Raw genomic sequence first — 72081 nt, 5'->3', positions numbered from 1 at the left:
GTGATGCCACTACTTATTTTTACTCGGAGACCTAAGTCTGCATGTCCATATCAAACTGTGAGCTGACAATATCAATTTTATTTAGTTCATTCACATAAATCTTCAACAACATAACCACACTGAGTATTGGAAACCATTTTAAAATACCAAACAACAAGCAAGCACCTTCTCATCTTGAAAGTATAATTATTTTGAGTTAAAAGATTTGTGACATTTATATATAGTAACAGGTAGGGCTTTAACTCCGTGATTTTCTTGATGAGAGAAAGTATGAAAAATATTTGGAAGGCGTCATTTGCATAGTTTTCTTTCCCAGAATACTTTTTCTAGGGAGTTACATCTATTGACCAGCAGGGAACAGAATCACTGGTTGACTCAAGCCTGTAATCTTTCTTGTATTGCCTGAAACAAAATCAAAACAAGAAAAATTTGTGATAAAATAACCAAAGGGCAGGCCCAGAATCAACCTCGTGTTTGCAGATGGTCCCAGGAGCCAGAGGGACAGTGTGCGGGCAGAGCTGGCACCTCTGCGCTCCTAGAGCTGGAGGCAGCGGTGATGACAGCGCGCAGACGCTGCACGCTCACAGCCTTTCTTCCACATCACGGAAACTGGCTAAAAGCAACTCAGTGTGACAATTTTTTCATAAATCCAGCTGAGGAAACACCCTCCCTCTATCAATGTAAACGAGGCAGCAGAACCTTACTTTATGAAATAGGAGCCTTGAGCCCTGTAGCATCACTTAACATGCAACAAATTCAGGCTGTTAGGGAAAAATTCAAGCCCAAGTTCCTATTATTTACACCAAAGTGATGTATTCTTACAGACAAACACTCCCTTAGTTTAATTTCTTTTGATCTTTGGTATTAGCTGATAAAATATGTCTCAAAGCATGTACATCACTCACCCTTATCCCATATCTGTTACCTGGTAACTTTGTGCTCAGATCCAGACACGCGCAGGAGTCTTCCGTCAGCTCTCTGATTGATGTTGGCATTACTGTCAAATTGTGCTTTTGAATAAAATTGACCTAAGCAAGAGACACACAAATTCTTTAAAAATACAAAACATCTGAGTATGGCTATTCATTTAACCCAAATGGCAGCTGTAACACCAGGAAAGCAGCTCTCTGCTTCAGAAAGCAAATGAACAAAAAAAACCAAGACCACAATTGGAAGCTCCCTTAGTAAATTAAGAAAATTCCCGTGCTTCCGCCGTAATGTCCTGTTATCCCTAACGCTCCTCCACAGAGAGATTCAGCCTTGCTCTGGTGGGTTTTCACTTTTTTTTGGTGGTTTTAAGAACATGCAGCCCCTCCCATTTGCGAAGTTTTTGAAACAACTTCAACTTTACTCCCATCAGGATTTTTGGAGTTGAGATGTTCAGGACCAGCTGACTTTGATTCCAAGGGTAAGACCTCCCCCTCTTCACAGAGTAGAGTCTGGATTGCTGTGCAGTAAAGGGTGATGTTAGATGTCTGAAAAGAATAAATTAAATGTAAAGTTTCTCTAGAACCCCCTGAATTACAGCATTCCTGCTGCCTTGCCTGCCCACTGATTTTCATGACAGCTTGTCAGGACCCAGGGGAGTAAAATCTGAATAAGGGCTTATCATGTGGCTGAAAAAAACCCCACTATATTCTCATTTCAGGAGCTCAGTTACAAGATCATCCTTCTTTGCTGCATACATCTGTAATGATACATACCCAGAACTCCACTGACTTCGTCAGAAAAACGGTCGGTGTTCAAGAAATACAGCCCAAGGAAGTCATCTGGAAACTTTACAAAGGAAATTTTTACTGTGACTGTACCAGGCAATGATGCTGTAACGCTCCTTTCCTTTTCAACTGAGACTCTCAGCCTAGGAAGTAAATTATGATGTTATTTCCAAGAAGAATATGAAGAAAGAATATGTATTTAACTAGCTGACATTAATTAATTAAAATAATTTAATTTTTGCCTTTTGCCTCTTTGCAATTGCATTTTTCATGATCTGTTAGTGGTTATTTTTAAGCTAGAAAATAATAAGTAGCATATCTTTTCTATGCTGCACAACAAATCTTTCCTGTATCAGGTTACATGCAAATACACCAACAGAGAAGAACTTTTTGCTGATGAGAACACCTTATTACCCATAATGACAAGAAATGCTTGGATGGAAAAAAGAGAGTATTTTTCATCATTTTAATGAGAAAAAAGGTAGACTAGATGAAATAACTCAATCTGTTTTATGAACAAGTCAAATACTTTTTTCTTGGCTATTTCACAAGTTTTTTCAGACCCTGCCTTGCTTCTAACCCATTGACTTTATTTGGACCCCAGGTGGGCTTGCAGAACCCAAACATCCACTGTCATTTTTCCCCCTTGCAGGTCAGGTTAGACAAAAGCACACCCACACGCGCTGGTGTCCAAAGCCCTGCGGTTGCAAGGGCTCGGGTGCTGGTTTGAAGCAGGAGGATCATTCTGCTTGGAGACGACAAATTATAGAGGGGCACGAATCCAGCATGTCCTTGGCTCTGTTTAGATTACAAAAATAATTGAAAGCAGTTGTTTTAGGACTTCTGTTATTGTCTAGAACTGCCTACAAGGGAGGGAGCGCGGTGTGTCCTGTCTGCCTGGGACCAACAGCAGATCCTCCCAGAGGTTTATTCTGGCAATGCAAAAAAGTTGGTGGAACTGGCTACCTTCAGCTCTTTCTTGTGGTAGTTAGTCCAACAAATGAAGTCTACATTTAAAGTACCCCTTCTCCAACAGTAGGCATATAGTTATAGACAACTATCAAACCCCTTTATGCCTTCCCATAAAAAATGTCAGCTGCAGAGATGTGAGTTATTGCTGAAACTGAGGAGAAAGAAAACTTCAGCCTGCGTGGAGCCAAGTGATGTCTAAAAGAGACAGGAAATGTCAAAGCCATCACTTCGCAGAACCGGCTCTGCGGCTGGAGGAACACAAAGTGCCTGGTGGCAGCCCGCATGGCGGCGGCACAGGGGCTGCTGTGTGCCGCAGCGGGCCCTTTTCTTTGGAAGATAAATGTTCTCAGGCTGGTGGTGCAGTTGTTTTGATTCTTTGACGCAGACACGGAGAATTAAAATCAAACCTTTTTTGTTCTCCATATTTGAAATGGGGGATTGTGAAGGTACCCTGCTTCCACTCACGTTGAGTTATTCTACCGGATAAGGCATTTGGAAGCACTTACTTAAAGCAAATATGAAAAGTGGAGGCCCGGATGAAAAAAGATCTGACTCACATTTTCAAATGTGGGAAAGGACGGGGCGACATCTCTTACCCCTGGACGGTGGAGGTGGCTGACTCCATCCATGGCAGCCGAAAGCTCTCGTTACTGTGGCTTAGGACGATCTCATCCGTGGAGACGTGGATTCGTGCAGGGGGATTCACATAGGTAATTTCAAACTGCACAAAGTGATTTATTCTGTCCCCAAGTTTCCCAATCACAGTGAGTCCTTTAATAACATTGACACAAATTTGTCGAGCGACCATGTTTATAAAGTACAAGGGATCTTAATAAAACTGCTTCAGCTTTGCTGCTAAAGCAACTTAAGGGTCTCAATTCTAGTTGTGGGGGGCACAGCACCCCCGGATTTCAGATCCACATGCCCCCAAGGCTACAGTGGGGTCACCAGAGTCTGTTTACCCCCATGTTGCTGCCTCCTCTCACAGAGGTGGCTCTGCTCCACAATCAGAGCAGCTGACAACTGGTGCCTGGGGCCGCGGCTCCTCTGAGTACAGGACCACAGAAAAACTGCAGCGCATTAAGAGCGTGCATCTTTCCGTTAGCATGTAGGGAGCGTGGGGTTTAAGGTCTCTGCATCCTCAGAAGCCCCCAAGGGCTGGGGCGGTGGAAAAGCCTCAAGGCCATGGATGTAACACCAGGAGGAGAAAGGTGACCCACAACCAGACTTATAGAATCATAGAATCATTTAGGTTGGAAAAGACCTTTAAGATCATCCAGTCCAACCATTAACCCACACTACCAAGTCTACTCAAAGCCAATCAAGGGTAGACTAGACTAAATCACTTGTGAGAAGTGCCCTCAGCTGTTGCACCGTGAAAGTTAATATTGCCTAATAGAGAGGAAAAATGAACCACAGCCTCTCCACTCACTGGAAGGCAGCAGGTATGATACGACCCTTCACAAAAGGGGGTTATTCCCAAAGACACCAACTCCTCTCATAGACCAAAGTGACTCTCCTTGTCCTTGGTATCAGGGGTAATCTGGCTCACTCACCTTGCTCCGGATCTGACAGCAGGTGGACAGACGGCTGTGCTTTTCCATCAGTATTTAAACAGATTATTTCATTTTGTTTGGGTAATTGCAAGAGAAGCTGTGGATATTCGTTGGCTGAAAAGCCGGAAGAACAATGTTAGCATGCAAAGAAAAATCTAGCCTGTGCCCTTTGGATAGGTGCAGCAAAATTACATAAAGTAATTTATACCTAAAATATTAGTTATAGCTTTTATAGAATAGAATGATTAAAATCAACACAGGAATAATTATTGAAAAGCACACCCAGACACAGCGTCTTGATAGGAATGAAAACAACAGATTTTTAAACTTAGAGTTTATTAAGGACAATGAGCCCTTAAAAAAGCTGAGGCTGAAGATCTGGTTGTACTACATTTCTGTTGGTCATGATATCCTCGAGCCAGAGAGGTTTTCTCATGGGATACGGGGATATTTTTCACTTATGTGGAAAGAAACAGCCAAGGTTTGCAAGAAGAGGTAAAGGGTTTTCATAGAGTTGATGCAGTCAGAAAAACATTATTGTATGAAAAACCGTACATTACAGTTATGTTAATAATAATTAATGGGACTAGTATATGTATTGCTTACCAAGAGGTTGTGCTCTCGTTTTGTCTTTTAGCCTGAAAACTGAAATACTGAAAATTAGTAGGAAGAGTTTAATGAAATATTTTTCTCTAAGTCAGCTAATTAACCAGGAAGAATACTGTGACAGAAGCCTTTTTGGCAGAGCTCTTCACTGACTTCTACAGAGAGCTTTGCTTAAAACAAGATGTCCCAATGGGGAAAAAAAAAGAGCAATGTCCAGCAGTGGCTATTTCTCTTAGGATTGACCGTACCACTGCGGCATGCTCAGCCTGAGCTGCGGGAGGGTTTTGAGCTGCGTTCTCGATGGCCGCTACGCAGCATTGAACCCAGCACGCCCACCCCAGCTCCTCTTGCACGCGACTGTGAATAACTACCTACTGACAACAGCTTCTTGTTGCTGCCAGATTTGGGCTCAGAGCGCCATCGACCTGAAATAAAAGGTTTTTCCAATGTTTTCTTGGTTTGGGGTAGTGCCTTGCATCTCCCTCCCCACCCTTTAAAACAGGGAATCCCTCCTGCTCGTTGCCTATTGACTTTTTTCGCTGCACGAGTGCGCGTGCGCGGATCCTATGGAGGCAGCAGCTAGCACCTTCTCTGCTCTGCGCTATGGGAGCTTGCGGTGATGCTGAGCTCTGTCTCTGCAGCGCCCTGGGATTTCCTCCTTGCAGGACAGGCATTGTCATCGCGCAGACGGCTGTGCCCCCATTGGCTTCAAACACCAGACCCTGGGACTGGGTCCCAAAAAAAAATTTTTTTTTTTTTTCTACACCATTTCCTTCAGCTTACTAATACATGCTTTTCCAGATCTTTCACGTTTATTTTCAGGAGGTATAATAATTTTTTACTTCTGGAAAGGGACCAAGATTGTTTTCAAAAGTTTATAGTTCATTATAAAATATCTGTGGATTGAAATGCATATAACAAATACTAAATTGTATATCAAGCGGGCACCCACAATCAAAACATATTTATTAAAGTAATGTTGCTATGATCCTACATATGAAATGAACTTTATAAAATTATTCTAAATAAAAACAAAGGAGGAGCGCTTACCAGGAAATGATCCACGGGCGCTCACTCTATAAGCATCTGGAGAAAGAAAAGAGAGTATCTGTATTTTATTCATGATTGTATTACATACTTTACAGGAGCATTTCAAATGTCAAATCTGTAATTCTCCAGCTGCATCTGTCTTCCTTTCCCAAAGTAAACTATCTGCAGTAATGAAGTCCACGGAACATGAGCACTGATCCCTGGAAAATATTTCCAGCCGAAGGATGGAAATGGACAAAAACCACTAAGAACTTTGTGAGGAAGGGATTTGCAAAAAGGGGTTTGGTTGCCTGCTAGACGCCTGGGGCCTCACCCCCCTTGCGCCTGAGGAGGAGCGGGGGGAGCGGTGGTGCCAGTGCAGCGGCGTTGCCCGTCCCCGGTGCAAGGGCTGGTGCTTCTGCTGGAAGGGGGCACCTGGCACGGGAGGCTCTGCAAAGGGACCGGCTCCACCTGGAGCTACAGCACTAGCCCAGGCTCACGGCATGGTCCCTCTGGAGCGCTGCAGCCCCAGACAAGAGCCGGTACTGGCAGTTAAAAATCAGAGGAGCTTAACATGAGAAATTGCACCACCACCCAAAGAGCACATCAAAACCTCCCTTGGCTCCGGTAGCCCAGCAGCCTCTTTGCCCCTGCTCCTCCCCGGCCACTCCAGCCGTGCCGGTCGGTCACGACGGAGAGCAGCAGTGCTCAGCGATGCTCTAGCAGGCACCAACCTCAGATCCAGCGGGGACATCCCTGTGCCCCGAGCAGCTGCGCTTGCCTGACCATCACACTGACGCGGGGCTTGGCACCCGCTCCGGAAGCGGGTCGTGCTGCAGAGGTGGCCCCAAACTCTTCCCCTCTTCCAGGCAAAGACAGCTTTGAGGGAAGGGCAGCGCAAAGCCCTGCGTGCCCCCTGAGCGGGGCAGGGCGGTCACCGGGCTGCGCTTCTGGTCAGGGAGTTCTCTGCTATTAAACTCCCCAGCACTACTTTGAAACAGGTAACCTTCAGAGAATGGGGCAGCATTCTTATTCCCTCAGTACATTTCGGTGAAAAAAATGGAGCAAAACCAGGGCTCTTCACCTGTAAATGCATTGCTTTTATGATGTATTATCATAGCTGAGATTATCAGATTAATAATGCTGGAAGTTAAAAATTAATATTCAAACAGATCTATCATTTCCAGAGCAAGAGAACAAAAATACCTAAATCATCCTCAGAAGTTATTCCAAAATATCTTGATCTTAATTTTTTGACAGATGCTTCGCGCGTGGTAGGAAGAAGCAGAAAACATCGTTAGCACCGTTCGCTTGAAGAGCTACTTTTCCTCATGAGTAAAGATGATTTTGGCTTTTGAGATTTTCCGAATGGAAGATTTTCTCCCTTTGACCATGTTCTCCACCCAAACCCTGCGCAGACCTTGGCAGTCATCACTTATGTTTTGCTTCGCAGGTTTTGCCAAATCTCAGATACTCCCCTCTATAGAACAACCACCATGAGCTCTTTCCCCGCCCCCATTAGAGACTATTATGGAAATATGTTACTGGAAAAGAACAAAACATTTACCTCCTACTGGAAAACTCCTGAGCTTCTCATTATCTAACACAAGGAAGAGGGACAGATTAGTGTCATACAGTCAACACTAAATGACTTTACCCGTGTGCAAACCAGAAAACTGGGACAAGTGGCTTTAGGTGGTGAGCTTTTTTTGTGGTAAAGGGTAGGTAGACAGAGCACATGCAAGACTCCCAGCAATGGCATGCTTTCCTCCCTTGCATTCATTTTTCCACTTTGATGCTACAGAGAAAGCGCAGAATTTCTTCTGCAGGAATGCTGAGTAACAACTGTTGAATTACTTTTAGTTAATATTTAAGCCAATTATTTTCCATTTCAATCGTAGTGCCCATTTCACCGCTTCACCTGCTAAAAAAATGCTCTGTGTTTTATTTTGAAAGGCAGCTAATCCCTGAACTCCTGCCTCCAATGGGGCATATTGCCGTGTCAAGTCACTATAAAATAAACCTATACGGAAGGTCAACGACAAATCAGCAATAACCACGGCCTATTTCGGGGGGGGGGGGGGGGGCTGTTCAATGCCCCATTTACCAGCTTCAGTGGGTTTGTTCGCCAGCTCCACCTGCTGCTGGCCAGCGGGTTTGGTGACCACCATGGAAGTGAGAGGTGTAACAAAGCTGTACTGCAGAGACAGCTGCAAGGCTTGTGCCTCCAGGGTTTTCTGGTCCTCTTCTTGTGCTGAAATACTAAAGTCTGTGTTAATGATGACGACATAACGTATAGAGACTATGAGCAGTTTCCTTTTCATATTAGCTGTGTCTTGACAGGTATTTTTTATTATTGAAGGGTGAGTAGTCTTACTGGGATAACTCAGCTGTTCACGTGCTTGAAATTATGGAGATGCTTAATGTTTGCAACACTGGAGCCTGTGTATGGTACAAATCCATAAAAATAATAGATCCATGATCTAGGAAATGTCTTATGGACATACTTATTGTTCTCTTTACTAGCTGTTGCCATTCACTTATCTACAGACAATATTTCTGGATGTGTAGTAACAGCTCAACACAATCCATGCAATTAGAATCTATTTCATAGTAATGTAATGCAGAATATTTTATATTATATTTTCATATGTGTATATATATGTATTTAGTGATACAGCACTATCATAAACTGAAAGGCACCTCATGTTCCTCATACAGTAATGTAGTATTCTTCCCGTATACTATATTCTTAATACTATCTGAAGAAATATTTCTGTTACTTTGTGTTTTCCCATCATATAATTTGTGAATAAGGAATTTGTGTTTTAAGAAGTTAGAAAATACAGAACATGAAAATAGCTTACGATTTTTCCAGAAGCTGTTGAATGGTTAAGTAAGCCCAAAGTCTCTCTATGAAATTTTCAAAGATGTAACTGTGATTTCGAAATACATGCTCCTTCTCTTTGACATTTGCTTCTTCTTTAAGAGTCAAGTCACTAGCATGCTGAAGTGGGAGAAAATCTATCATCAAAAGAATAGTTCCAGACTTCTTTTATAGTCACATTATTAGACTTAAAAGAACCTTTCAGTACCAAAGTGCCCTTTTGTCCCTCAAATTTTTCAGCAAGCTGTTTTCCCATTGGAAAATGCAACCCTAAACCACCAAAACAGCATGTATTTTGGGTATACATTTCTGGACTTGAAACAATGTTGAAAAAAAAAAAGGAGGTAATGAAATTGTTCTGTTTCAACATTTTTGAGATGAATAATTCAGGTTTCATTCTTCATTCTAAAAACACAAACTAGTTTCCTAAAACCGCTTAAAAGTTTGGCCTTGAAAGGATTAAAATTGCTGTTTGCTTATTTGTGGATATATAAAGGTTTTCCTTTTGCAGCAGGTTCAGGAGGGGAAAATTGTTTGAATTCTCAAATATTTTCCTAAAATGGGAAAACAGCTGAATGCCCAAATGTAGAGAACACATATTGCACACAAAAGACTTCTTGAAGTCTCCCATTGCACCACAAAAGACAGCAGGGAGGTAATGTTTTTTGTAGTTAGTAAACTAAACACTTACTGACTGAGCTTTAATTTCTACTGGCAAAAGATCAAGCTCATTGCTAATTTTTCCAGATACTATAATTTCAGATCCTTCAAAAAACAGCTTGAAATTGTTTTTGGTTAATCCCTCAACGGCATTTTCTGGATACTGCATTTCAATTTTCATTAATATTGGGGTGGCCACCTCTTGATAAAAGCCCTGAAGAGAAGCAGAGAGAGAGCACAAATGACTGCAAAATTATGCACAACAATATGTTGAATGTCTAAAACCTCCTTAAAAAGAAGGGAGCAAAGCTTTTTGTTTCAGCAGAGATGGGCAGCAGCAGCTTGTGTAAGACTGCTGCAAAGCTTGAAAAAAAATGAGTGTTTCTTCCCATGGTTCAGCACACCTTCTCCAGCCTGGCTGGCAATGCCATATAAACTCTATTTCCCATGGCGATTCAAGTAACCAAGCAACATCCCCATTATCACTGTCTCACCTGGTTAGGTGTTTTGCTTTAACCACTTTTCACATCTGTTTTTTTTAACTTGATTAATTCTCAGGATTAATCTTTCTTCTTTGCTGGTATTAGGCAAATCCGGCCAAAACAGGCAGAAGCGGGTTCTCAAAAAAGGGAATGTCCCCCAAAAAGTTGCCAACCTTCTCCAGACGGGCAGGAAAGACCCAGGCTGGTGATACTGCAGAGCCAGTTTGCCTGGAGGTGCCTCAAATTACCCACTGATTTTTAGGGAAACCATAACAAACAGCTCCTGGTAGTAGTACTTCAAGCAGTTTGAAATCAGATCCAAGAGCTGAAGTTTTTCCACCATCACCTCCACTGGACAGTTTGTCTGTTTGCAGAGCTACGGAAATGTTTGAGTTTCCGCATTTGTCCAAATGACCAGCTGATTTGAGGAGGACATCACCTTTGAGCCATGGTTAGGGTGCAAACCCTCAGGTACGCCAAAATTGCCTTCATCCCTCCCCAAAATTAACAGATAAACTCAAACCCAACTTTTCCATCTCAGAAAATCTGTGGGTTTGCTGCTAAAACTAGACATACACCGTAGCTGATAGATGGCTTTTCTGGCATATTCCTTAGTCCTGACCTGGAGCTGCAAGGCTGCATCAGCATTTTCATATATACGACGTGCTATTCCCCCGTTGCTTAGGGCCATTTTCTCTAGGAACTTATAACTGACATCAAACCCAAAGCCAAGGCAGAAAAGAGCATATTTCCCATTGACCGCTTTCTGAATGTTTTCTTGAATTACTTCCACATTACTCTCACCTGTAATTGAAACAAAAACATACCCTTGTTTGTTTTGGGGGTTTTTTTTTGGTTTTTGTAAAGGACAAAAAGACAGCAGCAGATTTAATGGAAAATTCTGCCTAAAGTCTTTTGAAAACAATTCAGAACAAAATATTAAAAATATATGGGACAGAGTTCTGCTAATTGAATTAGAGATGAAAGCACCGCTCTGCGTTTGGATTCCCAGAACCTGATTCTCCCCCTTAATGACTTTTACTAACTTCTACTGATATCCTCACGGCTAAGTGCAAAATATTTTACAAGATTATGGGAGCCAGACAAGGTTTTTAGGACAAAAGGGACACACACTAGGAGTTAACAGCACAAGGGATGGAAACACTTGATCAAGTTGGGAAGACAAGTACCATCTATAAAAATTATGTGCGGGAATTCAGAGAATGGATCGGTTAATGGTGTAATTCAGATAAATTACAAATTAACTCAGCCATGCTTCTCTCCTGACCCCTTTGTGTGACAAAGGGAAACGATTTTCACACCATCATCTTATCCCATTTGAAAAGCTGCTGATGGCCCTGTATGGAGAGTTTATCTGTCAGCATTTCCAGGCAGGAACTGTCATTGCCTGTAGCAATATCATGGGAGCAGCTCAGATTTTCCCCTTTCAGCCTGCTTTGCCAAGGAAGGCAGCGTACGCAATAACCCTGCATGTATTCACCTGGCACTCCACCCTGGCCTGATTTCTACCCAACGTGTGGATGTGCAATGTGCTCAGGGATATTTGAGACTCACTGTGGCTGTGCTGAGCAGGCAGCGCCGCGAGATGAATTTTATTAAAAAAATCAAATAAACCAACCCCAAAGCAGTACGGAACACACAATCTGGAAGGCAGACTGATCTTATTAGAGGGCTTACAGCTGAATTAATATTGCTAGCCTCGGAGATGCTGGTGCCACACAAAACTTAGACAAACTCCTGTTCAGAACAAGTGATGCTTGTGCCATTGCATCAGGAGTTACTGTTTATTTAACCCAATATTTCCATCTCAGCCCTCTGGTTTGTGCTATCACAGCTGATCACTAGTTAAGAGCTAGACATGGAAAAGAATAGAAAACAAGAGGCACCTTGAAAATATCTCAAGTTTGGGGCAAGAAGGGTGAAGAAATATAAGCAATACCTCTCAAATGGGACCATACATAATATGTGCAAAATGTCCACGTTTTGCCTCTAAGTATTTTACTTTCACATTTCAGCTATGCCTGGAGTACCTCCAACAATTCGCTCGAGTTTATAAACTGGGAAGCCAATGGTCTTTAGCAAAACAGTTCCCAGCTAGAGGACGTGTAGTCATGGGCAGGCAGGCTCTGCCATCACTTCTTACAGCCCCTGCTAGACCCCCCTCATAATCATCCCCTCTCCAACACAGGTCCAGCGATAGCCCAGCCTGCTTGTACCAAAGCTCTTCTGAAATACAGGCTATGTCCATCAACATCTGGGATGCAAGTTGTCCTGGTTTCGGCTGGGATAGAATTAATTTTCTTCCTAGTAGCTGGCATAGTGCTGTGTTTTGGATTTAGTAGGAGAAGAATGTTGATAACACACTGATGTTTTAGTTGTTGCTGAGTACTGCTTACGCTAGTCAAGGACTTTTCAGCTTCCCATGCTCTGCCAGGGGCACAAGAAGCTGGGAGGGAGCACAGCCAGGATAGTTGATCCAAACTGCCCAAAGGGCTATTCCATACCATATGATGTCATGCTCAGTATCTAAACTGGGGGGGGTTGGCCGGGGAGCAGCGATCGCTGCTCGGGAGCTGTCTGGGTATCGGTTGGTGGGTGGTGAGCAATTGCATTGTGCATCACTTGCTTTGTATATTATTATTATTATTATTATTATTATTATATTGTTATTATTATTATTTTACTTTGTTTTATTTCAATTATTAAACTGTTCTTATCTCAACCCAGGAGTGTTTCTCACTCTTACTCCTCCGATTCTCTCCCCCATCCCATCGGGGTAGGGGGAGTGAGCGAGCGGCTGCGTGGTGCTTAGTTGCTGGCTGGGGCTAAACCACAACACAAGTGTAAAAGATAAAAAAAATCAAGGAGAGAGAGGACTGAGGCTATAATTTACTCACCAGAAGTGGGCTGGCCGTCTGTCAGCAAAATAATCATGGAGACGCTCCGTTCTGGCAGCCTCTCGGCTTTATCCAGCACGCTCACGGCAGTCAGCAGGGCACGATTGATATCTGTGCCTATAATGAGAAAGCAGGCGTCACTCACCTGAAAAGGATAATCATCTGAAGAAATCAGTGCACTTCATCTGCAGAGGCCCGGCAGAGTTGTTCAAAGTTTTCTGCAGGAAGTAATCCTTCAGAGAGATGAGGATTTAGGGGCTTACCCTACTGGGCTTAATTATGGTGTGTTCTATTGCAATGGGAATGCTGGAGTATTCTTTTGGGAGCATTTTCCATACATATGTCACGGGAAATACAAACATGTCTAAAGCCATTAAAAAATGCTTAAATAAACACACTGTTGTCTGTTAAGCTACCTTTATGAAATGTCTCCTATCCTTATTTGAGAAGTCAAAGAAAAGAGCTGGGCACAGGTGGGCTTTATTGGTGTTAGCACCTGGTATAAAAAAAATCTACGTTAATACTGACAGCATAACATTAACAGGAGATAGAGCCTTTTAGATGTGCTTAAAACTAAATAATAAACCAGAGTGCACTGAGTGATGCAGCAACTGACATGCTTCATGACTGTTTTGACTATTCTGTTTCTGTAGTGTGGCTTACATGGGAGTATAACTTTGGATGCATTTTATTTTACAAGGGGACCCTTGATATTAAAAAGAAAAAAAAAAATCAGCAAATTGCTGTCAAATGTTGAGAGAATTGACATTTTTCTGTAGAAAAAAAAGTACTATTAGGAAATCTCCCAGCCATCTCTGTTACAAAAATCTGAAACAAAACTTTGTGGCTTGTACGGTTCATAGGTGTGATGTAACCATCCCTCTATATATCCATACCATAATGTAGTCACCAATCCGTCCACTCCCATAACCAGCCTTTCTATCCCACTCATAAGTATTAAAAACTTACTTGTTTTGTGAGCAATGATGGTAGTTCTGTGGCAGTACGAGACTAATAAAAATAATATTTTTTTCTAAGCAATATATTATATTGGGTGCACGTTTGTGGTTACAAGCATCTAGGTGGTGCCTTGTACCTCCACTAGCAGAAAGAGTTTGCACAAATCCTGCAGCACTCGCCACGTTCTCTGCAGTGGCTTGCAGCAAAGAGCTCTTCCACTCTGCCATTTTGCTGTTAAAGGTGATAAAGCTGAAATGATCTTCTGGGCGGAGGTCTTGCAAAACCTTCAACAGGGCATGCCTCGTCTGTTCCAAGGAGAAAACAATCACTTTGAATATTTCTACTTCTCTGCCAGAAGTGGGATTGGAATTACAGGGTAATAAGGGGGTTTCTCTACAGCACTATTCAAGATGCAGCCCAATGCCCTTATTTAGTCCTAATGGTATTTTTCAGGTTGACATCATCAGAAATGGCCAATTCACTTAACTTACAAACACAAAAAAACACCTATGAAGGCTGTAGTGGGCTTGTCTGCTCTGTAGCAAAGCTGAATACACATTCATCAATAAAGGTAAACCAGACAAATTAATTCTTTGAACATCATTAAAGAAAAAAAATTAGAATAAAACGTTCTGCAAAGATAGAGACAGAAAGTGCTCTCTGCCTTAATGTTTGATACCTGTGAGAAGAGCCATATCAGAAAAGTGTTGCTCTTTAATAGCTTAAATCTGTGCATACGTATTTTCAAGCATTTCTACATGTCTGAAAATTTGGCCATGTACAAAACCAGCATGTGTTTCAAAAGTGAAATTTGCAGTCACTTCCTCGAAAGGCTGGTGTGTGCAACCGATGCAAGCAGAGGTCGGTACTTTGAGGTAGGTTACCTGTTCAATTTTTCTGCCTGCCATGGAGCCACTTCGATCTATAACGAAGATAACATTTTTGGGAAACACTGGCATTTCACTGGGTGCAAAGTAATGAACAAAATACCCATTGACAATCTGAAATACAGAATGTGAAATCATGTATAAAATTACATTTAAATAAATAAATATTGCATCTTAACATTCTGGCATAGCAAGAAGGGGTGTGCATGCTCAGCGTTCTGTTCTTCTAGATAAGCCCAAATCAAAGAACTATTAAAATGTATTTCCTAGCTGGAAGCGAGCCTATCTGTAGAGAACAAATTACAAGAGAACAGTGGATAAATATATATAGAGAGAGATACAGATATAAAATAATATATATTATACGCCTCAGAGCCATATGTATGATATATCTGTGTTATCACTGTATATTACGTTACCTCTTTATTATTACCTATGAGCACATCTCTGCTCATTGGCTGTGACTGCCATCTTTTAGCACATCCATGTATACTTCATTAGTGAAATGGTATGGAAAATAATGTACTTTAATCCCTAGGATATGCATTGTTTCCTAAATATTTTTAAGTTCCTGCTTTCTTTAGTTATGCCTCAGTTTTCACAAAAAAATAAAAGGAAACCAAGCAGTCATTTTAATAGTTATATAAATCACATTCCTCTAAAATTCATTTACAAGAAGCCAAAAATACATCTTAGATCAGCCAAAATAATAATAAAAAAGAATATAGAGAGACATCTATAAAGCGGCAAAATAGATTTGGTATTGAAACAAAATCTGAAAGATTGATTTTCTTTTTTTTTTTTTCATGGATGATCCATTCTTGCAATGTGTCTGGTGTCTCTGGGGATTTGCTGAACATTGCCATCAGTTCCTGCTGACCGTGGATTAATGGAAATAGCTTTTCCTGTCACTCTTGGTGTTTCAAAGTAAATGTTGCTGTTTTGCTGATTGCACTTCACATTCAGACGTATCTATGATCTGAAAGAATTTTTATTTCTATTTCTTTTTTACCTGTATATCACCTGCAGTGGCACCTCTCTTAACATCATAACGCACAACAAAATCACCGTTGAGGAGGGTTTCATCGAGTTCAGGATTTATCTTCTGTTGATCTACAGTTGGCTTAAATAAAATATGAGCCTGCAAAGCAATCGGAAGAAAAGCTTTGAAGCAACGTAACTTAAAGCTGCCACCAGCAGTAACATCTGGCAGCTGCTGCTTTACCTTGGTTTCATTCTGCACTTTTGTGAGTGCCTCAGTTAACTCGTTTGTCATGAACGTGCTGTCTGTCTCCAAGAAGCGTATGCCTTGGGGCTCGAAGATGTGCACATCGATCTGACAGCGGAGAAGAAGTCAGCGTCAGCATCTCGGGGGGGTAACACAGCCATGCCTGAAAAACGCCGCGGTGCTCCCTGCCCAGCCCTGGCTGGGGCAGCTCACCTGGAAGTGCTTAACAAGCTGCTTCGGTCGGACCTTAATCAGCAGCTCAAACTTCCCCAGCTGCCGCTTCAACAGTTCCTCGTACGTCAGCTCAAAAGTGACTTTGCTGGCAGCTGCCATGCTGACGGACACATGAAACTGCTCCAATTTTCTGCCTGTGATTCTGGGGGGGGACGGGTAGAGCAGAGATTTACCTCCTGCTGGGAAGGTTTGCTCATGGTGGCCAAAGTTCATGAAGTGTGGTAAGTAATGGCCAAGGGGCCACATAGAATAAATAAAAAAAAGAGTAGCAGTAAATCTTACTCATCACAGAGAAGACTTTTTACATTGCAGGCAGTATTACATGCATCACATATATTACATTAGCGCGCCATGGGTGCTGCGTATGCAAGCTGAGAAATGGAGCAGAAACCTCTGCATGCCTCAGACTGGGATCAAGCAGAACTGGGACTGAATACATGGGAAGCGCAGGTTAAATATAACCCCTAAAGCGTGATGTCTGCTCAAGTGCCACGGTCCTCTGCGCTTGTGGGGAAGCAGACTCAAGGACTGAGCATTGCCCCAGCCCGGCAAGGTGCTCCTGCAGGACAGCAAGTCCCAGGGCAGCACTGCACGGCGACACCTCCCACTGAAGCCCATTGCAGAACCAGATATAAATCATATACATATGTCAATATATATATATACACACCCCCACACCCATCTCTCCCAACAGGAACCCAAGGCTGCTTTTCACATTTATCCCTGCTGAGAGGTGGCTGGCTCCAGGGTTTAACCCACCCCCAGCCAAACGAGAAGCTGAGGAAGAGCATTGGAGCAGCCTTACTCAGGACAGCAACGTACTTGACAAGGCCAGCGCTCTGCCCGTGTGAGACTGCAGTGTCATATTCCTTTTGAGCAGAAGCTTTCTCCTTTATTATGCCTGGGTATACTTTACCATCGATGGACCTGTTTGGTTGCCATAAAAATTAATTAATATTAGAAGGAAAACACTGGGGAAAGAAACAAGAGGAACGCTGCACTTCGTGGCCCTCAGGGCACAAGCCTGGGACATTGTTTGGCTCCCACACCCCCCCCGTCCCGGGGGGTGCCAGGAGCCACCACCACAACACAGCCCTCCTCCTTGCAGGGTCTCGGGGAGGCTGGAGCAGGAGAAACATCACCACTGAGTACGTTTGTCACCCACCCTGTGCAGCAGGCAGCCCTGCCCTGGCCCTGGGCACCTTCTTTCTATTTGGCTGCCTACTACTTTGCCCCACGGAGCATTTTGTGCAGGACCCTCCAGAGCTCAGCTCTTTGTGCTTTTTGCTCAGCACCTCCTGAGAAGAAAGAATCCCCCGTCCCTAGCCCCCAGAGCTGCCTCCTTCACACCACAGGTAGGGACTGGTCCTACATGGAGAAATTGGTGATGAAGGCCGTCTTGGGTAACTCCACTTCAAAGGTCGCCTCTCTGGACTCATTAGCTCGGTTGACAATTTTGCTGGTGATGATGGTGTGAGCAAATCGTGATGTGACCTTGCAGTCCACGTGGAGGCTGTAGATTTCAATAGCATGCTGGAAAAAAAACAAAACAAAACAAAAAAAAAACCCCAAACAACAAAACCCCTAGGCTGAAACAAACACTCAGATTTTGCTCCTAAGCAGTCCTTACATGGGTGATGTTATTGGAAAAGTTTGATGAAGGAATGAAACGTTAGAAGGCTGGAGTTGGGGAGGGGAATTGTTCATGACCAGACTGGCCATCTGCTTATTCACATCCCTGAAGCTGCGACCACAGCCCCACGCAAAATCTGCAGCTACATCTACATGTTATCCAACAGAAGGCTTCTGTCCGAGCCTTTTTCTGCGGTCTTCTCTCCTCGGGGTACTCTGAAGCAGCTGCTGTGTCATCCCAATACGCGCCCTAAGATTAACCTCAGAAGAATCAAATGCCTCTCTAAGCGCTCGACCCATGGAAAGAGCCCTGCTAGCTTTTTGCGCGACTATTTATTTGCTCTCCCAGCTGTTGACTTTGCTGCATGTTTTTCAGGTGGACGCCTTGTGTCACATGCCATGTTTAGCAGGTTTGAAACCCCGCGTGGGCCTCCAACCCCTCGCTGGTTGCACAAGCGGGGATGCCCTTTGAGCGCTTGTGTTTCTCCTGGTCTGGTGCTTCCAGGGCCCCCAGCGCTCGAGGGAGGAGGGCACCGTCCTGGAGCTGCCCGGGAACACCCCACACGGTGGCTGGACTAGGAATCACCTGGAGCACCCGCCTCTGTAAATACCCTTCTTTTCTATTTGGGATGTCTGTTTTAAAGGACCTACCTGTGTTTCAGCAGTAACACTAAGAAGGGTTGATCTGGACATCACCAGCCTCACAATAGCCCAACAGTTTATTAAAATAAAAAAGCTCAGCATCAAAGCAGATCATTGCACTTCTATTTTGACTTTTCCAGCCTCACAAATCTTTTGAATGGCTAATTGATCTTTAGTTATTTGGATAACTCATCTCCTGTACTTTGCTCACCAATTAATAGCATCCACTGGCCTCTTCTTGGTTAGGGCACTGGACAAAATTCAGAATTTTAATCAAGCTAAACATGGCCATTCAATACAAAGCTGCAGCTTTGTGCTCGGGCATCAGGGCAGGAGGCACCACAGCCAATGCCATGTGAGTAACGGCTGGCTGTCTCTTTTTTTCTTATACATTGCCAGAGTGTGCTCCATCTCCTGACGCCTACTGACAATCCAGGACAATGGGGTAAAACCCAAAAATATTCATCGAGAGAACAATTTCCTGATCCTGGCAGTTTGGGTGCCCCTCCCTGCCCGTGCCTCCCTGCTGCCCACCCCCAGCTGGAGCCCTCCCTGCCCAGACTGGGGCTGTCTGTCCCAGGAGCGTCTCTTCCCAAAGGTTTTCCGAGTATCCCCAAGCACGTCTGCTCACGTTTGCTGCTCTGCCGTGCTCAACCTGCCCATGGCACGTTTGGAGGGAAGGTTTTGCCATGACGGAGGAGCCCTGAGGCATGGCTCATTGGGGCAGCGCAGGCACACAGTGGCCATCGCTAGCCATGGAGCATCCTTCCGGCAGAGGAGGAGCTTGCCCCATGCAAAACTTACCCTGGGCAAAATCCACCCTGCAGCCACGTGCTGAAGGGGTGCTGCAGGGACAAGGGGACGGGGACCTGCATCTCCTGTGCTTGCGCAGACCCGGCAGCATTTTGGGCCATGACCAGCACAAATGAGCACACAGTGAGGTGCAGCACGGTGAGGGGCATTGCTGAGCCCTTAGTGAAGGGGGCAGGAGAGGACCAGCCCCGGGTGTGTACCCAAAAGCCGCTCCCTAAGGCGCCACAGGCCCATGCACCACATCCACGGCTTCTTGCAGAACCCTTGGTTGCTGCTGCAGCAGCCACAAGACCTGTCCCTGCCTCCCAGAAACCTGCCTGCATTTTGGTTGCTTTTCACACTTTTCTGAATAGGCACAATGGAAATAAAAACCTGCCAACATAAGGCTTCCTCCATTTCTCTAATATTCATATTTTTACAATAAGACCAGTTGCGTGCACCCTGAGATGATACAAAATGCAGTTTGCTCCTCCAGATGGTACAGATAACTGTCTACTTCCCTCTTTTCCATTCCATGTAAATTATTAAATGCCTGTCAGAAACCTCCTGGCACTGCAACGGTCCTCATTTGGTCCTGCCATAACAGCACTGTGTCAAGATCCAAACCTCATCTGGTGGCCGAGGGAGACCCATTGATCCCTCAAAATTTGGTATTTCACATCCCTGGGGAACAGCATAATCAGACGTACCTGCAAACGCTCTACTGCCACATTTATACTATAACAGCCCAAACAACCAACCAAAAAGGCCTTAAAAGGACCCAAAGCTCTGAAATCACGACACGATATACCCGAGGCTCCACAGGTGGTGTTTACCAGAGTAGTTACCTGCGTTACCTGGCCAGCTACCGCGATACCACGCGATCACCAAATGAGAAAACAAGATGTTGTTAAAAAAAACCAATAAAGCAAATACCTTTTGAGCAATAGCTTCTGCTAATACTACGAGTGAGGAAAAGACCATCAAAGCGAGAAACGTTCTCTCCTCCATTTTGGAAAGAGCAGATTTTCAAATGAAAACTCGGTTTATCTTAATCAGTTAATCAGTAACTTGTACTTGAGGATATTATGTAGACTTTGAAGAGACCCAGAAACTTAATATTTACATGTTAAACATAGGTAAAACTTGGACTTGGTTAACATTTATTTTTCCAACAGATCTTTGCTGTTAAACATTAGAATTTTAATGTTTCATAATGCCTAAAGTTAAGAAATCCTTATGTTTTCTTTTTAAACTTAGATCTCACTGTGGCACGTGAAATCTCACAGGCAGATGAACTGGTCCGTGCAACAAGCTGCATTTTTGGATGCATGAATCTCTACCATATCCAATAATAATAATTTGAAAGGGCACATCCTTAACGTCATCTCAAGTATTTCAGAGATTTGGAGATTGCCAAGGCATGCAACATTCACATGAGATTTTATAGGCAGTGACTTCTTCAAACCTTGTGCCTCCCTGCCCAGCCGGCCCATATGAGGTACAGAGTGGCCCTCTTGAAACATCCCTTTTTGCTTCCTCTGAAAAGCCATAATCCTTGTTTGTCAAATAGCAAAATCAGTTGTGGCTTGTCTTTAGCTAAACAGTAAAAAAAAAAAATTAATCAGACCTTGCCTGGATTCCCTAGGGAGAGAGGCCCTAAGTCAGTGCCTGTATGTACGCATATGTAAGTGTACAAAGACAACAAACCACCCAAAAATGAACACAACAACAGCCGTGCATGGGAGCACATCTGGCCTTGTCCGGCCCTAACACAGCTGCGACATATCCATCTGGGGATTCTGCAAAACTGCCTTTAACCTGTGCACTCAGCGGGACTGTTTGCACAAAAAGTTAGTGCTGGCAGAGCTCTGCACCTGGATTTACCTGGAAACTGAGTGGGACGATTCTTTTCACCTCCTATTTTATAATAAAATCTTCATCCAACAGGGACTTTGAGCAGTTCCTGTGAAATTTTTGTTGGTCAATGGCTGGCTTGTAGCTCTGGAAAAAGAAATTGTTAAAAGTCCAGTTTTATACACAAATAATTATGGACAGCATTATACTAACATAATTCCTAAAATACCTGCTCACTCATGTGGTGCTTAGGTGGTCGCCTAACACAAGACAGCTTGCATGACTATTTAAAAGATATTTCTCCATCCAAGTAGTTGTGATGTCTGCCTCTTCTACAGAGCATTTTAAACATATTGTGGGGAAATAATTGGTTTTTTAGGCAGTGGGGTAAACAGACCCTGGGCAGCACCCATTTCAAAGGTTTGTCTCCTCAGCTCTACAACTGGGGAAACCAAGGTGAGAAATGGGGGTCAGGGAGCAATCTGTCACAAGCCATTCCTACGCCACGTGTCCAGGGCTTGCTTGATTTATTGGGAAGCTTTCAGTGGGCTTCATTTGTTCCCAGCACAAGAAAATACGATGTTTGAAATCTTGAAAATATCAACAGGACAGAAAAAATAACATCCCCTGGGGCTGTAGTTCAGAGGATCTCTCAGCCCTATGGGGCTGCTGCGTCAGCCCCTGATTCCTGTATGCATTTCTATGAACACATGTATACAAGCGCATTACCGTGCAACCAGGCAGAGAGATACGATCTGGGAAGACCCTCTCTCCTCCCAGCCCTGAGCAGGTGAAGGCTGAATCCTGCCCTCCCACTGTGATTTCCCTGGCCGTCCATCCTGTGCTGGCAGCTCCAGGGTAGCAGACAGCCCTTTCCCAACTAGAAGTCTGTCCACACAAACCCACTTTTTCATATTGCTTTCTGACAGCATTTTTCCCCTTATAACTCCATGGTAGGTAATGCCATTGTCTTAAATTAGCTCAAAGAACCTGTGGAAACGCATGCATCTGTGTTTGCTTCATTGCTATTTTACAGACAAAGCGTCGAGGTGGAGAGCATGCTTCCAGTGACCTCGGAGTTGCAAGGAGACGCTAATGCAGGGCTCAGTAATTTATTACTTTGACAGACATTTACATTCACCATTTAAGTTCACCATAAAGAGTCTGTTGAGCACAGCCTGGTCTTACAAGGCTTATGCTTTACATAACTTTTTTTAAAGATAAACTTCACTTCTTCCAGGCAAGCTGTTTATACTACTTGCAAATACTGTATTGTTTATAGCAGGACATGTAAATACATATATTTTAACAGAGAAAAATTACAACTGCTATACATATGATTAACTACTACAACTCGTGTAATGCTCTAATCCCTTAACATACACAGGATTGTACGCTTAGTGGCCTAAGATCCCCAAGAGCCAAAGCTTTAGCTTTAATTAAGTGGATGTCATCGGTTTTCTAATACCCACATGTAAAATCACACGGACCTTAAAGAGCTGCTTTAACTGCAGAGATTTAGGCTGCATGGTTGGCTCTGCCCTGCTCCTGGGCGCACGGAGCCAGCCAGCACCCAGGGAAGCTGTGAAATCCCTCCTGCATCCCTTTGTGGCTTGCTGAAGCAGCTACAGGGAGATCTCCTGCTCAGCCTTGTCCCCAGACTCGAGCACCTTGCCCCGCTTCTGTACAAACCGCCACCGACAGCCGTCCCCGCTGATGTCCAGTGCCCACTGCTGCTGCTACACTGGGCACCATTCCTGCAGCACCCAGTGCTTCTTACTCTGAGGAATGAACATACTGTGAAATGACTTCAGATCACCTTGGAGGAAGGATCTAAATCCACCATCACAACAGGAGATACCTTTGAGTGCAAAATGACCTAAAAACTCAAACCCTGGGGCTTTATTCAGACACGTCTCTGTCACTATTTCCCATTATGGAAATGAGGAAAAAAAAAGGAAGAAAACATATTTTCCATCATTAGACTTACTAGATTCGCAAGGATGAAGAAAAAGATGACAAAAAATTCTCCAGGCAGCTTTATATTTGTTCCTCTCACCTACAAGTATCTCCTCTCCTGCAGCAGCAGCCCGTAAGTTTTCCAGCACCGCAGCAAGGCTGGGGACAGGGGAGGATTCCTGCAATTCATACAGGAGAGCACAGACCTTGCTGTCACAAATGGGGAGTGACTTTGTCCCAGGGATATACTTTCACCTTCAATGACTATTTTTCAGAGGAAGTCCATCTTAAAAGACAGAAAAAAGATCCCTGGTCCTGAGCACTTACTGTCACACTGGGAAGCATCCCAAATACTTGAACCCGAGGACATCCTGGAAATAAAGCAGTTAGCAAAATCCCAAGTTTCTGGTAGATAACTAATTTTGCTTCCCTGCCACATCTGTGCTGCAAGTCTGTGGGACACAGAGGTTTCTGTGCTTTGTTAAATTGGCACCAATGTACCCAAGGCTGGGTCTGAAATACAGCACCCCCCCCCCCTTTGCAATATTCAGTCACTTGTATTGTACAAAAGAAAGTGATAACAGCATTTTGCCCCACTTGTCCCTCTCCATCATTTTTCTAATTAGTAAAACAACCTCCTGCAACTTCTCATCACAGATTAAGGAGGGTTTGTTAAAACTGATGGAGGGACAGCTCCAGTGTTATCAGGGTGGGAACTGTTTTTCCACTGTGTTTTATTTTGGTTTTATCTTCAAAGCTCTGGAAGGGGTCTTTTGCAGAGGAAAAGGCTGTGCTGCGTTACCTGTGAGGAGCCTGGGCCCCATAGTGAAATAGTGTCCAGCAGAGTCTTGGCTGCAAATAATAATCTTTGAAAGTGAAAAAAAAAAATGGGGCAGGGCAACACACCAGTGATATCTTTAATTTTTTAAGGAAACCTCCCCCTTAAACCCAAAGGATTTGTTGCTGCCTTATGCACATCCTACTCCACAGCCTCTCTGAGAGCTTTGTGGATATCGGCACGTTCTATCTGTCAAGTGTTTGGGACACAAAAGGCAAATATGATATTCTTCACAGTGCACAGAGACTTTTGATATCACTTTCACCTCTTAATCAGGTCTAGCCCGTGCAAAATTGAAGTAATTCTTTAAATAAAGGTGGCACCTACCTCACCATCCCTGGATGTGCTGCCAGGGACTCAGGGTGCTAGAGAAGTGCGGCAGCTGCCAACAAAGCAGAGGATCATCCGTGTTTGAGCATAAAGATCCAGCTGAGGGGGAAATAACCTCAGGGGAAAACAGGTTTCATGTTTAATGCAGCAAATCAAGACGTAGACAGTTGCAAAAAACCCAACTTCCACTCAAAGTGGGTTTGCTGTTGTACAGAGACACTCAGTAGGTTGCTCAGTTCTTCAGTCAGGAGGGACATGGCGCCTGTGCTGCCGGTCTCTCACCCCACTTCACACTTGATCCAACAGAACCTCAAGGACGTGGGGAAAAAAGCCACTGCGGAACGGTCTGAAAGCCCTCCCTTGGCGCTGTGACACACTGACAGCCCAGCACCTTGCCTCCCAGCAGAGACGCTTGTGGGGAAACCATGACGCTGCCGCCCTGGGGACCGCGAGGGGAAGGCCATGAGGGGGGGGCCACCACCCTGAGGGGCCTCGCTGGGCGCCGCTGCAGTCAGCGCAGATTTGGGTGAAGTCTCCAGGTTTCTGTGATGCCCCTTCGACCAGTTCCTCCTCAGCTCCCTCTTGGCGAGGGCACAGCGTGAAGAAATCGCACTGACACTAGAACTGTGTCATCTGGATGTTTATTCTTTGTGTTTGATGGACTAGATCATGGCTTATAACACCAAAGTGTCCACAGAATTAATCTAAGCCTAAATTGAAATTAGTCACCACAGTGTGCCACGCTGTGTCCAACCACCTTTTTTTTATTAAACCATTATAGCAAACACCGTTCAACACATAGAAAGAAAGCACATAATAAAAATTAACGTGGAAGTTGTACCCTTTGACATGAGTCTATTCCCTACTTGATGACTTAGAACAGAAATTAGCTGCTTAGGTCTACAGTGACTTTAGCGTAAGGGGCAGAAATGTGGGAAAATGTTACAACAATCATCCAGGTGAGACACATCCAGCACTGCCATCAGCCAAAGACACTCTTGGCTGGCTCTTCTTTTGGTTTCGCAAAGACTGTTTCACCCCCTGTCCGATCCTGGCTGAATACGGAAGGTGCTGCAGAACCCATTTGTTCTTGGAAAAGAAAACCAGGAGAGGCAATCAGTGAAGTAGCACACCAAATTTGTGGAGTAAAACTAGTGCTGCTGAAATACACATATACATATTTGATAAATATTTCATCCGTCCATCAAATTCCCAAACCTTAAACCACAGCACTCCCATCCCAAGCATGGAGCAACTGACGGCACCTATAGGTGGTCGCTGTCATTGACTGGCCCCAAATCCCTGCAGGTGCTTTAGAAACTTGGAAAATACTGAGGTCCAGGCTATTATGCTGAAAAGGAGTTAAAATTCGTAATTTTTCCTTATACCCTCTCACTGGTGGTGGAAAAGCAACACAAAACCAGAGCACCAGGGGTGTTCAGTGCAAGCAGCCACTCTCTTCTCTCTCACCTTCTGCCCTTTATCCCCCCCAATCTCTGCTTTATCTCAAACACATCAAATTCATCCAATTGAGAGGCCAGAAATCCCCTAATCTATGACAAAGCCTCCAATCTTCAGCTTGGGCAGTCTACTGGGCACACTGGACATCGGGCAGACTTCAACTTGGGCAGTCTGGACATTGGCTATGGGCCCAGGGCTTGGTTTGAACCCTGGTTCAGAAAGCAAAGTCAGGGCTCTCCTTCCCGCTTTGTCCGACAGGGAGAATGATCACTCCAAGCAGAGCCCTGCTGTGGCGCCTCTCGGTGCCGTCAAGACGATGGATGCAAAGCCCCAGCACAGCCAGGCCAGGCTCAGTGAGCACACTGCTGGCTGCTGTTTCAGAGGCCTGCCCTTTCACTTGCAAAGAGCAATTAAGTCAATGTTTTACTTTGGCAGACTGCTTAGTCGTTTCCATCAAGGAGACTTACCACACTGCTTCATCACTTGGTAGGTTTTTGATTTAATTTCCTGGTTTTTGGAAAGCTTTCCTCTGGCTCCTTTGAGGTCTTCTTCCTTCACTGGAGGACGCTTCTTTTTCACAGGGGCTGGCTAAGAAACAGATGTATTGCACATGCATCAGTATTTCGTGTTTAGAAACACAGCGAACAAAGCTGCCTTAACATACAGAGGTTGCTAATGCAATATTCCAGGTATTTCAATTCTGAGACTGCACACTCAGCTACTCCAGATCTTTGCACAACCATTATTTCACTGCCCTTCCCAAAATCTGTTGCGACTATTAATGTTCTGCTCTGACATTGTCTTCTGATTGTACAGCCTTTGAGAGACAGTGGATTACTTAATTTTTTTTAAAATTTACTTTTAAATTTTCTCTGTCCAGCCCTGCCCGGCCCCTTCTGCAAGTACAGACTGGTAATTTACGAGTCTGTCCAATGTTTGGGAAGGAAAAGACTTCATTACTAAATTGTGCTTGTGCCTCAGTCTACTCACTACTTCTTTAGAAAATAGGTCAGAGAGATTCTGAAGTCTGGCTTGATTTAGTTGGAATAAACTTAACATTTGACCCATAGTAACTGATCTTAAATTTAGGGAACAAAAGTATCTGAGCACTCAACAGGGTTGTCTACTGAAGACACCTGAAACACTGGACTTAGAACCCAAAGAAGGAGAAGGAAATCTAATATAGAAACAGATACCTCATCAGGTGGTGCACTGGAACGTCCAAGCCCTCATCTATTTACAGTTTATCTTGCTAGAAGAAAATGAGGATAACATGGGATCGTATCAGCCTAACCCTACCTTTAAATCACCTCTTCAAAGTCAGACACTACGTCAATCAGCAGCAGTCGGCACCATTAACATTCCCTCTTCAGTTTACTATTTCAAGGACCGATTGCCAAGGTCCCACCAGGCAGACCTTGCAGCAGGGTGCGGGGGCACAGGAGATGCGATTAAAACGAATAAAAGACCCCCACACTCCAACTTTAACAGATTTGCACACTGAGCCAGCAATGAGAAACTTCTCTGACTGTCACTACACATGTAGAGCTCCTGATATTTGGGTTTTGGCAGCGGTGGAGCCCATCTGTACGTTTCTAGGCTGCTGCCTGTAAAGTCAAAAACAGTTGTGGAGGGAAACAAATCCCTCGAGGCCTGCAAATGGTTGGAGCAGCAAGTCCCAGGGAGCTTGCACAGACAGGGCATACATGCTTAGCTCTAGGCAGGGGCAGGCTGGCTGCACTGGAGCCTTCAGCATATTTCCTGCTGGCTGTAAATTCCCGGGAACGCTCAGAATAGCTCACTGTCAATCTCCTTCACATGCATTTTGGGAAACAAAACATTCACAAGACCTCTGGGGAAAACACTCTACAAGTAGCCAAAGCAAGCAAGGGAAAAGGGTTGTAGCAAACCCTTCACAATTCCCAACAGCTTTTGTTCAGTTAGCTGGTTAACCAAACATCCCTACAGCCAGGGTTTCATTTGTCCACCTGTAATGAAAATGGGCACGTGATGGGAACGGTCCCCCATACCCATGGCATGGCCCACAGGCAACCAATACAGACTTGTGTTGGCTCCAACACAGAAAGAGAAAAAAAACCCTTGTTTTGGTAACAGGAATACAAAACCTGCTAAGGTCCTTCACCCATTATTGGGAAGAGACACTAACTGTGAGGCTTCTTTCCACCAGGACAAGGGACTTCTTAGGGAATGGGTAAGGAAAGGAAGCACTTGCGGTGCACAGAGACATAGCCAGGCTCAGCAGAACTGTTGAATTGCACCCACTTATTTTAAAATAAAACCTCTCATGCTTTAATTACAGGTGGATTTTCCAGCAGGACAGCTGCTGTGGATTAGCTAGCCCCCAGCTAAAAAGCAAAAATGCTGCACAGAAAGGTTACTATGAGCCACAGAGGTGAGCCCTGGGCCTGCCAGCACCAGTAGCTGCCAGTGTCGCAGCTGCACACTGTTAATTGCTCCCAACGCAAATTTTTGTAAGCAGGGTTTGCCAGGAGCCGTTCCCAGCTGGCATAGCAGTGCAGCCTGCGCTTTATCTCCTCCTGTCACAAGCCCAAAAGTGTTGGTTTACAAGACATCAGACTGTTTTTTGAAGTCTCTCTTTCTATGGAGTAAAGAAAATAAGCTGAACTGAGCTACTCTATGTGGTCATAAGATTGTGCTCTTCTACCCTCGCCATGTTCTTACTCCCCATCCCACTCACCACGTAAAACTCTCATGCTGGGGAGAAGCTACGCGTGCCTGGCAGAGTTGTCTTGAGACCATAACACTTATGTGGAAACCTCAAAATTTCCGAGACAATTTTAAGATTGCTTTGAAACACTGATTATTGGGGAACGCAGTAAAATGAACCATTAGTTACAAAATGAACATAGAAGCGTGTAACAAAATTTCAGTCTCATATCGTATCCTAAGTTATAATTTTCAGTAATGCTCCCTTCCTTTTCCTGCAAGTTAATACATTAAGCTTTACACAGCAGCAGACTTCAGCATAGCCACATCCTTTCAAAACTACTGACAAAATTTCAAATCATTGTCTGAGAAAGCATGTTGGAAAAGCAGAAATCACTCCTGCTGTGAAACACCCCAAACCAGAGGAGTGGAAGTGGTTTTTCCCTTCCTACAGAAATAAAAATATTTATGGTAAACCTGAACATTTTAAAACTAAATTAATTAACCATGTAGAGGGCAGCTGCTTTCCTTCTTCATCAAATAATCCCTCCTAACAACTTACTTGTCAAAACATATAAACAGAGTGTTTAAATACTTGAACTTAATCAAAAGCAGTCATATAGAGCAGAAAAGCTGAATTCACTGGTTAATGAGAGTAACTTGCTAATAAGCTATTCTAAGCAAACCATCTAAAACAGTAAGACATTTGCCAGGCACCCTGCTCCAACCAGAGCCAGCCTCATACAGATCTCCCCGTACCTGTGACATAACTGCGGTGCTCACTCAACCGTAATCCCTTCTGAGGTCTTTTCCCGGCTTTGATTAAATCCAGCCTGTGCACTCTGCAAACGCCTGTTTTTTTCCTCGACTTATATAGAGCATCTAACATGAAGTCATTAGCTGGGTCATTTTCCCAAACCAGAACCCAGGATGATTCAGCTTGACAGAGGCTGTTGTTGTTGAAAGGTTTATTCTTAGGGATGACTAGGGTTTGCAGTATTTACTGCGCTCTGTGCCTGGGGATGGATGGAGTTGGGGACTGATGAGAGCAGACAGCTGTGGCAGCGGGACAGCGGGGAAGCCTGATCCACTACAAAGCGGCTTCCCGGGGAGTCCACTGGGGCTCTATTTATAATTTTAAAAGGCAAAAGTTTGTTACAGACAGAAAATTGACTCTGAATTCTCTTGGGGGGTGGGGGTGGGGGCAGAAGACAGCGTGTGTCTGTCTTTCCCAGTGTAACAAAATATGCATTCTCTAAAGATTATATAAACCTAACATCCGAAGCATAACATTGTACCCTGTGTCGCTTTTGCACAGGGATCTTGAACAGAATAGTATTTTGTGTGTTTTGGAGAATTAGTAAAATAGGATATGGTTCTACCCTCACAGTTCTATTGCTGAGCTTGCTCTGATGCTGGCTCTTACTCAACTGAGAGAGTAAAATCACTTTCTACTTAGTAACTTCAATCATTTCACCCATCATCTGTGTAAGAATAGCTTACTCAGACATGAATAAATTCAGTGTTCCCCTCTGTACCTGCTGACAGTAGTAAAACCTTTTCTAGAACTTTTAAGATTTGTTCTCTAAACAATTTTTTAATTAAATAGAAAAAAATAAATTCAAAGCATGAATTCTAATTTTTATTACCAGGAGAAAGGTGGGTGGGGGGTTGTTTCCCTTTTATTTTTATATTTTTTTTTTTTACATCATGCAAAAAAAATCAGCCTCCGTGACTGCACTCAACACCTACAAAGAACCAAGACTCCAGCCAGGTATGTTAATATGAGAAAGGCAGATGTGGCAGACCTCCAAACATCTTTTACTAGAAAGACTGACTGTTGCAGCGATAGAAATCTGTCCCGGCCTTTTCTCAAACTCTGCCTGTTTTGTTTAGGCTACAGAGAGAAGCCCAGGAGGTAAAATAAAACCGATATTTTTCATTATGGAAACGTCACATCAATACCACAGCACTAGATCAGGACTACAAGATTTGTTGGTTGTGAGCTATCCCCCAGGCCTCCAGGTGCCCATTTTGCCTTTAAGTTGAACTCTTTCCAGGCCTGAGAAGATGCTTTCCTTTGACTATTGGGGGGGGAGGGGGTGGGGGTGGTATTTGTAGGTTAAGAAGCAGTTTGGATGTTATGTACTTAGCCATTCCTTATGTTGAATTTCTATTTACTAACCCATGGCTTAGTAAACCAGAGGAAACGTTTCTGCAGAACAGCAGTACCTTTTAGTAGGTTAACAAAGCAGAAGAAAAAAAAACATCAATTTTTGGAAAAACAGCAATTTTTTTCTATTGTACAAAGCAACACCTCTCCTCCTCTACCAAGATGTTTCTATACAGCCCTATAAGCGTCACCATTCTGATGCTATCTGTTACAACAGGAAAATAATATTCTGCATGTTTAAAGCAAATATTAAGAATTCAAGACACTGAACTAGTTTTCCCTTCAGCTTTCAAAACTGCTGCATTTAATTGTTACTATATATTCCTCACTCAAAAGCAACAGCTACGCTTTCATGGCAATTTAATTTATACGAACAAAATCATTATACAAACAAAATCAAAAACACCTTCAGCTTGCATGCCATTTGGGGGTAGGAGATGAGGCGCTTCAGAGGTAGGCAGCATATCCTGAAGTTTAAGACATCCCCCATAGTCTCGACAATTCTGTTCTCTTTGATTATACACTTCCTAAACCAAGGCTGAACAACACACACAACAATTTCCCCTTACAGATCGTGGGCTAATTTTTCCTTACAAAAAACCAGCCTAAATTCACAGTTACTTACACTTCAGCATAGAAATGTTCCTGTTCACCTGGTTGAGGTCTTGAGATCTGTTAAATGGGACATGAATGACAATGAAACAAGACAGGCTCATTTATTTAATAGCGGCTATTAAAAATGCAAGTTAACCCTCTTTCATCTCCCACTGCAACATGAAGCGTGGAAACTCTGTTGCTGAGGAACAGTTGCAGCTAAAATATGGCAATGACCACAGAGAATTAGTGAATGTACACACGTCTAGCCACTGAGATGTCCAGGAGACACACCTTGCAGAAGATTTGACTTCTCCACGAAACTGCTAACATCCCTCAGTGGACTGAGGGACCGATAGGTTGAAGATTATTCTCTGAATTCCCTTTAAGGATGAAGTGGGTATAGGGCTGCTTGTGTGCAGTAGGTGGGAAGTAATGAAAGTAGTGGGCAAACATTATAGAGGAGTTACAGAGATAGTAGTGGATCGATACTGTGCAGGTCCAGCCCAGCAGAACACACTGAACTGCTGACACCAAGATAGGAAGGGGTGACAGCAATAGCAGCTCACCAAGAACAGGATTTCTGCTCTATTCTGGGATAAAGGTATCAACCACTTGCCATCTGCAGCCAAAAAGAAGGGGGGGGAAAAAGAAAAAAAAAAAAAAAAAAATCGATCACCCACACATGGTCATGTTACAGCTTCACAGTGAGCCAGCTCTTGTACTACATGGTCCCATGGTCCTCCTCATTCCTCCAGCACTCTGGAAGATTGATGGTAGATACCTTGCCATACCTCCAGGGAACCTGGAGAGTTAAGATGGCATCTTTCTGCCTAGCAAAACAGAAAACAACCAAACTAGGCTACACTCATTTTGTGGGGTATATTAAAGGAAGTCCAAGCGCTTGCTGCAGACACTTTGGTAATCAAAGCAGCTGCTTCCCTGGAGCTTAAGAGACAACACTGCACTACATAGATAGCACATAGGAGTGATGTCTTCATCAGACAGCAAAGAATCAGCACTGCTTCCCCCTTCCCCTTTTGCATGGTTTTGGGAAGTAGCAGGGATTAAAGTAAGCAAGGAAGACACTGGTCATCTCCAGCATGTTGCCCCCTGGAGACAGGGGACAGAGAGGCTACTTGGTCCTAGAACTACACATCCCCACGTGGCCCTTTTCTGTCTCCAAGGAGGTACTACATGAGTTCTGTGATACAAGGCACTGCACAAGCAAACTTCTCAACAGGATCCTCGGACATCTTCCCTCAGCTTTCATTTCTACTACCTGCTGCAAACAAATCAGAAGGGGAACAGAAGATAAAACAGGTTAACAAGTTATTGAATTAGGCCATGCCTCTGCCAAGGGGCAGGACATTTGAGGTAAATTCAGACATTTTGAAGATTACACATTCATGCTGCGAATGACCAAAAGGTCTGGCTTTGCATGAAAAGCTGAAAGCAGCCTGTGATAATCAGCTGTGCGATTAAAGCATTTTAACACCATCCTACACTGCAGAAGGCCTCAGGTCAATGTTCTGCAATCTCAGGAGTTCTCAGGTTCCACATTGAAGGTTTTATTTTCAATATGAAAATACAGATGGTTATTCTCCATGCGTGCACACGCAGAGGGCAAAACCCCTCCTCCTCAGGGAACAGATCCGAGAGGAGCTTCCAAGGATTCTTACAGTTGTAAACAAAATTTGCCACTTAAGAATAGCGGTCCCTCCAACTGAAATGGGCTTTGCTATTAAGGTAAATGAATATATTGAAATTAATACCAACATAAGAGTACAAAAAAAAAATCAGATCTGCAGTTCTGATGGTAAACTCCAGTAGCAAAGCCTGCTTCCCACAATGGCCCATTATAAACATTGAAACACGCACTTCTAAACAGAACAAGTATAAAACAAGTGTACAAATCTGTAATAAGTCAAACTTTATTGTAAACCATTATACAATGTAATTATATCAGATACCCTTAAAAGTTTAAGGTCATACCACTGATTAAACAATATGGTCCAGAGGGCAGCAAAATACAGCTGTTGGTTTTCCTCACATAGGCTATACTCTGATTTTACTTACAAACAAACCCAACACTCAATTTGAGACAGGTACCCATGCAAGACAAAAACACCTACAAAAGAGTCCCTTTTTTAAAGATACCGCAGTTTTACTTTGTAAAACCATAGTAGTCATTTTCAGTAATTGAACTGGAAACTTTACCTAAAAAAGTTTGCACGCCTATGCTGTAGATCTACTCTGACTTGATGTGGCTGAATTTATTTGCTTTCATTATTGGTTTCTCCTGTAAAAAGCACAGCAAAGTTGCAAACATGGGTTAGTCAAGCACAGTGGCAGAAATTCCTTGTGATGCTCAGCTCCCAGCAGAGCGCAAGAGCCTACGCCTCCCTCCCCAGGCACAGCTGGAATCAGAGCACACACCTGCTGGAGGGTTCACTTTGCATTGCTCTAATTTGCAACTCAATTTCTGAGTTTTCCCTGAAGAAAAGCTGTAATACTTTTTAGTTAGCAACATTAACACAACAGCACTTACCTACTTAAAGTAAGACAAGGGGACCTGAACATATTAAAGCCAGAACTTGAAAACGATGTATCAGACAACACCAGTGTTTTAAATTTATGCAGATGTGTCACAGGTCAGATACTAGAAACAGTTAATACATTTAGGTTGACCACTTGGGGTAAATTTGATCTCCACCAATACTTCTGTCTCTCTTCTGTCAGTTACAATCCCTTTCTCTTACTTTGGCATATACTACATAGCTTATTTTCATTAAACAGAATCACATTTTAAGCACAGCCTGAATTAAACCTTTGCTATGAGTTGTCCTGAAGTACATTTACCAGGCATAAATTTAGAGTGCCAATTTGAGGATAATGCAAACATTGTCATGTTGTAATATTATTACTGGATCGACTCTTCATGAAAAATTTATTTCAGACTGTACTGCCAATACACTTCGATGAACAGTAAGATACAGTGAAGCACTAGGCACATACTTCCTTCTCACACATACAAGCTCTTCAGACAAAAGCACTTGTCCTACTTGTACCTACTGCAAGAATTCCAATTTTTATCTTACAAAGAGGAAAACTGCCAATTTTACATTTTCCATCTCTTCCACATGATAACAAAGAATGGATAGAAAAAATTTTTGTTATTTGGCTAAAGGTTGTGAATAAAATTTTTATCTTAGTAGAGAAAGTTAGAGCTGTTTTTTTCCCCTCTGAAGATAATGCTCCTCCTGTTACTGCTATAGCATTTAACATATTTCTGTCTCTTTGGCTCATAGTGCTTTACTACATCATCTTGCTAGGCATATCAAAATCTCAAACCAAGTGACATTTAAGCACTTAAGACAGGAAAAGTAGGCATTCATATACCTTTGCTACAACCAGCTTCAAGAAACTGCTCCATAGTGCTTTACACTGTTTTGTACTTGGCCAGTAAGTTTGAGGTCTGCTCAAAACAAATGTTTTACATGATTAAGGCCATAATTTTATACTGACACTTCACAGACTAAACATGAGACTAGAAATAGAAATAATTTTGAGAATTTAAGTAACTGGAGAAAAGGAGGGAAAAGGAAGATAAAATGAAAGCTCATACAGTTAAATTTGTGTGCGCTGCTCAGTTATCTCTGATGGTTGATGAGGATAGTGATGGCTGTGCCATGTGTATGTAGCACATGTTGAATAGCTTTATTTCACTATCTGAAATAGAACAAATCCTATGCTAAAAAAAAATAAAATGTGGACACTCACGACAAGAGCCAGTCCTAGCTCTTAAATCCTTTTGGAAAAGTGAGCTGTCATTTGGAAAAATGACACTATTCTGTTGATGAAAATGAATTCCTTGAAGTACTGTGCTTTTGGAGATATGCACCTGCCCAGTGGTAAACAGCCAAGAGAAGATGCAAGTCACACAATCAATGAAAAAAAACCAAAAAACCTAAAACAGAGGCAACGCTGATTAGGGACATTTCCCCATCCCTCCACCCCCCATTTCAGAATAACTCAATTAAGCTTCCATTGTCATTAGTTTCTAGATTTAGTCTAAAAGAAACACTAGTACTTAAACTTATTGCAGTTACTACATTTCAGTGCACAGTAACAGAGGTCAGTGGCTCAACTAAACTCACAAATGTTAGGTTTGGTAAAATGACCCTTCTAGCTGGCTGGACACGCTGAGGTCTACCTGAAGTCTCAGAACATTGTGTTCACCTCAGCAGCCAAGCAGTGAAAAGGAATGCTGGAATAGTGAAAATAAGTACGGGAGCGCACAGTTCAGTATTTACTAAGGCCCAAGAACCTCATTTAAGTGGTCTAAATAATAACTCACATTAAGACCTAGTAAATCTATAAAAAATGTAAAAAACCTTAAAAAGTTCTGAGCAGTTTTCCAATGAAACTGTTTGGTTTAAGGCTTGGAACATTTCTGATGTCCAGATACTACAACAGATTTGCAGTTAAGGTCTGTTGTCACCTCTTTGACACATCGCCTTGTCCTGCACAAGGTTTAACTAAGCAAGGAAAGCTGTCAGAAACAATCATTTAGAAAATATGCAAAGCAAAAGGATGTCACTGAAAACATGTCTGCTAGGTTTCAGATCAGCACATGTTGTCAATTATCAGAAGACAAGACACTGAAAATCACAGAAGTTCTGTAGTAACAATTGTATTATACCTCTTGGGTTGTTTGGTTTTTTTAAATACTAAAGGATGACCAGACTTTATGGAAATTAAACAGGAGAAATCTTTTTTTTAAAGCACATTAAATAGAAGCTTGCTTTTCCAACAAAAAACAAGGGACAGAATTATCTGCAATTATTATAGCAAAACTGCTTCAATTGGATCACGGTCCTGTACCACAGGCCCTATATAAAGAAAAGTGTAAGAAATATTCCATCTTTTGGGTCATTTGAGAGGTATGCACAAGAGACTTGCAGAAACAGAAATTAGAGTAATCCATAGATATTCATATCACAAATAACCTATCACAACAGATTTTTGTTATACACTAAAGTGCACATTTGTCAAATATGCGAACACCACCTCCTATTAAAAAAAGGTATTTTCAAATTATGTGGTCAAAAGCACACTTAGGACTGCATTTTTAGTGATATTTGGTGACTTCAGCAGTGACAGAGAGCTCTTCCCTTTGCAATCCCTTTGTCTTAAACCAGGGCACAAGGATAAATAAGATTTTCACTACAAATCTTTTGACCTGTTCTGCACAAGAAAAGGGAACTGCACCCTTTCCTCTGACAAAGAGAATCTTTAAATACAACTGTATGAAAATATAACTTAAATATAAAATAGTCAAATAGATTCAAGGAAACTTGGAAAAAAATCTTTGTTCCACCTATTACTTCCATAGGTACCCAGTAGCAAGTAAACATTTGTACTTAAAAAAATACGTTAAGTTACAGCTTGTAACCATGAACTATTCTGCTCTAGGAATTATGCTGCAAAAGCCAGTTTTAGTAATAAAACACACTCCTTTAACTTAGTTGATTCTGATGCCTTTTTGAGAACATCTTAAACTGTACCATCAGTAACCATAAGCGAAAGATTGCTGTATCTGTTTTCTATGATCTTCTCTGAAATGTCAGATACAAATCCAAGCGACTAGTCCTTAACAGCTGTGTTTTTCACACATGATGAAAAGACATTCTTGCATAATAGGTCAGTGTGTCTGTAGTGCAACTGAACTGGAAGTCTTCCAACTATTTGCATTCTGTTGGTAGACCTTGCTTTTAAGTCAGTTTGTATGAAAAGGGAGATGCAATTGCAACATTAAAACCCACTGACTGAAGTTTTTGCCATGAAACCTGCAAATACACAGGTCAGGGAACGTGTCATACAGGCAGACCAAAACGATGCTTCTTTTTCTTAATGGGCTTTAAGTTGGTCAGTCTACGCAGGTCCTCTTCAGCATCCGATTCCTCCATCTCATCATCTGCTGAAATAAGGATCTAAAAACAAATGGCAGCTTCTGAGTAACATGATCAAAGTCACGCTCTTTCTTCATTCTACCTCTAACCTTTTACTTTTTTAATGCTTGCAAAGCACCTTATTATTTGCTCAAGAAAGAGCTTACAGAATATAATTTGGATTTACTGCCAGTACTATCAAACAATATCCCACGTCTTATCTGGAACCTCCAGTAAATTTTGAAGAAGGATGCATGCATATTAGTCTCTACTACAGTCACTGACTCTAAACCCAAAGAAGCGATTCCAGCACCTCCAGATCAGTGGCGGCAGCTTGCTGTTAAAATGAGAGAGAATATATAAGCTCTCTATCCACACTGGTAATATTAAAGAAACCTCCATATAAATAGTGCTGTCTATAACACAGAAAAGTTACATTAACCAACTAAAGCTAAAAACAACTCACCTTCAAAGATACCACCCATCTTTCAGGTGAACTGAAAAACTACCCACTTAATATAATGTAGAATAAAATTATGCTAAGACAAGGATGTAACTACAAGTCAGACCAGTTGCCTCCAACCAGCTTCTTCTCACTTTAAGCTATTAACCTCTCTTTGAATTAGAATTGTCTATTAGTTTTGTATTCCATGTGCGTTTTTTTAGAGGCATTTGTAAACACTGTGATATTTAAATATATGTCTTCCTGCCCATCCGGAAGGAAATTAACTATCATGAGTGGTGCAACAATGCCATTTTTCTTAACTGGTTCTCAACTGCAAATGCTAGGAACTACTGTTAGAGGTACACGCAATGAAAATCAAAACTAAGTTGACAGTGTTACAACTACATCAATGGCATAAGCAATGAACTGGATTGATATTGCATTAATTGCAATAATTAACTCTACATACTTCTGACTCTGACTCTTCATGTGATGCTGCTCTCCTGTATCGGACTTTACTTCCATTTCTTGAATCTTGTCCTGCCTCCTTTTCTTCAAGTTTAGCTTTTGTCTTCCCTTTCTTCATAAGAAAATTATCTACTACCCAGAACATTAATGCCTGTTAAAGAGAAGGGGGAAGTGACAGTTCAGTTTTCCTCAGAGTAGCATATGTTCATTCAGTCAGTATTTGGACATAATTAGGAAAACTTGACAATAATTCTGAATTGACCAAACAGGTAAAATCTTGTATAGGCATACAGTCACATGACTTATTACACATTGCATGAACGCTCGAGAACATAGCTACTTTATTCCTTTGTAGAAGAGAAGAAAATAAGAGAAGCAGCTGCTATTCAGAGTGGTCATATATTAACTCTTCATGTAGAAATGTGAACGGTTTGGATGGACATCTTAGCACAACAGACTTTTGTTTCTCAAAGGATAAAATCTACCCTTGAACAAATTAATGAAAGAAAAAAAATTCACCAATAGTTATTAAATGCAAGGACACCCACCATCTCTGGCTCAAGTCCCTAAATCACAGATTACTGGAAGAGTATACTTTGGGAAGGATGATTGTGCAAGTTGCACTTTTCCTCTGTTCCATCATAGGCCAGCCACTATTAGCTATGGTCAGACACAGGATACTTCACAGTACAGCTATCCTTAGACTGTTTCCTAAAGCAAATTTCATTGCAATTTTATAATCTCTATGTCAGTATTACATTCAATCTACAGAAGTCATCAGCCCAAAGAGGTCTATGAGGCATTCCTGCACCTCTCCTGAGTCTGGTTACTTGCCCAATATGGATTTCAGCTTTGTAAAATCTACATATCCAGGCACTTTATCCATTCTTTAACACCCTTCCTCTTTAAAAATTAAACTTAAGCACCAAGGTACACTGTGCTTTAAGGACTAACGTTAATTAACACATGGCAGAAAGATATCCAAGTAAACATCTCACAGAAGTGTGCAAATTGTACTAACATTAACAAAGAAGGGAACTATCAGCATGACGATAGCCAGCTCCAACTGCGGGTTCTCTATAGGATTCAATAAAGCTACCTGTGAAAAGAAAAGAATTAAGTTCAGATCATGGCAGCATGCGCACATAACTTGATTAGTAAGTGCAACTGTTCGTGTACTAACTGACACTACAGAAATAATTCATATGAACCAAAAAAGGACAGCTTTGTAGAAAAGGAAAGTACTTAGGATAGCTTATAAATTACCACAGGTAAGTAAGTGGGGCTGGCAAGAAACATATCTCTGTCATTTTTGTTTACAGAAGTCTGAAGACCTGTGTTAGAATCATCTTGAATCTTTTAGAGCTCCATGCTCCCCAGGAACAGGTTTTAAGTTCCATCTTTAGGAAATTTAAACAGACCAGCATTTCACAAGGTACACAGTAAGGAGAAGACAGAGTTCCCAAAGTAGTCCAGAGCATAAAATAGGGACTAACTGGTTTTAATTGGCTATAACACCATGCACCATCACTTTGAATATTACGTTGCAGAGATTCTATCAAAATAAATATTTATCTAGTTATCAGCAATGGCTTCATTAATCCATTGCAAATTACTAAAATTCTACAGTTTAGATCTATCAACAAGGTCAGGCAAAGAAAATTCTTTAAAATACTACAAGAAGCAATACAAAATAGCTTTAAGTAAGGGTTAAAGAGTTAAGAAAAGGAAGAACCTCTTAATAGCTTCAAGAGCACTCAGACAACAAGACAGAATAAGATTTTATATATTGCATTACACAAAAAACGTCCAAAATATGATAGGATATTCCTGACAATGGATGCCAGAAAGCCTAATTAGCAGTATCCTAACCAAGCTAAAAGAACATACCACTACCACAGAGTTAAATGGCATTGACTGTAGACAGTTACGATGCTTGAGCCAAACCAATAAACACTCTTAGAAGTCTATTGCTTTACAGCTTCCACCTGAAATTCATTTGTCTGTTAAACACTGTAAAAATACAAACCTCTTTCCACTGAGGTATAAGAAGCACTATAATGATGATGGTTTTCTCAAATGTCATAATCATTATGTACAGAGCACATTGGCCCACCCAAGCACTGCACTGCAGTGGGTCACCTGCAATGAAGAAGAAAGGTTCAATATATCATAGAATCATAGAACTGTTTGGGTTGGAAAAGACCTTTAAGATCATCCAGTCCTATGCATAGGGTTGCTTTTACTTCACAGTAAACGTTTTAGAAAAGCAGTATTAGAAGAGGCAGGGCAGCTATATCCTCTTAAAGTGCCTTCTCCAATTTCCTTAGTGCTGCTCCTTCCCCTCCCTCAGCCTCACCCCAACTTTCAAAAAGCATCAGTTAGAAACTGAATATAACAGGACTTTATCCGATTCAGCAGTACCTAGTTATATGCTCAGTGTTTTACATAATCTGATGAAAGAGACAGATATAGTTGCTTTACATTTGTTTCTCATCAAATTGTTATTTTTGACCCTCTATCATGAAGTATTAAGTTTCTTAAAAGGGAAAACTTAAGGGAAACATAGCTGGGGAAAAACATCTTTCCCTTCAGTCTAAGTAGAAATGCGATGATTTCTGCCATTCTCCATAGGCTACCTCAAACATATTTTTCCTCTCTACGAAGTTAGTTACCATAACTAACCAATCATAACTGAAGAAACAGGTGCAAGAGCTGCTATGAAAAATTTAATTGAACAAAAAATTAAGGTCACATTTTAGTTTCAATCTGAAAGGGTTTGAAACTCTGCTGCACCCCATTGTGGCAGAGTGAAAACCTGAGTGCATTATCTGCCAGGACAGAATGAAGACCACAAATATTTGAACACGAAAACTTATGTAGACTATTATACTCTATGAAAGCAAGAGAGGGAAAAAAAGAAAAAAAAAAATAAAAAAAGAAGAAAAAAAGAGGACTGGTATGCCTAACAAGCTTTGCAGGTGAACTTAAAGCAGCATTTCACTGGAAACCAAAAGGAAGCTTTGGAGGAGGTGTTAACTCTTTAGTCTTCGTGATACTCTTCTGCAACATCTTCAAAGGCAGCTTAAAACTTTTAGCCTGAGGATGAATAATGGGCAATGGAAATTCAGATGCCTTTATGTATTTGTAATGCATAATGGACAGTTGCTACTTCCTTTTCTGGAACATTTCTGAAAGGCTTTTAGTATTAATACTTGGTTATAGTTTTGAGACTCACTGTTTGATGCTACAAAGAGAAATTTATAAATCAGACTGGAGTCCAAAACAAAGAAAGCTTCCTAAACAAGTTTTACAGTAAGAGCTAGTGATCAACACTCAATAGTCCAAGAAGAAAACGGTTACGATGCTCAAGTTTTACAATTATGTACTGCAGTTTATGGCTTCTGTTGTTTAAAAAAAAAAAAAAAAAAAAAAAAAAAAAGAGTTAGAAAATTTGAAAGGGGAAACACCAGGAATTCAAAGTTGAGCAACTGTGATTCTTCTGAAGATACAAGGCCTGAATTAAATTTGAGAACTAAATTTTAGCAATTAATTTCTATACTCCACTTTTTTATTAGCATTCTCTAGTTTTCTTCATTAACTAGCAAACAAAAAAAAAATTCTAGCTTTGGCCACAGCCTTACCATTGAGACTTTACCAGTTTACTCTAAGCTCTTTTCCAATCTGTATTTAATTCCTAAAAGCAAAGACAGCTATCACAATTTCGCATCTATTCCAACTCTGTCATATGTGATTTTGTACGTCCAAAACCTGTGAAACTCTGTATTAAGACTGCTATGCACTATCACCAATGAATGTTTTGTTCCATGATGTTTTTGCAGGGAGAGGCGCTGGCTTTTTGGGGTTTTTTTTTTGGTACATGACTGAAATTGGAAGTTGTGTATATTAAATTCTACTTGAGGATTTTTGTGTGCCCTACTGCGTCTACAAGATTATCTCTCAGCTCTAATTACAAGTGGGGAGAACAGGGATGTTGTCTACTTTGAATTTACCAAGTCTTTTGACAGTCTCCCAAGAGCATCCTCATAGAAAAGTTGGGGAGATAAAGACTGGATGGGTGGACATACAATTCTGACACAAAGGAAAAATGCTTTCACAACAAAAATGGTTAAGCACTGGCGTAGGTTGTTCAGAGGGGTTCTTAAATCTCGAACCATGGATAAATTAAAAACTAGTCTGGACCATGCCCTGAACAACCCGCTTTAGCTTTGAAGTTAATGCTGCTTTGAGCAGGAGGTTGGATTATATCACCTCCGGAGACCCTTTTCAACCAAATTTTGTCTATGATTTTATAAACTATGCAGTTCAAGGGAAAAAACAGAAGTTAGTAACATCATCACATCCAGGAAGTGTTCCCAAGAATATTTGGGACATTTGTACGTTCAAAGATTCAGTACACAAACTCAAATTAGAACTTTAAAGTTAATGTTGAAGCCATAAAGCTCTAATTTCATATCAAAGTCTCCGACAGCCTCTCTTGAATTCTAATTTTATACCTGTCATGTATAAATCACATGTCTAGAATAAACTAGCAAATCAGTAGAAATCTTGTTCCTGCAAGAAAAGCGCATTAAGACTGAAACTGAAAAATGTTGAATCCTCAGCAGTGACATTCTTTTGAAAATGCCAGGCAATGAAAAACTAGTCTATATTAGCGTATACTACTTTCATCAGCCATTTTGTAGAAGCACGTTTATAGACAGCTCTTGAACAAAATACCTGTGATTCCTCTACCCTGTAACTTCTGTTCGTCAAATCCTGTGCAATTTTCTTAAGAAAATGCCAACTCACAGAACTACTCCAAAATAAGTTTAAAAAAGTTTTAAAGTAAGTGCTTTCTACCCTATCTACAAGAAGGGCCGGAAGGAGGACCCGGGGAACTACAGGCCTGTCAGCCTGACCTCGGTGCCGGGGAAGATTATGGAGAGGTTCATCTTGAGCGAACTCCACAGGCAAGTACAGGTCAACCAGGGGATCAGGCCCAGCCAGCATGGGTTCACAAAAGGCAGGTCCTGCTTGACCAACCTGATCTCCTTCTATGACCTGGTGACCCGCCTGGTAGATGATGGAAAGGCTGTGGATGTCATCTACCTCGACTTTAGCAAAGCTTTTGACACCGTCTCGCATAATATCCTCCTCGGGAAGCTGGCAGCTCACGGCTTAGACAGGCATACTCTTCGCTGGGTAAAGAACTGGTTGGGTGGCCGAGCCCAGAGAGTAGTGATAAATGGTGTTAAGTCCAGTTGGCGGCCGGTCACGAGCGGTGTTCCCCAGGGCTCTGTTTTAGGGCCAGTCTTGTTCAATATCTTTATCAATGATCTGGATGAGGGGATCGAGTGCACCCTCAGTAAGTTTGCAGACGACACCAAATTGGGTGGGAGTGTCGATCTGCTCGAGGGTAGGATGGCCCTGCAGAGGGACCTGGACAGACTGGATCGATGGGCCGTGGCCAACTGTATGAGGTTCAACAAGGCCAAGTGCCGGGTCCTGCACTTCGGTCACAACAACCCCATGCAACGCTACAGGCTTGGGGAGGAGTGGCTGGAAAGCTGCCTGGCCGAAAAGGACCTGGGGGTGTTAGTAGATAGCCGGCTGAACATGAGCCAGCAGTGTGCCCAGGTGGCCAAGAAGGCCAACAGCATCCTGGCTTGTATCAGGAATGCTGTGGCCAGCAGGAGCAGGGAGGTGATTGTCCCCCTGTACTCGGCGCTGGTGAGGCCGCACCTGGAATACTGTGTCCAGTTTTGGGCCCCTCACTACAAGAAAGACATTGAGGTGCTGGAGCGTGTTCAGAGGCGGGCAACGAAGCTGGTGAAGGGTCTGGAGCACAGGCCTTATGAGGAGCGGCTGAGGGAACTGGGGTTGTTTAGCCTGGAAAAGAGGAGGCTGAGGGGAGACCTTATCGCTCTCTACAACTACCTGAAAGGAGGTTGTAGTGAGGTGGGTGTTGGTCTCTTCTCCCAAGTAGCTAGCGATAGGACAAGAGGAAATGGGCTTAAGCTGCGCCAGGGGAGGTTTCGACTGGAAATTAGGAAAAATTTCTTTACGGAAAGGGTGGTCAGGCATTGGAACAGGCTGCCCAGAGAGGTGGTGGAGTCCCCATCCCTGGAGGCGTTTAAAAAACGGGTAGATGTGGCACTTCGGGATATGGTTTAGTCTGGTCTACCCTTGATTAGTCTAGAGTGGGCTTGGTAGTGTAGGTTAATGGTTGGACTGGATGATCTTAAAGGTCTTTTCCAACCTAGATGATTCTATGATTCTATGATTCTACCCTATATGGCTATAAGTAAGTTGCTCTGTAAGTTGCAAACAAAGAGCTAGAGAGAAAAGATGCATCAAATACAATTTCTAAGCTTTGCCATCTGAGAAGCAAAGACAAGCAAAGAGACCACAGTACGATTTAGTTGCCAACAGAGTTCATTGTCACCAAGAGGGATTTAGTCACCTGTTTTCTACTCGCAGCAGCTACAGTAGCCTAAGAAAAGAAGGGAAGGAGAACGCAGGGAACATTCTTTTCAGTACAGATCACGACTGCTTTTCTCCTCTTTACATACTCAAAAAATATTAACTGATTCTGCACTTCTATTATAATCCAGCTGCTGAGGTAATGAATGTGAAAATACAAAACTGAAGACATGAAAATAAATCTAATAAACTTAAAAATTCTCACATAAAAAAAGCACTTGAGGGAGCATCATGCTACTGTATTCGTAAATCAGCATGCAGTGCTCTTCTGCTGTACAAATAGCAACCATTTATGAATGCTGATATTTTGGTATCCATTCTTTCCTTGAGGCATTTATGCTTAAAAACTACCCTCCATATAAAGAGGCGGCTTTTAAAACCAGCAGGACACTGCTATTTTTGTGACAGCTTCAAGTAGTGAATCACCAGGGATCAAGTAATAGAGCTAAGAAGGGAAATGAGCTCACAGTGAGAATTAACTTGAGACAAATGATTATTTAGGCTCTAGAAACACAAACAACATCGCTCAATCACAAGAGGAGACTTGTTGGGGCAGGGGGGGCTCTTGTTTGTTTTCCCACACTTGCAAACAAACTGAAATCACACTGATCTCCAACCTGAGGACTTAACTTTACTACTACAGATAAAATGCCAAAAGTCTCTGATGCCTTTCAATGAGCAGACACCTCACCACCCATGTATGCTAAACATCCATATTTAACTTCAAAATACTGAAGTCTAAACACACTTGTGACCCCACAGGACTGCATTTTAGTCCCCTCTTCTACTTAACTTAATTATTTTCAAGAGTCTTATGAAAAATAAGACAAGAATTTTCTTGGGGCCAAAGCAAAAAATTTTAAATAAAACAGTGGTATGAGGGTTTTCATTTCAGAAACAACAGTAGTACTTAACTGAAGAGGGCAGCAAACAATCCAATGCAACTTGTCCTTTTTAGACAGGTTTTTTACATAGGGTCTAATCTTACTGCATAGCCTTTACTAATAACTTTCCATCTGCTATCTAGTTCTCTTTGTACCAGAAGCCTCTCCCACATGATTAATGGAAACACAGATTTACAATATGCTTTTTAATAGTCCTTACGATAGCTTGATTTAAAAAAATCCAACACACTAAGGTCGGGACAGCACATTAATGAAGATACAGAAAAGAAAGTTGAATATTCACTAATCAAATGATCTGATATTGGTAAGAACAACTAAGTAAAGGGGACTTATATAATTTCATACATGGCTTATACACACACAGAGAAGAAATACTTGACAAACAAGTTTAGACATTTCAGATCTCCTAACTCAAAATTACAATAATGGATTAGTTCAGACCACCTCCACAGCAGAACATAAGTAACAAGTTCATTTGTTGATCTTAAGAGCTTAGCTACTGCAGTCACAGATGCCTCATAACTAACTAAAATAAAAACAGGTTCATTTTGGAAGTCAGTAAGAGACACAGACAAATTTCAGGAGAGTGAATATACTCCCCACATCTTCCCATCCACAGAGACCACTTATTGTTAAAAGGACGTTAAAACAGGAGAGCAGAACAGATTACACAAGACAAAAAGGCAGAATACTATTAGGAAGACATAAAATCTAGTATTTGACATGATTACAAGTACGTACCTGTAACTGTAACAGATATACCAAGTTTTTTGCTCTGAGTGGAAAGCTGTTCAAACATCTTTAAATGGCTTCAAGCCAAATCAACAATCAGAAAAAGGGACTTTGGGCAATAGGTCTCAAAATTCAGTCAGAAGGTGTAGCTCAGCAATGTCTCAGCGCTTTCCTTGCCCTTTTCCCTTTCCTGGGCATTGTTGCTTACTTAATCCCTTAGAAACCCAAGTCTGGGGACTGATCTGTAGCAACTATTTACTTTTCTACATATGGCGAATTTTCTGATGGTTCAGCTCTCTGAATCAGTTCGCTGAAGAGTCAGATATGCACCAGTCCAAGGAAAAGAGTGGAAATATTGGACCGTGGCATGTAGGGAAAAAAGCAGACAAACAGGGTTGTGGCAGTGCTGATTTAACCAGCTTAAATTGTCATAAACTGTACCCTAAAAGACACACATTAAATCAACATAAATGTAACAAAAAATGCCCTAATGGTATAGGCAGTTATTTCTCCTAAGATAGATGCTTGTCATCATCTCTATTTTAAACCTCTGACATTAAAGCAAATAGCAGTTAATGCTATGCTATTTAATTGTAAACTTCCCGAGCTTTTAAAGTGCTTCAACTTGGCAAGGCCCTTATTTATTTATTCTTAATCCTGTCAGCTACTTAGGCTCATTAAAAACAAAGAAACCTAAAAACTCAAAAAACCTACCAATGGTAATTACAAAACTGCTATGAAAGCCTTTATTTTGTTAGGCAAACATTATTTTAACTTTTTTTTCCCCCAAACCAGTTTTTTGTTTGTTTTTCTCTCTGATGAAGAGCCACAGCTCTCTTATAACGCAACCTCTCCCCCCTTTCCTATCTCAAGGAGCTTCAAAAGTAATTTTTAGCATCTATACAGAACTTTCATTCCCAACTAGACAGACTAACCAATCTGAAAATAACAGGTTGAACAGAATTAAATGTTGATGTTGAGTATGTATGATACCCAACTGCATCTGCAAATCCACAATTTCTGCAGATCAGTGGACTTCTGTGGCTAACATAATGGAAGATAAAACCTACAACTTCCCATGAAAGTGATTCCCTTAGCCTGTACGAAAGACGTATGCATTTTTTGTCAGTGATACAAGCCCTTGTAGGTGCAGGAGTTTGAGTGATAGTTACTTGAGGACAAGCACAGGCTATCTTGCCATTCTCTTCACTGAAGGTATGTGATTGTTTAAAGAGGGCTTGGCAGAACTCTTAGCCTGTATCTTCAGACAACGGCATGTGGTTCAGTGAAAGCTTTAATAGGAAATGACCTTCCAGCTACCATTTATTTAGAAGTGTTTCAGAGTAAATTTATCATGCTGTTATTTTTCCATGAGATTAGCCAGTATCATAATTTGTTCAATCACTCCTAAAAAAAAAAAAAAAATTCAAGTTGTTCCAAACTCACTAAATGCTTAGACTTGTTAAGCTTTCTAACACAGAAGGTTAGAGATACAGAACTTAAAAGAACCCTCGTGACAAGTGAAATATCAAAATAACCACTATAATCATTGTATAATGATTTTAAGACGAGTTAAGCACTAGCTGAAGTATTCTGAGATTCTATCCTGAAAATTATTTCAGTGCAAGAACAGAAACATTTACCATATTCACCAAAGCGAAGAGACTCCCACTGCTGCCATTCCACAATGCCGCTGACTGCACGTATACCAATGTAGATTAACAGCATTCCTAATGTGGCATCTAACAAGAAGTTGATAAGGTACCTGAAAGGAAAAAATGTAAAAGAAAACAAGGAGCAAGGGTCCATTTTCTAAAAGTTCGGTGGATTTTAACACCACAATTGATCAAAGATCTGTATATATGTTGAGAAGCCAGAGTATTAAGAATAATCATTTACCTTCTTTTGTGATTACATAGTTAGCCTAAAATTAAAATAGTTTTAGAAGAGTCTCAATATTTTGTTTCTGTCCTTAAAGTTAAGCTCCAACTTATATTTTCGTGAACTCTGGTGTGTGCATGTGCATAAACTCCAATATTCATTTTACTCCTTTAAATTAAAACCAGATTTCCTTTTTACCACTGCTCAGTTCATTCTGCACTGAAAACCTGTATTTGAATAAAACCAAAGGAATAAAAGGAAAAGGAATAAAAAGTTATCTTAAAGACACCTCAAGGAATTTGAGGGTAAAAAAACCCAACCCAAAACACTTTCATTCCGAGGGGGAAATACACCACAACCAGACAGTTTTTCTTGCTCAAGGGAGCCCCCCCGGCCTCAACAAGGAGCAATGAGCAGTGGAATACCATGCCTAGAGGGTATAGTCACTAGGCTAAATTTCAACTTAGTGTTAGGAAGAGAAGTGATTTACTTTCTTGTACTTCAGTTCTTGTCCAATAAACATTTGAAATAATCAGGAATGAGCCTTCCCAGAAAAAAGAAAAAAAAACCCAAACAAACCAAACCACCCCTCAACGGACACACAACTGCTGTGCTACTAATTTTACTGCTTCAAAGAAGAGCTTCTGGGATCTAACCTATGCTTCAAGAAACTAGAGATTACTATGGGTTTCAAACTAATTCTTAGGTTCCATTAAATGATGCAGCTGAAATTCAGAGCATTTTGTAAGTCAGTTTGGTTTATTTACTATCACTGATTTTAGCTGAACAAAACAGCAGCTGAGAAAGAGCCAGCTATAATACACACAGTAAATCCCTGTCACCGAGATTCTTATTTGGTAATTCCAAACACTTAAGGTAAACTCTAGAGTCTATAGAACTTATCTGCAGGGATAAAACAGCAAATCAGAGACCTGTGGGCTTCTGCTGGCTGCGTAGACAAGTCCATGTGGACAAAATAGTATCAGAAAGTGGAAAGCAAAGACAGAATATGTACACTCAAAACAGTAAAGGAGAAGCTATTCTGACCCTCAAAATGCCATTCAAGAGCAGCTCAAAAATAAAAATTAAGTAGACATGCCTTGCTTCAGCCAAGACATACCCATGAACTTTCTAAAAAATAGTTATTTTCTAACAGTTGTGCGTCAAATCAGAGTTTTAATGAACTGTGTATTAGACAAACATTAAAATCAAGGTCTAGTGTTTGGCAGAGGAAACCCAGCAATTACAAGTCTACACAAGTCATTTTAAGGCCACAAGGGGCTGCTGTAAGTCTATAGCAGGAAGGCAGCCATCAGGAGCAGGGAGAAGAGATGTGCCAACACCTATTTCACATCAAATTAGGCTCACAGCACTGGCCAAGTATGCCTGATATTCCCAAGCACATCAGGTTCACTACATGTAGGCAACATGCTCATTCTGTGATGCACTGCATTAACCCTACTGACATGTAACTGGTGCACCGGCACAAGCAACAAAACAAGTTGCTGCCACTATCAGATAAATGCATTTGGCTGAGAGTTAGCAAGTAAAAGGCTGGGGTTCATACAAACTTCCTGGTGTACCACATACAACCAGCTGAGTACCTGCACTACAGAAGAGTGCTGTTTGCTTTTTCTATTTAAAATTCTTCAAACAACCACCCATCTGTCGAGGTGTTTTAACAGATGTTTTATCAGCTTTGATATTATCACACACCTGCCTGAATTACAGCACTACATTCCTGAACTAACAAATGGCAACTTCCAATTGTAGTTCTTTCCAAGCTTTGAACCACAATGTTTTCTGAAACTACATTTTCTGGTTTTGTTCTGAAAATGACCCACAAACTATAAAACAGGAAAGAACAGAAAACTATCCATGTTTGAATTTGCTGGTAAACTTATTATTATTTAAAGTCACAGACAGAAGCATTGCTTTTACTCACTAATTTTGACCCATTTGCACACTTAACATACATTTTTTCCAAGAAAGGACAAGTGGCTTTGGTTGATACAACATGCTATTTTTTGTGCTAACAAGAAGGACCTGCACCCTTGTCTGAAAAATTATACAGCTCCACATTGTAATTCTTGTTATCCTCAGAACAGTGAATAACAGTTTTCTACTTCACCCTCTTACTTGTTTTGTGTCATTTTACAAAAGTGGTATTTGAAAATAAAGTTATGTAGACTATATTAAAACATGTAGAAGAGAACGCACATGGTTAGCAAACCTTTTATTTTGAAAATGCAGTACACAACACAAAGTTATTTTGAATTTTTAAATATTATAATAAACTATTAAGCTTTAGCTTTAAACACTGACAACTTCAGACATGCTTTGGTTAGCTTACTTGAATATATACTTTAATATATAAAAAGGGAGTTAAAGCAATTTGCACCAGAAAGCTTTTAAATCTATCAGGAAATTCTTAAATCAGTTAAGCAAGGAAAATCCTGCAATAATGCCTGCTATGATTGAAACTGTCATAATTATAACTTTATAGTTAGTGTGTTAAAATAAATACATTTTCCCTACCAAAATGCTTTGTGGTGGGAAAAGCAGTGTTTTACTTGCACATTTATAGCATGTAAGAACACAAAAGAAACCAAGGAGGAATAAGGGAAATAAAACAGGCTTGTGAAGCAACACAAGCATTTTCCTTGAGCTGTGTAGCTCCTTTGTTTACCAAAGGACAACAGTGAGCAGATGCCATTGAAGGAACTGGATTGGTTTTAAAGGGCAAATTACTAAGCTTTTAAAAGTAATTTCACAGCTTCTATTAACCAGGAATGTGTAAGCTTCTTTGAGCATGAGCCCTATCAAGAACAAACCCAAACAATTACCATTTGCTTCAGGAGCTCCTGTAAAGAGCCTGATGGGGTCTTAGTCATAAAATCTTCAGGTTTAATATACTACAGTGAAATGCTTATCTACTTAGTCACACCGCTCCAGGCGTGACATTGCAAAATTAATTTTTGTACTAACTGCCTGGGTACTGAGCAAGATTTCCTGCTTTTAACAAAATTAAAATAATACTGCAGTAGCTAATGCAGGTTTTAGAAGAAAATACAAGCATGAATGGTTTTTGCTAAACATCCCTGAAAGCAACCTGACTTTATATTAAAGCCTTGCTGCAGCGAACAGTGCAGTTGGAGGTCAGTGTACACAACTTTATATGAATTTCCTTTGGATCCTAGCATCTCCTCAGTAAACAGCCTCATGTTACAATGCGCATCCTAAGTCCTCATTCATTACCTGGAGAGGGAGAAGTAGTAAGAGTTTACCCTATATCTATATGTATATCTACATACAGCCCAGAAAAAGATTTCCTAGGTCCTGCCAGCCATGAACTAGACAAGCAGAACTCTGATCCTTGATGAACTATGCTTAAACCACAGGTTTTTGAAAGTGATTGATTTTTACCATGAAAATTGGTCTCTCAGCTATATCTTGCATTATTGTCCACGTACACCATCAAACTCAAGAGCAGAAGTTCCATAAAGACCAATTATTCTGAGATTAAACACTCACAGTGAACAAGGGTCTTCTTCTGTAAGGTCTGATAAATAGACATTTGCAAAGTGGATGAACAACATCCCTATTGCTTGCTTGGAAGTATCTAAAAACCTGTAGGGAGTAAAAACAGTTTTTAAGGCACACAAAACTGTTTACACCACAGTCAGACATTGCAAATTTGTGTTAATTAAAATTCCATCTCAATTATTATTTTTTTCTTCAAATAAGAACACCAGAATGATAAAGTGTCATGGTATTTAGCTTATTTAACAATGTTCCATTTTAAATTCTGCCCCTTTTTTTTCCTTGAATATTGCTAACAATAAACCAAATCGTACTAACTTGAAACCTTACTACTGTAAATTTAAAGTCCAGGGATATCCTCTTGATATCATATGCATTATCCAAGAGCTAATCCTCACTAAACCTAGCTAAGTCTTTAATAACCTCCTGTAAACAATAAGTATCCAAGCCTTGCTAGATATTTCAGTCCTCCTATGTTTATGCATTTTTAGCAAGTTTACAGCACAGACAAAAATAAAATCCTTATCGGGTACTTCTTGGTGAACAACTTAATATCTGGCTAATGACTCCTCTATCTATAGTATTTTGCTAAAAAGCCAACATATTTTTCACCTGAAAGCATGAAGTGGTCTCACTGAGTTATATCTAAAGTACAACAGCTTAGACCACACTGCAAAAGAATTACAAACTTGAAAGCATTTTCTCCAAAGCAGATGGCAGAGTTAGAGAGAAAATAGTTTGCTACTTACAGGGAAAATATAAAAAACCCCTCAGGTACTGATTCAGTATTGACTCCAGCACTTACCATTCTTTTATCATCATCCTTCGCACAAAAACAAAACTTCCAATGGATGTTTTATTAAATGTTAAATATAGGAACCATGTCAAAAGTATTCTGTAGGCAAGAGTTCATTCTTTATACAGACCAACATCCATTTTGCCTGTTGTTTCCATGTCTAAAAAGATCCAAACACCCCAACAGATCCAAACAACATTTTATGCCTGAATTCATCTCCCCTCCCTGACAATTTTGTCTTAAACTTTATTCTCTTGCATTCATTGCACAACATAGAAAGCAGACTGTTGGAGATGAGGCAGGAAGCCAGTGAGTTACTTATCTAATCAGTACACCATACTATAAATAACAATACTCAAGTCTCAGAACAAGATTCTTTGCTTAAGAATTAAAGGCTATCACCACACTACTCAATTTCAGGCTGAGGTAGACTGTAATACACAAAGATTTTGTATTTATTTTTTCCATAAAATAAAGGTCAGGATTAGTTATGAAAAGTAGCATTGTATGAGATGAATTTAAACCACTGAAGTCTTCAACAACTGGAATGACAGCTTAACATTTACACCAGTCTCAAAACTAGTACAGGTTACGTTGGCATTGCTACAATTCAACAACTTTTTAAAAATAATAAAAACAAATATACTTTTTACACCTTGTATTCTTTTATGGCTTATGTATTTATATCTTTTACCATACTGTTTTCTATCTTATACGTAGCAGGATAGCTGCAGAACAGGGAATTTTGTTTAAGCCCAGCTGAGAGCTTCTTGCAAGCTTATGTTAAAGTTTGTAGATATTCAGGTACATCTTAGGGCAACTATAAGTTTCCGTCTTCAGGAGGAAGCACGACTTTCAGCTTTATGTCTAAATGCACACCTTGGTAGAGATACCTGGAAGTGTTTAGTAAGAAAGAACTAGCAGGGAAGCACACAGAAGACAACTTTTTCGTTGACTCATGTATTTTGGTAACTTTTTTTGTTCTTCACTGTCAGTCACCGATTTCCTGTCATAATTTTTTTTTTATCATCACATGCAAACAATCATTCCTTCAATTTCTAAAACATGCAAGAAACAAAAATATTAAGAATAAAACATGCAGAAACATACCATATCCTCCAGGGGCGTCTTTCATGCTTTGGTTCTCTGAAGCGTTTTACTAAGAAGGAAGGAAAAAGAAAAAAAATTTGAAGACAATCAGCAACTCCTAAGCCAACAAAAATATAGAAAAGTGAAAGCAAATCATCTCGCAGAAACGTTACATTATTTGATAAATTAGATCTCACACAACTGCATTTCACCTTATCAATCTCTAAGGATACATTTTTAAAGCAATTGGCTCCCTTCCGTCACCTTCAAGTTTCTACACATCCATCGTCTGACTGCCAATATACCTCACATGAAAAAATAATCTATTACCGACTGCTATTTCATTGGCTTTCGCTTTTATGACTGCCCATCCAGAAAATTTAATTTCTGACAGTAAAGCAGGTATTAGAAAAAGCCGCTGCTTCTGCTCACTGGAGACCAAAAGTCAAATTGGAAAGTATTCTCACAATACAGGGGCAATCTATAATATCCGAAATAAATCAAATGAATTAGTAACAGGACAAATATATTCTCTGACAAAGTATATTTATTTTATGGATGACAAATTAGACTTTTGTGGGCAAACTGAATTGCAAGCAGGACAGATTTTTTTTTAGTCAGATAATCCCTTCACAAAAAGGTTGATACTTGTTAACATATTAAAAACTCAAAAAATCCAGTATTAAAATTAACACCAACTATACAAAGGCAAAAAAAAAAAAAAAAAAAAGACAAATTTGGCTATTTCAATCTTGATACAGTTTATAATACAAATTGTTTGGGTATCTGATAGAAAGCCCCTCTGCACACCCACAAAGGAGGAGGGAGAGCCCAAATCACACCCTGCCTGGCTACCCCCAGGTCTATCCCAGGAGCCATCAGCCCATCCCAGGTCCATCCCCACAAGCCCAGAGGAGCAGAAGCCCAAAGGCAGAGGGGGAAACACAAATTACGGACTCGGAGGAAGGGATGGCTGTCCCGGGAGAGCCACAGCCCCACCAGCCAGGGGTGACACCCATCCTGGGGAGCCAGCTCCAGAGCACCTTTGGGAGGGAGGTGGTCAGTGCATCAGCATATGGGACAGGTATGGGATGCAGGGGATTAGCATTTTGGGATTGCACAAGACTTACTATGGGTTGTTTAGGGGAGGAACAAAAGGTGAGGAAAGGGAAGGATCTATATGACTCATGGCAGAACAAGTGTGGGAAAATAGATAAAAACAGTCACTCATACGTGAACAGTGGCTGGTTCATACACTTCTACTGTCTGATCTGCAGTTTGTCCTATCTTCTTAGGAAATTCTATTTCTAACTCTTTCTGGGCAAGCAAACCCTTTTCCCTTCCGGGAACGCATGCTCAGCCCTGCCACAGGTTGGACCTGGGGCAGGGAGCCATGGCAGCCTTGCCTCTGCTGGAGCTAGCCTAATTCCGTAACACAGATTTATTTTCTGTTACAGCTGCAAGATACTAATTCTTTATATATCGCAAATACAGACCAAAGATAACAGGGTAATGGAAAACCTTTCCACTAAGGATGGGTTTTATATATGGGTTCAACATCCTCCTCCTCTCCAAGGTTCAGTGTCACTCACCAGTTCCTTCAACGTAAGCCTTGAAAAATAATTATTTAGGCTCTTACTTCAGAAATTATCTCTTAAAAAAAAAAAAAAATTAAGTCCCAATTTGCCTCCTCCCCTTCAGCTTGCAGAGATTCTGTCTTAAAAGGCACAAACCATAGCGTGTATAGGTCAGGCAAAATATCGATAGGTATTAGCAATGAATTTAAGTTTCGAGTAGGAAGCTGTATCTAAGTTACGCTTACCTAGATTACAAACCTTTAGAAAACATTTTGGTTTATGAACCAACCAACTTTTTCACAAGACAATTTTCCCCAAAACCAACTGTCCTCATACAATATGGCATTAATATAATTACCCAAATGCCTAAAAAAAAAAAAAATTCACCTCCAAGGTGGAGGGGCAGCATTAGCACCAGGCTAACAACTTGCCATTTTACTGTCTGTCCTGTTACTGCTTCTGACAGCAGAGAGAGAAACTGTGTTTCACCCCCATATAATACGACCATTAGTAATTAAAAAGTGACAAGAGGAAAAGACTGTACATTTACACCAAAGATAAAGCTGTAATAGCAACATTTGCCAGCAGTTTTCTCTGTGAACAGCATGCCATAAATATAAAACTTCTGTTAAAAATGAGCAACACCCAGCTAAGTTAACCCGTTTGCTGTTTATGACAAGTCCTCCCCAGTCACACTATGGATTACTTTAATTAGTGTTATTTTTGCACAACAACAGGAAGCCACAAGGCATCACAAAATAAATGCAAGAAACAGAAGTTTCAACTTACTGCAGAGTTTGTGCAAGATGCTTTTCTGCAGATAAAACTGAAATTAAACTGGTAAGATTTACATACTTCGGGGGCGGGGAAATTCCAAGCTTAGGCTTTTGTCTATTAATACTATGAAGAAGTTGTACAAGGCTGTGGATTCATTTCTTTCTCTGAAGTATTCACAAAAAAATCATTTTGGAAGAGGATATTCAAAACCAATTCATCTAACACCATTTCAAATTTTATCCATAGTGAGAAAAAGACTTCAGAAGGTCTGTGTTTCTCTGGCCAATTCTGAAAACGTAACATTTCATTTGAGTTAACATTAAAGAGAAGAGTTAACTTTGAAGGCCTCTACAGGTGTCTTTCGGGAATGTATTAAAGAGCTGATCACACCACAAACTTCTACCCACCCCCCCGATGAAATGAGACAATCTGTTTAAATGCTTTAGGAGTTGTTACCTGATGAATATGTACCTGTACACTTGAAAGCTCAGTAGATCCATATGAAACAGGGTTGTTTTCTCAGCCTAGTTTCTTACACGTCTACGTCTGTGAACATCGGGTATTTCTGACATACACAGATATTGTCAGGTATCTTCCTACGTACCCCTGATGCAGCGTCTAGGTTATGCTGCCTACCCAACACAACACACTATCACATCAGAGTGGTTCAAGTTGAGAGCAATTTAACTTCTCCCACAGCAAGGGAGCATGTTTTCTGTATGGCTGTATACAGCTGGGGAAGGAGGTGAGTAAATTGAGCAAAAAAGCAACAGGCTGTAAATAACCACACTGCTAAGCTCAGGGTCCAGTGTGTTTGCTATTAACAAATTAATTTTGCAACCAAAAGCCAGCACACATTTTCAAATTAAGATTCTGTAAATTTTTTTAAGCATCTATCAAGTTGGGGAGGGGAATGCAATTCTTCCACTCGCCCTCCCCCAAAATACGTCATGATTGTAGATGCTCTCACAGCCCCACTCACAGTTTCTCTTGGCAGTCTGCATCGCCTCAGCATAAACTCAGAGACGTGCACTGGTGCGTGTGTCAGCTGGCAGATGGATCTCAATCTGCCAACTTCTCACTGTGAGGAGGTGGTACCACTCCATATGCTTCAATTCCGAGCATTACACTCACACTAGCAAGAATTCACCATATTTAATATTAATTAACTAATAATGTTCAGAATTTCATGCTGAATTATAAATGAAGAAAGAAGTGCTGCTTGTTTATACATTCAATGCCAGAATTTTTCAGGAAAGGAAATAAAAGCGCTTCTGCCAACAAGCATGTGAGCTGCCAGATGGACAGATAACAGACAAGCATATAAGGCAGAATATTGCTTATGCAAAATTCAAGTTCATTAAATTGTTCTCCCGTTTCATCGAAATTCTAGGAATAATGAATGCCAGAGTACTGTGGAAAGGTTTCTAACAGTTACTTTAACATAGGAATTTTGTAATAAGTATTCCAGAAAACTGAAGACTCATAGGGAAGAATAAAGGCCATGTATAAGAACAGAGACGAGAAATAAAGTAAAACCTTTCCAAACTGTGAATATGAAAAGCAACACTTGAATCTGTACTTGGAATTCAGCCTTTCCTTCTCTCCCTCCTTCACCTCCTCAAAAAGTCCCATGGGAAATATTTTGCTGATGTGAAGTAACTTCAATATAGATTCAAGAACTCCAGTTTCTGGATGGCTGCTCTTGTAGCAGCACAAAACTGGCCCAACTCAAACATTTGAAATGTTTCTATGTATCATGTATTAAGTGCATTTCTTCGACACATGTTCTGGCAGTTCACAATAAGAAACTTCCTGAACCCAGTAAAGATCTAAGAAGATTTCTCTAGCTCATTAATTTCAAATTAAAAAAAAGGAAAATAAGCTAAAGAATATTCAGCACGCTCAATAACGTCTGCAGCTGTACTACAATAACACTGCTCTTCTGACGAGAGAATTGGGAATTTCACCTGTATTTCCAGTGCTTCTTAAAACTTTTGCAAGAATAGGTCAAAGACAAAGCATGTGACAAAATGTTTCGTAAACCTCCTACACATTTCTGTCAGACCTCAGCAAAGCGACAGCTGAGCTCACCAAACAGAAAAAGAAAGCCAAAAGGAGGAAATGTTGGTGAGGATAAGATCACATTCGCACATCACACATGCTAACCTGCTCACGTGCGTGGGCAGTTTCAGAGAGGACAGAATCGTACCCTCCTCACAGGTGCACAGGCAACGGGCACAAGGAAACAGCCGCAAGTTGCAGCCAGGGAAATTCCAGCATGAAGCATGATAGAAGTAAAAAATTTCCAATGAGAGCAATTAAACTCTGCAACAAGTTGCCCAGAGAGGGTGCAGTGACTTTAGTCTCACAGACCTTGAAAATGCACCTGCATGATGCTCTGAGCAAGGGGCCATAGGCTGGCCCTGCTCTGAGCAGGAGGTGGGAGCAGGTGACATGGGGTCCCTTCCAATAAAAATTAGTCTATAAGTCTAAAAATCATCTTTCTGTGATACAACGCTTAAAAGCTCCAAGATCTGAACCAGTTACCAAAGGGCTACAGTACGGCTAACTATAAACCATACACACACGTATATGTATGCACAGAATTTAACAGTGAGAAATCTGCTGCAGTTTGAGCTTCCATACAGTGTTGTATCACAAGAGCGTCAATCTCCTCCAGCAGGTTGGCTTTCCTGGGTTTCCTAAATAACATGTTGCAACCAGACAGATCCTCCAACACAGCCCTCACAGTTGTGATCTGCAGGGTTACTTTGATATTAATTCACATCATTTCCAAAATTCAAGACAAGTATTAAAGTTTCCAGTAGAACGCTGTTTTGCTAACTATGTATGGAGTAACAGCTGAAGAGTTAAACCAAGCATTAGCATCCAAACTCAGAATTGGATGCAGAATTTCATATGGCTACTTCTCGGACAACTATTTTCAGAACATTTGGTTATCAGGAGAACATATGCATCATAAATTTGGTCTTGCAATTTCTAACCCTGTAAAAAAGTTGTAAAATCAACTACATATGCAGGGCAGATTTCAATTTTTTAAAGTTCAGTTTAGGAAGAGTGTCAGAAACACTGTTCTGCTTATTAGTATCAACACTTTTCCCACAACAGTAGGAGCTATGTCTGTTACAAATAAGCACATGCACACTAATAATTCCTGAAAATTCACACCACCATGACAACTATTGGTGAATTTTATGTTACCTGTGATCTTTATCATATGTTTGAACTTACCTCCCTTTCCCACTCAAGCAAAGCTTTTAAGAGGCTTGTCTTGGAGTTTCACTTTATCCTCCCCCCCCCCCCCCCCATTATTTTCTTGGTAGCAGCAAAGAGGGAATAAGAAATTACAGATTTCCCCAGAATATGATTTTTCTTTTTTAAATTAACTTTGCAAGAAACAACATGCCTAATGAGAATGGGGTAAAATGATGCCTTACAAAAAAGTATACAAGTGTGTAAATCACATATCACTTGATTGCCAAAAGCTTTTGTGACACTTATGACCTCACCATCTCCCTATATCCATAGTTTAAAAAAATAGGAACCCAGAGTGTGTGTGTGAAAGAGAGGTAATAAATGTGATTGCAAAAAAGACCAGAAGAACCACTGTTTTTGGCTTGCTGCTCATTTCTCCAGACAAAAAAGAAAATGCACTATGTTCCTGATAATTCAATTTTTGCCCTACTGCAACTCTTCCTTCTCTTCCTATGCCCCATTAACTACAATTGAGATGCTCAAATACAGGATACCCTGAAAGCCTGCTGCTTATTTCCCTACATAAAAACCCCAAAATTCTTCATTATAGTTTTGCTTAATGACCTAGACTTGTCACCACTCTTGGACACCATTTATACTAAAGAAATTATACTGGACTAGAGCAACTGATTTCCAGCTACATTCAGTGATATAGCTGTATTGGAGAAAGATACCAGGAACTGCAGTTTCTTCATGATGAAGAAACTTATGGAATAACTCACTCAAAGGAAAATTTTGTTCTAGTCAATCTTAAAGACTGACATACTATGAAGCGCATGAGCTCATCAGCTTTGCTCCCCTGCAAAATGGATTTTTAACAGTTCTGCAAGACAGAAAACAGTATTAGCCATGCAAGTACGCAACCTGTTTTCTTAATTCCACTGCGTCCTTGGCCTCAGTGGTTCTGTAGAGATATGTGTGTAATTAAGAACTTGTCCATTAAAGATGGTCAACCAGAGAGAAACTTTATAGAAATGCTGGACACAAAGTTTAATGACCCAGGCTAGTTAGTTATTCAGGGACATTGTAAGACTAATGATTCAGTGTCTGGACAGCCATGCAGTACCTGCAAAACTGCAGATCTTATGCCAGTCTCTTCATTCCAATGGCATGAGTTAGAATTACATTGTGGCTATAGTTTTTAGGCAGCAAAAACTTTGCAATAGTTAAACAGGTCTGACTGGCACTCTTGTTAGAGCAGAGAACAAGGGACTTTGTTTTCCTGCAAAGTTAAATATGCTATTGCCGAGCATCAGCCAAGCCCAGCTATCTCATGACCAGGGCTCTTTTGTCTCAATACAGATGACTTAAGATGATGGAAAATGATGTGCCAACACTGGTTTTCATGTAATTTATCAAATGGGCAGCAATGCTTGCTGGATAAACACTGGAGAATGACAGTTACTGGAAGTTACTTCTGTAAAAACATTTACTTCCTACCTGCTTCCACACCCAGCTAAAAACCTACCTGTAAATTTGGTTCCTACAAAGCTTTTGTGATAACTAAGGGAATGGGTATTACAAAGTGAAGCTCCCCTTCACAGTGCAGTGGAGGAGAGGACAAATCATTATCGGGGCAGGGGGGAATACTGCTACCTGAGCTTTGGAATAAAACAGACAATGTTGCTTCGTCAGGAAGGGCAGCCAAATGCATTACATGAGGTTGGTGAGCTTTTTATTCCTAACATGTACGTATTTTAAGCTCAAAAAAAAATCTTCCAAATGCTTAGCTTGTAAAGATTGGTTGGGGGACAACAAATAAGCCATATTACCTGTCACATACAACTCAGTCTAAGACAATTTCACCAAGGCTGATCTCATGCATCCTGGTAGCACATGATAGTGTGGTTCTGACAGAAGCATTAACTTGGCTGTCAATAAAGGAAACAAATGTGTCTTAGTAGACCATGCAGCCCAGACATACCACATCAATAGCCATTGTAAATAAGCCTTTTTCCTTTTTTTAAAGGTAAAGCTTACTTTTAAAATAGCTAAACTAACTTAGCAGACAAAGAATTAGACACAAGTTCTCACCCTCAATTGCTAACCTATTTGCTATCTCCCTATAGAGAGCAGCACTTTAGAAGTCAGAAAACGCATGTAATACGCACTATGTAAACAAAAGTATTCTGCCCTTTACTTCCTGAAAGACATGCCAATGCCATAGCAATACTAAAAATAAAGGGTGGCAAGTAACTGCTTTAAGAACTCTAAGGTAAGCAGCACAAGCAGCTTAGGAAATATTTATCCATATATTAAAGTTTTAAGACAAGATCTGATCTTGGAGACAGGCATTTGTTATCTTTGCATTTAGCATACATAGCACTGTTCGGTCAAGGTGTGCTCTATTTGAAAGGTCACAATAAAGCACAGCTTCCCAGCACTTTCGGAGACAGAAGCATATGCTATCATTTCCTCAACATGTATGAGATAGCTGAAGCAAAGCAAATCTAAGCCTCCAGTACTAAAAGTGCCTGTAAGATTGGCTTTAGAAGTTTAATACACAGCCCTCTTGCAAACACTTTCATACTCTGAACCAGGTGTTATTAAAAAACTACCAAAAAACCCCCTAGTAGGTTGCCAGAGAAACAGACAGCCCATTCCTACAATGTGATACATACATCTAGTGAGAGCTGAAAAATACAGCCTGCTGTGTTCAAGTGGATTTTTTTTTTTCCTATTAAAAGTAAGAACCATTTGGGAAACATGAATTATTTAGTACAAAACAAACAGAATCAATCCATATTAATGTGCACTAAGCAGCAATTTACGATTCACAACACCATTTTCACATACAGCTTTCACAAGATCACTCAATAATACATGAAGCTTTCCTAACATTATTAGTATGACAACAGATATCAATGAACTTTTAAGTCATTCAAGCCGGTTGTTTTGAACCAGCTCTTGGGAACTGACAGAACTGCCAAAGCACAGCTACGAACTTACTCATCATTCATTAAAACATTAATTAAGTCAGTAACTTTAGCAGTTTTAAAAGCAGACAGCAAACCCAAAATACAAGTTCAGATATACCCAAAAACATTGTAAAAGGAAAACTGTGTTTCCATTTGTAGAAAATTATAAACAGCAAATATATTAAATCAAGGAGGCCAAAGGTAGATGTACACTATATGTTTAGAGTCCATTTAAATTCTGAAGAGCTTTGCTTACCAGATTCATTCTTCCCAGGCTGCTGAAACTATTGAAGCATTGAACTGTAAGCATGACACGTTTCACATAACACCAACTGCTTTAAAAAGAACAAAAAAATACACTACCTACTTTCGTATGTTCTCTTCACACATGACCAAATATCACGAAAGGAGAGTCAGTGGCCAATTATGTAGACTTCTTTGATATAACATATCTAACAACTAGGTATTTAATGCATAAATTAAATTTCTGAAATCAAGATGAAAACATGTAATAATTTCCACATGCATGAACATTCTTCTTAAAAGTTTCATACCTCTTCGCGTTTGTGTAAGTTTAATAAAAGCTTCACAACACCAAAACCTAATGCCAGCACTAAAAACATACTGCCATAAGAAAGCTCAAGTTTTTAAGATCACATGGAGAAGGGTGGTTTCTTTTTGTCCCCTGTTTAATTTTAAATAAAATAAATAGTCCTTAGACTATTTCATCTTCTAACATTACAATTACCTTGCAATGAAAACACTAAAACCCTATGCATATAAATTAATATATGCTGCTAGTCACACCATCAGCTTCAAAACAAGAAAGGTATGCTCGAAGAAGATGCACCGTAGCTGGTATCTTCCAGCACAAGTAAGAAATGAAAAGCAATTATTCTAAAAAGGAATTAAAATTTTAGAGCATAACATCTTCAAAGAATTATTAGAGACAGAGGATATATGTTGTTAGTTGTGAATAACTGCTTGTAATGTAAGTAATTTTTGTTCCGGGGGGGGGGGGGGGGAGCGGGGGGGGGGGGGGGGGGGGGGGGGGCGGGGAAATCTGTATTTTTGACAAATGGAAAAAGCTAGAGTGGAACAACAAAAAGCACACAAAGTTTGTTTCTGTAAGTACTCATTCAAGGTGACTGGCTAGCCTGTCCAAAATTGGTAAGATGAACTCTATAAAACAGTATTTGGCCAAGTTCTAAGCATTCAGGCTCAGGACAATGATTTCTTAAATTTTACCAGTTACCAAACTGATGTCAGTCCAACAAAACTTACTGTTAAATTTGAAACGCTTAAAAATTCAGGAACTCCTCTCTCTAGTTCACATCTCACCAACAATTTCTAGGTAATTCCATTGGTTCATCCCTTTCAACAGTGTCAGTGGAGCACAGCAATGGAGAGACCTCTCAAACAGAAGTATACAAATACTTCTTGTCACAAATCTTCGTGTCCTGAGCACCTCGCAGCTTACAGACCAGCTGCTTCCCAAGTCCTCCTGAGCTCTGTTTAATGCCTGGTGTCCAGATAAAACAAGGGAACATAGTACTGTGTTCCTCTTCTCTCAGGTGAGCCAAAATGCATTAGTTACTACAAGAGAAGGAATGGTTGGTCTTAGAATCTGGGGTAGCCAAAAATGTGACAGAAGTTAAGATGACCAAAGTCAAAACATTCCAAGTTACAAAAACACTTGATTATTAAAAAAAAAAAAAAAAGCAACCTCTAAAGAAAAAATCATCGTGAACAATGGAAAAAATAAGTCTAGTACCTTCCTTGGGATGACCTTTCCCTACTCTAGCTCAGCACTCCTGTGCACTTACACATGGAACTATGAAGCTGAACCATGAATGTGAACTATGAGGAATTTAAACTGTGAATCCATTTTAGCACTTTTTCATCCTCAACATTCATTACATATGACAACAAATGTATATAAAATGTGTGATTCAGGGTCAGTGGTAGAAAAACAGGTCTTCAGTATCCTGAGCAACAGTGCGAACAAGTTTAATTATTCCTGATTAAACCCTAAAAGCTCACCCCTATATCACACCACCTGCAAAGGCAGTCTCATGCAAGCTCCAAGCTTATAGTCAGTCTGCCAGTGAGATTTAACATACTTAGGTTTGTAGGGAACACGTTTTGCTGTGATCAAGAAATCTTTGAGAATGCGAAGCATTTCCTACCAGCAGGCATGAGAAAGCAGACCTGATTTTTCATTTCATCAACAAAATCCACACAGAGAAGACCTTGTTAAATACCAGTTTAAGAATGCAAACTTCATTAACCATGAAATTAATATCACTGCAGAATGCAAAAATGCGCACTGTCCGTACAAATCAGCTCCTTACAAATTTAATTATAAAACACTAGTCAAGAACACATTCATTATGCAGTTTACAGCTAAACAACAGTCTAGCTAACAGTCCAGAAGTTAGTTCTAATTAAACACAGCTTCAGAGTTTCTGGATAATTTATCATTTTAATAGTTTCCAAATGTCAACATAACTTATCCTTTTTCCTAAGCATTTCATAATGTGAATGACATGTAATTATACTTAGAACAATCTTATTATCTGGAGGACAATTATGTCCAGCAATCAGCTGGGTAAGAAACTGTAAGAAAATGTAATACATTCTGAGCCAACAAGACAAAGAAGGGCATCAGACAACTGTTAATGAAAAGCGTAACTAACTTACAGTTTACAGATTATTTGTCTAAACTGATACCTTTTTTTTTCTTAACTTTTATTGGCATGGCATTTCAAGAATAGTTGCTGCATTTAGCGACACCAAAATATTAATGACCTGACACTATCAGGACATTAAGCCACCCAATAAAGTGCTATTACAATCTATATCCAACAAAGAATGAGACATCTTGCAAGCAGTTTTAATCAAAAAAACCAAGGAAATGTAGTTTAAGCAGGACTCAAACATTATGTAAACATGTTTCTCCTATGGTCAGTAAATGCAGAGATAGACACCTAACTACGCTACAAAACAAGATTGGTCTTCTGTTTTCAAAATAGGAAACAACTTCAAAATTCTTATTCCTAAATTCATTTCAGGTTACTTGCTTCACTTAAAAAAGGATCAGATGAGCTGAGCTATTATTACTTGCTTTTATACAACATGAAATTTGTCAGCAAGAGTTATCTTCTTCTGTAGAGATCACAATGGACAGAATTTATCCCAACTACGTATTTTATATACTAAAGAGTACTACAATATTAGCATGGTGTCCTCGTTTTGGCTGGGATAGAGTTAGTTTTCTTCCTAGTAGCTGGCATAGTGCCGTGTTTTGGATTTAGTATGACAATAATGCTGATAACACACTGATATTTTAGTTGTTGCTGAGTAGTGCTTAGACTAAGTCAAGGACTTTTCAGCTTCCCATGCTCTGTCATGTGCACAAGAAGCTGGGAGGGAGCACAGGCAGGACAGCTGACCCAAACTGGCCATTATATTCCACACCATATAATGTCATGCTTAGTATATAAACTGGGGGCAGTTGGCCAGGGAACAGCGGTTGCCACTCAGGGACTGGCTGGGCATCGGTGAGTGGGTGGTGAGCAACTGCATTGTGCATCACTTGTTTTATACATTCTTTTATCATCATTATTATTATTTTCTCTTCCTTTGCTGTCCTCTTAAACAGTCTTTATCTCAGCCCACGGGCTTTACATTTTTTTCCCCCCACTGTGGGGGGGAAGGGTGAGCAAGTAGCTGTGTGGTACTTAGTTGCTGACTGGGGTTAAACCACAACACTTGGTAAGATAAAGCAAATTATTTAGCTAATTTACCCATGTGGCTGCATTTTTTTTTCCTGACACAGCTTCTAGTGCAGCTCTCATTTTTGTCTCAAACACGACTAAGGATGTCACAGAGATACTGAAAGGCCTGATTATTTATTTACAACACACAAGAAACAACCATGTAACACAGATGCGATACCTCACTATCTGGGGATAACAAAACAGTTGATCATTGTAAGGCATAATTTACTTGGCTGTGACCAAAGTGACCTCACAGGGGCTTTTATGAGTCCTGCAGCCACAAGCAGCCACTTAACCTGCAGAATAATAGCTGTTCTCTAGTACACCCCACTAAGGTACCGATCATTAGTAACTACCATGGATTGGGCCCAAAGGAGCAAGAGGTTAAAGCACCTTCTTTCTGCTAGCATCACCCCATCCTGCTTCCTCCTTGGCCTCCAGCCACATGGGAAGGGATTGCATCACCCCTTCACCTCAGCCAGACAGTCAGCCAAACCTGCAGACTGACTGTCAGGTAAGAATACTATTTACTTTACATACGCAGCACTGAACTAAAACCCCAACTTTGAATCCACGGGAGAGCTCCCCGGGAAGGGGAGGCTGGATGAGGTCTGGCGGCCAGCTGTGCCCGCAGCCAGAGGCGCTCCCGGTGGAGCTGTCCAGGGTCCTCCCCGGGGTCCCCCCGCACCCTGGGGCCCACCCCGCTGGGGACTCGCTGCCCAGTGACCCCACTTGTGGTCCGATGAAAAAGTCCTGCTACTCCCACGTTCCGGATTTTTTTTCCCCCACCTCCTCCTTTTTAAAAGTGTACTCTCCCTTTGCTCTCTCCCCAGATCCCGCCTTTTAATGTAGTTCAATCTTACTAGCCTTCCTTTACCCTGAGAGGGATTCATCCCTATTGCTGTGACACCTGGAAGTGGTCCTTAAAGCCATTTCAGACGGTCTAATACCAGGTAATCCCCAAATACACGCTGGAATGCAAGCTCCGCATATATCTGGCAACTCACCCGGAACTTGCACCCATGAAGAGTTCTAGGAAAAAGAATAAAGCGCATTTGACCAAGTGTGATCCACTGTGTAAGTTCAATGCTGTTCATATTTTCATAAATATGAAATATACTATTTGTGATTTGAAACTTCTGTATGAGACAAGTTTTAAAATCAGTCGCTCAAAGAACATTTTCCAAGGTGGTCGTCAGCAAGTCATGTGAACACATACTGCGTCACTCAGAGTGGATACATACAAGGATAGGATATGACCAAGTTGGGATAATATCAAGTCTTTTTAAATAACACCTTGATTAATAAAACACTACCTTGCTAGCAAGCCACTGCCCTACACCTCAGGAAACTGCCATGCAGAATAAACTTGTTACTGTTACTCCGAAGCCTGTATGTCACTGCTGATCTTTGGCTTACTGACCTGAAGCATAAACATACATCTCTTCCATCAAGAGAAACCCATTAAGACTTCCTGTTATGAAGTGGCTTGGCTTAAATAAACTAGGGTGGAAAATAATGCATACTTAAGCAGGAGGGACAAGAGCAAAATTAAGCAACAGACTTCAAAAAGAGCAGGCTAACAGACTGGAAAATTAGCAGTCAGAATCCAAAAGGGCTGCCAGTCCAAGCAGATTTGCCAAAAAGGGGTAGTTTCGAATCAATTAGTTTGCTTTGATAGGGAGTTAGAGCCTGTGGTTAGGAGAGAAGCAACAGAAGTCATCTAGCCTGACTTCAGTAGGACTTTCGACGTACTAGAACATCTGAAGCGTCTGGGTGAAACTGTTTCAATGTGCCTCTTGCAGCAGGGAGCTGAACTCAGAGCAGTTCAGATTAATGCACAGTGATTACAGACAACCCACTAGTGGGTTCCGATAGTATTAAGTATATTCATTGCTGATTCAGACAACAGAAGAGGACCTCACTTCCCTAGTGTGTGAATGATGCTCTACACGGAGAGCAGGAGGCTAGGATTTAAGTGGCCTTGAACAACTTGTAGCAATAAAAACAAATGTAAACTTCTACTCTTTGGTTAAGGGGGTTAGGGAGTCTCCTGTATAAGCCCAGGATAGATAACTAGCTAAACTATCTTCTACAAGAAAAAGATTAGGGGTTTACAACAGGTTGTCTATTTGAATGTGAAGATAACAGAACAAAGTCAATCCTTTAAAAGGCTACTGTGAGGTAAGACAGTAAGTTAACTCCTTGTGCAACAGAACAAAGAGGCAAGAGCTACAAAGAAAAGGAAACTTCAGATTTAATTTCAAATGATCATTTCGTCAGCTCTAAGCGAGAATTTCTCTGCCTCTGTCACTTCTTGGTTGCATGAATTTAGTAGTGAGGGGACACATGAGGTAGGCTGATAATATAATTGGGGTAAAAACCTTTCTTTGAAGTGTTAAAAAATAGTCGTAGCAACGCAGTTTCCATGCTCCCTCTATCAGACAGTCACCGCATCTTCAACAAATTACAAACCTGACACTTAACTACATTTTAGCCCTTAAAAGATGAAGTTTAACTGATGTCATTGGCAGGTCAGTTGATAGCATAACTTTACAGCAATTGGATAGGTGCACACACAAGAAAGTGGCGAACTGCAGTGTCAGATCTTAAACAATTTTGCTTTAACAATACTCCTCCAGTCATTTGTAGATGAACATCTACTAAGGAGGCACAGAAAAGGTCTTCCTCCTACAGCTAGTTACTATGACCAGAGGAAAAAAAAATTCTTTGTTCTGCTGAGCACAAGCATGGTAAGATTTATATAGAAAAGGGCAAGTCTGGGTCATCCTTTGATTTAGCCACTTACCAAAAATTCTTATTCTTTCCATGTCAAATCAAATATTTTTCAAAGGAAAACAGCCTCTGTGCATAAAGAGCAACTGTACAATGTATGTCCGCTGCTGTTACTTTCATCTCTTTTTCTACAGAGGGTTCTGCACCATTAATCACAACCAAAGTATTAGAGTATCTATCTCCTTCTAGGGTTCCCTTTAGAAAGAAAAAAAAAAAAAAAAAAAGGCTAACTCACCCTAAGTTTTATATAATACAATACATAATTATATAAATATAATTTAAATGCTAGCCAGCCATGTGTCTTCAGTTCTCTGACTTTTTATGGAAGAGAGCTAGAGAAGCGATACAGCCGCATACAGAGAACTAATGCTGTTCAAAAGGGAGGCCCACCTCTGACCTGACAGCGGTGCCATTTCTCAAGTAGTTCCTGCCTACAGCCACTTCTTTCTTCCTCAGCGCTACCCCCTCTGTTGTGCTGGACAGCTGGAGGACCAGAGCAAGGAAATACTCCAGCTTAAAATGACCACGTCTCCCTGTTTATTTTTCTTGCTGTATTGGTTCTGTGATCCGGCTCCAGAAGTTGCGTTATCCCTTCTGCCACAGCAGCTCAGGGACAGGAACAACTGTGTATGTGCCGGGGCGACTGCTGAGGGGAGGTCATGCTCTCTCCCTCCCGTTCTCAGCCACAAGTTCCTGCTTCTCTGTCCCACCAGATCTGTCACGTGGATCACAAAAAGTCCTACTTGTTGAGGTAACTTTCAAAGGTTTTGGAACAACATACCAGATATTTTGCTTATGATGTAGAAAGGATAGAAACATTCAGACAAAACCAGCAGACCCAACAGAAGCATCCCCTCCAGGACAGCACAGCATTTAACTGACAACTGATCTTTCACCGAGTAACTGGTCCACGTGGTGGGGCCAGCTTCTCCTCCTGCTAGGTGAGAGGCCCAAAATAAAGTCAAAGAGAAAGTGGCTGTCAAAACTGGGACAAACATACCTATCCTTTTGTTTTTAAACGTAAGCACTTGTAAGCATGACAAGTTGCTACTTTTTGCTCCAATCTCCTTTGGAAACAGACTCCTTTTCTCACCAGTACCACTGTAAGGACTGGCTACGTTCCTTTCACTCCCTTCTTCCACAATTGCAAGCACTTCATTGATAATCTCCTTCTAACAGTTCATGGTTTAAAAATATCTAACCAAAGTTAGGAAGTGCAGCTAACAACTAGGCTTTCATTTTCCTAGTCCATACTTCTTGTATTCAGTTTTTCTTATCTTCACTGAGTATCCCAGTGTTACTGTAAAATGCATAAAGTGATACCATTTCCAGAAAAAAGATACTATCCTGACAAATAACATGTCTAGTTCTTCATCTTTTGATGCACAATCCGTAAGAATTATCTATTTGCATCTCTTAATTCCAAAACCAACAATATGTACACATCATCTTCTTAAAGAGAGGTACTTTTGTTTGGAAACTGCTAAAACTCCTTATTATGAGGATGCTCTGACTGACCAAATGTTACACCAGTGACTACGGTCGTCATTTGGTAACATGATGATGACTGCTACGTGCATAGCTTTTATAAAAGCAATGCAATTGTTAAGCATGACTGAAACACTAAAGTATGCAAATCTAGTGTGTTAGCAAACTTTTGACTTGGCTGTAATGGTATGATGCTAGCATGAAAGGGTATCAGTTCAATTCTAATGTAACCAGGATCTCGGCCTTTAGATCAGTCAAGCTGTAAAAGACTTGTAGCTGATATTCCCTTTTCCCTCCTCCCCAGTTTGTTAACAGCAACTTCATGGTCAGCTGAGAATGGCACGGGGTTTGTTTTTCACCACTCTGCTGAAAGAACGCTAACTACGGTATGGGATAGAGAGAAAAATCTACCAGAACCGTTCCACATTGCGATTCCCTCAGAGCAGGCAGGGTTGGAGTCACTACGGCCTCCAGCTTTTCTTGCCTTTCCACCAGACTTGAACGAACAGCGTAACAAGTTACTCCTCATCAGCTGAGCCGCTGTAAACAGCCACGAGTCTACTCCAACTCCAAGGTATAGCACGTGCTCTAAGCGCACCATAGCACGTTGTGATTTTAAAAAGCGTGCCTTACTTTGCTGCTGCTGATACGACAAGGTACACTTGCAGTAAAACCGATACAGACTAAACTTTTTCTTTTGTACGTTCTAAAACCGAGTGATTCTGCACACAACACCGCATCTTGCCGGTTGAACTCAAAGCAGAATACACGCCCACCCCCAAAGTGATAAGTTAGAGCAGCATGGGTGCAAGTATTAGGAAAAAAAACTTCAGAAAGTGCACTTGCTTTAAGTACTTGAAACAGTCTCTCGGAAAAGACGCTGCTCATCGTAAACAGCCGCCCTCGAAGCCCGCCAGCCGTTCCCTCGGGCAGCACGGCGGGGGCTAAGGCCCCGCTCCAGCCCTGCGGGGGCAGAGACCCCCGGGCGGGCGCGGGGAAGAGCGGAGAGGCCTCCCCGGGCTGCCGGGCCGTGCCCCGCAGCCTCACCTCGGGGCCCCGCTCCAGCTCACCCGGCACCCGCAAAGCCCCGGCCGCGGCCGCACTCCCCTGCGGCCGCCGCGGCCCTTCAGGGCCCGGCTCGGCCGGGAGCGGGACAGCACGGCGGCCCCCCCCGGGACGGCCGCGGGAGGCGGCAGAGAGGTCGCGGCAGCCTCAACCAAGCCCGAGCCCCCCCACCCCGAGGCGGAAGGGACCCGTCCGGCCGCGGCACGCCGCCGCCCGCTCACCCCCGGGCCGCGCGGAGCCGGCGAGGCCCGGAGGCCGCGGCCCGCCCCCGCCGCCACTCACGCATGAGGGTGCTGAAGGCCACGACGCCCAGGAGCCCCTGCAGGAAGATGCCGAAGCTGTCCATGAGGGCCCCGTTCTCGCAGCCGCGGTCTCCCGGCCCCGCCGCCGCCCCCCCGCCCGGCTGCGGGGGGCTGTCGGTGAGGCCCAGGCTGCCGTTGGGCAGCGGCGCCCCCATGGCGAGGCGAGGCCCGGCCCGGCCAGCGCCCGCCTCAGCGGCGCATGGCGGCGGCGGCGGCGGCGACGTCGCGACCGGCGGGCGAGGCCGCGCCCCCCGCCCCGCTTCCTGCGCCGAGCCGCCCGCCCCGCCGCGTCACCGGCCGCGCCGCTCTCCCATTGGCCGGGCCGGGCCCGGCCCCGGCGGAGCCGCCCGCCCCGCGTCCCCCTCAGCGCTGCCGAGCCCGCCCGCGCCGCAGCGGCGGGGGCGCGGCCGGCGGGGCGCCGGGGTGGGCCCGCAGCGGGGGCAGGGGGCTGGTGGCGGCCGGAGAAGGGCGGCAGGTGCGTGGCCGCCCTCCGCGGCCGGCTCCCCCCTCAAGGGAAAACCAACGCAAACGCCAAACCGAATACTCCGGCCGGCAGCGCCACCGGAAAAGGGCTCCTTCCCCCCGCGCACCTTTGCGGGAGGAGAGCTGTCGCGGGCTGCAGCCGAAACACCGCGGGCAGCCGAAACACCGCGGGCAGCCGCGCCAGCGCTCCCCCAGCCCTCCCGTCGCTGCGAGGC

At 41.7% G+C, this 72081-nt stretch overlaps 3 protein-coding genes across 3 annotated transcripts; all 3 read right to left on the bottom strand.

Moving 5' to 3' along the window:
* Positions 1-326: 326 nt before the first annotated feature.
* Positions 327-20211, bottom strand: LOC104034756 (inter-alpha-trypsin inhibitor heavy chain H4). Its single transcript, XM_075713719.1, has 22 exons — positions 20137-20211; positions 17507-17667; positions 16957-17061; positions 16114-16276; positions 15898-16008; positions 15685-15813; positions 14670-14786; positions 13922-14090; positions 12826-12942; positions 10530-10711; positions 9457-9639; positions 8746-8885; positions 7986-8140; positions 7446-7478; positions 5900-5935; positions 5221-5274; positions 4850-4888; positions 4244-4357; positions 3284-3458; positions 1704-1858; positions 926-1028; positions 327-402 (listed from the first exon to the last, which is right to left on the bottom strand). The coding sequence occupies exons 1-22, from the start codon at positions 20209-20211 to the stop codon at positions 327-329; spliced, it is 2592 nt and encodes an 863-aa protein (XP_075569834.1).
* Positions 20212-25166: 4955 nt separating this feature from the next.
* MUSTN1 (musculoskeletal, embryonic nuclear protein 1) lies at positions 25167-26257 on the bottom strand. The gene is given in 2 exon segments (XM_009487832.2): positions 25167-25273; positions 26113-26257. Coding segments are annotated over 2 exon segments (252 nt in total).
* Positions 26258-36033: 9776 nt separating this feature from the next.
* On the bottom strand, positions 36034-71538 carry STIMATE (STIM activating enhancer). Its single transcript, XM_075714307.1, has 8 exons — positions 71364-71538; positions 53421-53469; positions 51506-51601; positions 47734-47855; positions 39997-40109; positions 38989-39066; positions 37969-38118; positions 36034-37096 (listed from the first exon to the last, which is right to left on the bottom strand). Exons 1-8 carry the CDS (start codon positions 71536-71538, stop codon positions 36980-36982), a joined length of 900 nt encoding a protein of 299 aa, XP_075570422.1. The 3' UTR covers positions 36034-36979.
* Positions 71539-72081: the final 543 nt, after the last annotated feature.

Source organism: Pelecanus crispus, chromosome 7 (assembly GCF_030463565.1).
Source record: "Pelecanus crispus isolate bPelCri1 chromosome 7, bPelCri1.pri, whole genome shotgun sequence".
In the NCBI taxonomy this organism is placed as follows: domain Eukaryota; kingdom Metazoa; phylum Chordata; class Aves; order Pelecaniformes; family Pelecanidae; genus Pelecanus; species Pelecanus crispus.
The sequence above is the reverse complement of the archived record's forward strand: the minus strand, read 5'-3'. Positions and strand labels throughout refer to the sequence as shown.

Coding starts and splice junctions, on each gene's coding strand:
- LOC104034756 (XM_075713719.1), bottom strand. CDS start 20,211: ATGGAGGAGAGAACGTTTCTCGCTTTGATGGTCTTTTCCTCACTCGTA. Junction 8,141..8,745: donor CAACAGCTTCTGGAAAAATC/GTAAGCTATTTT, acceptor CACAGACTTTAG/TATTTCAGCACAAGAAGAGG. Junction 7,479..7,985: donor GAACAAACCCACTGAAGCTG/GTAAATGGGGCA, acceptor TCCTTGTGTTAG/ATAATGAGAAGCTCAGGAGT.
- STIMATE (XM_075714307.1), bottom strand. CDS start 71,538: ATGGGGGCGCCGCTGCCCAACGGCAGCCTGGGCCTCACCGACAGCCCC. Junction 47,856..51,505: donor GAAGAAGACCCTTGTTCACT/GTGAGTGTTTAA, acceptor TTTTCCTTTCAG/GTACCTTATCAACTTCTTGT. Junction 37,097..37,968: donor ATGAAGAGTCAGAGTCAGAA/GTATGTAGAGTT, acceptor ATTTGTTTTTAG/ATCCTTATTTCAGCAGATGA.